At 35.7% G+C, this 71,132-nt stretch overlaps 2 protein-coding genes across 4 annotated transcripts; both read right to left on the bottom strand.

Annotated features, from left to right (window-relative positions):
* Positions 1-11,679: 11,679 nt before the first annotated feature.
* Positions 11,680-21,845, bottom strand: LOC142340119 (lactosylceramide 4-alpha-galactosyltransferase-like). Of its 2 annotated transcripts, XM_075390568.1 has the most exons (4): positions 21,697-21,845; positions 20,911-21,301; positions 18,792-19,018; positions 11,680-12,109 (listed from the first exon to the last, which is right to left on the bottom strand). In XM_075390568.1, exons 2-4 carry the CDS (start codon positions 21,210-21,212, stop codon positions 11,859-11,861), a joined length of 780 nt encoding a protein of 259 aa, XP_075246683.1. In that variant the 5' UTR covers positions 21,213-21,301; positions 21,697-21,845; the 3' UTR covers positions 11,680-11,858. The 2 variants fall into 2 exon arrangements, with proteins under 2 accessions (XP_075246683.1, XP_075246682.1); XM_075390567.1 differs by having other exon boundaries at positions 20,911-21,845.
* Positions 21,846-48,774: 26,929 nt separating this feature from the next.
* On the bottom strand, positions 48,775-69,950 carry LOC142339491 (lactosylceramide 4-alpha-galactosyltransferase-like). Of its 2 annotated transcripts, XM_075389551.1 has the most exons (4): positions 69,800-69,950; positions 53,602-53,992; positions 52,034-52,260; positions 48,775-49,146 (listed from the first exon to the last, which is right to left on the bottom strand). In XM_075389551.1, the coding sequence occupies exons 2-4, from the start codon at positions 53,901-53,903 to the stop codon at positions 48,896-48,898; spliced, it is 780 nt and encodes a 259-aa protein (XP_075245666.1). In that variant the 5' UTR covers positions 53,904-53,992; positions 69,800-69,950; the 3' UTR covers positions 48,775-48,895. The 2 variants fall into 2 exon arrangements, with proteins under 2 accessions (XP_075245666.1, XP_075245665.1); XM_075389550.1 differs by lacking the exon at positions 69,800-69,950 and having other exon boundaries at positions 53,602-54,369.
* Between the last annotated feature and the right edge of the window lie 1,182 nt (positions 69,951-71,132).

Raw genomic sequence — 71,132 nt, 5'->3', positions numbered from 1 at the left:
TTTCCCACCAAAAATGACAAGTATACAATTCGAACTGAAAAATTGCCATTTAATGAGTTTTCGGTACCACCTTAACACACTACCACCATCAGTGTCGTGAAATGATACTTACATAAATGCATAACATAATTAACATTTGTTTTTTACATCGAATCAAGGGTCCAATGACTGAATAGATTAGTGACAAGTAGCTGACTTTGACTACAGTTGAAGCACTGGCAGTGAACTGACTAAGTGCAGTTGTGCCTAGACGTTTGATCGAATGGTTGTCACTCAAATTGTTCTTCATAGTATTAGTTTTTAGAAGTGGGTTGAAAACAAGGCGCAGACAGATTCAAAAGGACGTACAACACTCGGTCATGAACCAATCTGCGATAAAACCAGCAGCAAACATTCCATCCCAAGGGAAAATGGAGAGGTCAACTCAAAATGGCCCTCACCGCTTGGACAATTACAGAACTCGATGAACTTCTACGAGAAACGAGAAAGACCGACAGAATTACAGTACCACCGAAACCATAGAAGGAGAAGCAGTCCACAACCCAAAACAAAAAATAGAAAGAAAAGGACTAACAAGGTACCACCAGGCGATAGGAAAATGGATAACTGAATGCAAGCACAATGACAAAATAGGTGTCCTCTGCGGTGACAAGCCATGGGACATGGCAGATGGAACAGTCAAATCACTCGTTTACTTCAGCCCTGTAATCAAAGAACAGAAATTGCACGCAAGGTAAGTTCCCAACACAAATGTGGAAAATGAAAGCACACTGAAAACATGAAGTGAACTCGGAGTAACCTTCAGCCACCCGAAAAATGTAACTTTTAACAAATACTTATAACTGCCTCGCAAACAAAAACGCTGTATATCAACGAGTTAAGACCATATTTACTCCAGAAAAAGCATTGGAAATAGCGGTGGGCCTAGAGTTGAGAATCTGAAACCAGCTAGACTTTCACTCAAAACAACCGTCCGATACCCGAACATCATCATTCATCGGTCAAAAAGAACCCATTATAAAAATCACAAGCTCACGATACCGCGATTTTGTCAGACCGCCAATAAACTCCCGCGGACTGAACCGAAGAAACAATAGATACAAAGATAACAGCAACAGACCAAAAATTTTTAATTGTAGAAACTGTGGACAACCATGAGACGATAACCACAGAGCCAAATGTCAAGCAATGAAACTGACGTGCCACAGATGCAACAAACCAAATCACTACGCTAAACTATGTAGATCAAACTTAAACCACCAGCAATCCCATAGATTGGTCAACGAAGTCGACAACCAAATCATCGCACAATTATCCTTAGGTATCAAGATGATATCCCTAGACCTCGAACTTCACCCGACGTATGAAGAATTTGCAATTAATTATTCAGTAAAAATGACGGGCAAAACGGACGATCGATCAGCATTGTCCAAACTATACATAAAAAGCTGACATAGCAAATTTTGTGCCGTTGTCGACTCAGGAAGCTCTACTAGCATTGTGACCGAACAAATAGCCAAAGACATAGAAGCAAGAGACAGCAATAACTGGTGGAGCCGAAAAAATAATCTAGTACAGTTACAAAGCTACATCAATACCCCGACCAAGAACTTGGTAACACTCTACTGCGACATTGTGTGCAATGTATGGAAAGCAAGATGCGCAGACATCATAGTGGTACCCAACAAACGCAGAACCGTAGTAGGGAGAGACATATTCAAGACCCTAGGTACCCAACTCAAGCAACAGGACAACAGCAACAATATCAGAGGGCAAGAACATTAAATCAATCAATATACATTAAACGTGCCCAATCAAACGTGAAGTAGCGACAAAATACAAAAAATAGCAAATCAAAGAAGACAATAGAAAAACAATTAGGTAAAATCAATCTTCAAAACAACTATACACCTGTCCATCAAAAATGAAGAAGAGTCCCCCTGCACATAGAAAAACAAGTGGAAGAGGAATTAAAACATCTATAAAACAACGGCCACAAAAACCAGATTAGAAAAATGTAGCGACGAAATTTATATATCTCTAATTGTCATCACAGTCAAGCGATACAAAACGTAAAAGCTAGCAATGGCCTCCAAAACTATTTAAAAAAACGATCCGCAGAAACGAATATCAATTGCATAACATCGACTGCCTCATGAACAACATCGCACAAACTACCACACAATCGTCCGACGCAGGCGACCTATTATTCTCAAAAATCGATCTGCGCTACGCATAGGGCCAACTACCACTGGACGAAGATACCGCAAAACAATGATATGTTAACATAACAGCCGGACAAGCCACGGGAACATATATATTCAATACCGGATTTTGCGATCTAACAAACATGCCAGCAGAACTCCAAAAACCATAGGCAAAACATTATTCTTTTTGACGTGTACAATCAGCTTTTTAGATTACCTCATAAATATCACAGTAGCAGGTATAGAAAACCATTAAAAATTTACTCAAATACCTAGACACACTAAACGAAGAACACCTTGCAGTAAACATCGATAATGTCACTTGTTCGAAAACCAATAACTTGGTTCGGTTAAGACGTACGAAAAAAGAATCAAATCAATCGTCTTGAAGACACAAGCAATTTTAAACTTAAAGCCAACAACGAGCCATATACAACTCAAGTCGTTTTTAGAGAGCATACATCATCTAACAAAATTCATACCTAATCTGGCAACCCTGTGCTGAGAATTCAGAAACCTCTTCAAAAAGATACGAAATGAATTTGGACAGAAAAGCACCAGCTTTGAAAGTATCAAAGAAGCATTCGGAATTTATCCAAAAACACAAACTACACAAAACTCAAGTCGTTTTTAGAGAGCATACATCATCTAAAAAAATTCATACCTAATCTGGCAACCCTGTGCTGAGAATTGAAAAACCTCTTCCAAAAAGATACAAAATGAATTTGGACAGAAAAGCAAAAGCTTTGAAAGTATCAAAGAAGCATTTGGAAATTAACCGAAAACACAAACTACGACAAAAAGCAAAAGACTCGAATCAAAAGAGACGCCTCACGAGCAGGCCTAAGAGCAGTATTAGAACAAGAAACATGCAACGATTGGCAGACCATATCATACGCCCTCAGATTTTTAAACAAAGCAGAAGAGACAAACAGTATAAAAGAATTGGAACAGAGCAAACACATAAATCACAAACAGCACAAAGAATAACACAAATGATATGAAAGAGAAAAGAGAAAACCAGAGAAAACACTAATAAAATCGTATAGCGATTCTCCATTATTATAAGCAACTGCCACAACCACGTTTTAAAGACAAACCAACCACATAAGAAAAGTAATTACAACCTAGGCAGTGGACAAATTCACAACAAAAAAAAAATAAGCGAGATGAATAATGACGTCATAAAAACACACTATTCAAACAACGCTCGATAACAAAAGCGCATTTGCCAATTTATAAAGCCACCGCACAGCACCTACTCTTATCAAACAAACAAGTTTCAACCAACAAATGGATAACACAAATACAGAACAATGCAACCTCGCCATCAAATCCCCGCCATTTAAAAAACTTTTTCAAGGAGCAACTTCTTGAGCCCGAATCCGATAAAGCAATAACCAACGACCAAGAAAAACAACAAACATCGAAACACACAATTAACTGCTGCAATGATAAACCGGGACACCGTGCTTAGTGAAGTTAGAGATTGCGTACTCACGGGATATGAACGGAGATGCAAACAACTCAGCAAACAGATACAAGCAAAATGGAGGAGCCTCAGCGTCAACAACGGGTGCATATTCTTGGACAACAATATGGCTATCCCCAACGTCATGAAAGAATCAGTAAAGGACACTCTTATTTCTAACCAAACTGGAGCGTGAGGAATGACCGAAATTGGTCAGAGACTATGGCGGCCATTTATGAATCGAGACTTAATTAATACCGAATTTGGTAAGAGTTTAAGAATTTCCACCGGAAATTCCAATTGGGAATCTTTTGCAACAAGCTCAGAACCAAACGAGGAAATCCAAATAAAGTTTGTTCGACCGATATTTGATGGACAACGTGGGAAGTATACTTCCTAGCATGTATTAGTCGCTTTTCAAAATGCCCTGATTTTAAGCTTGTGACTAACGCAAATGCCGCTAAATAAAAAAAATTCCTCATCGTTCAACACGGAGTCCCTCTTTACATTAGACTAAACCAAGCTCGATGCCTTAAAGGTAAGAAGATCAAACAACTGTTTACTCGAAACAATATTAATCTAATCTACGCACCTGCTAACGACCACCGAAGAATCGGCCTAGTAGATCGTCATATGCAAGCCGTCAAACGGCGAATAGTTTACAATTAACTGGACCCAAATCAGAGAGCAATCAGTATGAAAAAAGCAGTACGCAACATTGCATACGAATTACGCACATTTTAAAGAAAAATTCTCAGCGGTCACCGTTCGAAGCATATAACGGTAGAAGAGCGAACATAGCAATACTACCAATTCCAAAAAACAAAATGATTTGATTTAGTCCAACATATTGAAAAAAAAATCCAGGAGGAACTAATCAACGAGGGCAGATGGTACAAGGAGGACCACGACAATGCTGTCGAATTACAGGAGAACCTAGAAGAAGCTAAAAAGGACGACAGCAAAATTCCCAGAACATTCAAGCTTCCCTCGGCAATCTTCGATCAACTACTGACAAAAAACCTCCCAGGGCTTCAGCTCGCAATAAAAACCCTGTCGGCATTCGGGAAAAAGCACTACGCGATATTTACGAAGCGGCCCTCGTCAAAACGACACACTCGACGCTGACAATAAAATTTCCCGGCCAACAATATACTGTCCTGAACAAATCACATGTTGCCCGATTTCGATCCCGCGAACAGAAAAAATTCTTTTCGTCAACTTTGCCGCAAAAATGACTGTCAGAAACCATTATGCAAAACTCAAGGAAAACATGGAGTCCCACCCCCAAGAGCAAAAAAATAAGGACACAGGCGAACGATGTATCAGAAAAAGAGACACCCAATCGTCAAAAAAGACGTGAACTTAGAGTAAAATCTCTCAAGAGTAAACAGGATCAAAATCACACACCAGAAAGGTTATAAGCCAAAAAGCGGACCCCCAAAGAACAGGAAAGAATCAACCGCCTAATCAAAAGAATCCGAACGAGAACAAGACAAGGAAAATGACGAGACAAACGAGAGTCAAGAAGTTGACAATATCAATGCCTCCACATGCAAACGCTCGAGAACAAAGAAGAAGACCACACGCTTAGGTGACATCACATACCTCGATTTTCTCAACGATTAATCGGGCGACGAGCATTCACCCAAAAAGAAGCAAGCGGCCGGCGTCGCACCTATAGCCCCTATAGAGGAGTGATCAGTTTGCGTAACATATAGATAATTCGACGTTGATTCTGAAGAAATAGTGAAGTTCAAGATTGAACAAAGTTTTCATTGATTTTTTTTGGCCACAATTGCTGATATTTTGCATGATTGGTTACAGTTCTTTGTCCGCAAATATCGTGGAATCCAGCCTATTTATATTAATTGAATAAAAAATGATCATGTAAGCACTCACGTCAACAGATTAAGTAAATAATGTGTCAGTTTATGTATTCCAGTAAATATGAAGTAGCTCTCGCATTGACAAACAACTAAAAATAGTAGACAAATGGGTGCTCTTTGTTTTTGTATACAGCCCACAAACAGCAGGTTAGCCAGAATAACAGTTAGGAACGCACGACTTGAGCACATGTTTGGTAAGGACTTAAAATTACTAAAGAGCTACAGAGTTATCGATAGAGTCTGAAGGCTAAAGAGATGCAGTTATAACTTACAGAATTATTTCTCATGTTTTTTTGTCGAAACTGTATTTTTTCTAGTAATTTTTAAAATTAATTGATAAAGCTGCAAAAGTGGCTCGCAGCGCTCCTCCAATAAAAAATATAATCACCGACGCATCAATGGTAAGTAAGAGAAATCTAACCCTGGTTAACTGCTTCTCAAGTGTCCATGAAAATTGACATAAAAAGAATTGAATTTATTCCAAACGTTACGAGAGCGCTTGATACTGATCTTGAATGCATTAAACACGCTACAGAAAATTTCCATTAACAAATCGAATAGACATCAGATAGAAACGAAAACTAAAATTGCAGAACAAAATAATCATGAGTTATAATTCAATCTTAAGCTCATCCAAATTTTTTGTAGTTTTATTTTCAAACAAAAGAAACTTCGTCACCGCGATTTAACTCCAATTACAGGAGTTCATTGTACAGAGCAGACTTCATTGAATTAAGTTAACGTGGTGCGTCTCACATCTAAAATTATTAAACAATTAGCCTTGGCGTGGCTCTTTTTGATCAAAAAACTAAATGATTAGAAAACAAACATAAGTAAAATTTAAAACTATGCATCAAATTTAGTTTAATTTGTACTCAGTTTCTTTGTCAGGTTGAAAAATTTGCTCAAGTAAGATAGTAAAAAAATTAATGCAGGAAAAAATTAATATAACAGACAATCGAGTAATCAAAGAGGCGAAAAGTTTTGAGCTTTATCACTCTAAAGCGATTCATTTATCCTAGCACTTATGGTTCTTATCCTAGCAGCATTCAGGTTTTCACAGTCTGAGTTCTAATCAATTATTATTCAAGGCGCAATTGTAATCTGCAAAATTAATTGATAAAAAACAATGATCAACTAGAACAATTCCAATACAGAGAAAACTAATTAGCAAAAAATTTTTGTTGAAACTCGTTTTAGCAAGCTAAATGTTGTCAGATTGAAATGTTATTGGCGGCAAGGAGAATATGTTGAAGGCTCATCGTCTTGAACACAAAATTATACATACGTGTTATTGGACTGAAAACAAAAGTTCACTATTTTTGGGTTTGTTCCTCAAACATTTTTTCCGTTTCATAGTTGAAGAGGAACCAGCAAATTGAATTTGCTACTATCTTCAAAACAATCGTGCCCCAAAAAGGAAGTTTGTGACTTCTACACGTTAACAACTTTACAAAATTAACAACATGCAAAAAAGATAGCATTGAGTGAGGAAGACAAAATCATGCTCAAGCCGCTAGTTAAAAGGCACAAGAAAAATTCACCAATTTTCTCCCGTAACTTTGAAATTTAATGACACCTTTCACTTTTTGGCGCATTCAGCCACCTTAGAAATCAAATGATGATCCAATTTTTCTTATTTCGGTATGAAATTGTCACAAATATGTATTCTGTTTACTAGTTTTCGTCCCAATATACAATGCTGCTAAATTACTTTTTGAAAAAAAATTATGTTTTCATGTGCTCTTTTCTCTTGTCATTTTTTTTAAAACGAAACGCAAATTCAAAGAAAAGAGTTGAACAAATTGAATAACCAAGAAAACTACTTAACGACTTGTCGTGGATTCTTCTTTGATATGCACCGTTTCGCCTTTGGTTGTCTCACAACAAAAAAGCAGTGTTCAAAACAAATTCACATACGAACGGAAAAATTTATTTGCACTGTGTTTCTTTAATCAAAATTGCAATGACAGTTTTTAAAATAGGAAACTCAAAGACGTATTACAAAGAGCTCAGTAAGAAAAATCTCCACTTTTAAGTTTTTTTACTGCACTGCAAAGAGTATATGCTTATTTTTTTGCTGAAATTCGCATTCTTTTTGATTGAATACCAACTCATCCCTACATACTAATCCCAGCAATTTATTGTTATAGAAAAAGTGCCAAAATGTGCTGAAAATTGGCTCCAGCGACGCCTTGAAAAAATTGAGATGTATAAGCAACTGTATTATCTATTGCTATTTTTCTGCCTCAATGAAACACCAGAACTGCAAAATAGAGTTTAAAAAATTATACTTTTTTTGGTTTTGATCATTTCAAGGCGTCTCAATGATTAATCAATACAAATAAAGATTGTGACAAACTTATTGCATTCTCATCAATATGACATCGCAGTTCTCTCCAATGGCACTAACTTACTATAGTTGCCTTTTGAATGATCTATTGTTCGCTCTGTCTATTAATCGGCAGTCACATTCAGATAAAAGGCAAAAATGAGAATCTCGGGACTGTACAACTAGATAAAACTGTAATAAACTTTTAGGCGAGGGTTCAATGTGACGCAAAAGTTGATAAATATGCATCATAGATGAAAACTTTTCTCTTAAAAACTGCCGCTTGCAAGTGCAAATTAATATCTATGATAAAGCATTTTTTTCAAAAAAAGACTGATGTGCATCTATTGGTTTAATAGAATGGTCGGAGTCCTTTTTGGATTAGAGCAAAGTACAATTAAGAGCACACAAAATTGATAAAACAAAAATAAATTTTACGTTTATTAACTACTTCATAGTTCAAGCGGCCAAAATCAAAGTGGTTTAAGGCCACTTATAAAATAATTAGGCATAGTTTGATGCAATTTTTTGCTCAATCTATCAACGGTTTGATTGCAATTTGATTGGAAACAATAAAATCATTTGGAAAAAAATTTCTCTTAGTATACCGGGATAATTTTTGCAATTTCGATAAGTTCAGATTAAACAAAATGATATTTTTTGTGATTCCAAATTTCGAGGTTGTATTTTAATCAGGAATTCTTCGAGAATGGGTCTGACATAAACTAATTATTTTTTGATTAATCTAATGTTGGCTCTAGTTGCTAGTTTGGTATTAGTCATATAAAAAGTAGCGGAACAAACAAAGCTCTGCCAAAGATACAACAAGCAAATTTTCATCTCAGAAGTATGAACATATATAAAGGTGAAAAAATATGAACATATCATGAACATATGTTTTATAAATAAGGATATTTTTATGAAATTAAATATAAATTTTTACTAGTTTTCAACACAGCTGCTATTCACTGTTTTCTCTTGTCCAGTCTTTTTTGTTAGAAAACGCATTTAAAGACAACAAATGAAGAAAATAAAAACAGAGATACTACCCTCCTACTTTTCCTGGATTGTTTTTTTGGTATACACCGTTTCATCATTAAAAAGCGGTGTTGAAAATAAACTGATATAATTACGGAACATTTTATTTGCACTGTGTTTCTTTAATCAAAATTGCAATGACAGTTGCAAATAGAAAACTGAAAGATTATGAGGAGCTACGTAAGAAAAATCCCCTCTTTTACGTTTTTTTACTGCACTGCAAGGAGTATATGCTCATTGTTGCCTCCTGAAATTTGCATTATTTTTGACTGAAGTCCAAAACTTAGCCGAATTGTCCAAATTATTGTTATAGCAAATGTGGCGAATGGTGGTGGAAAAGGGTCTTCTGCTGCGCACCTTTGAATGTCAACATATTGTTTTAGCAAGAAAGAGAGACAAACAACTACGTAAACTACGACCTACAAAATTATTGATCCGGGTTGCGATTTATCGCATCGCCTTGACAAAGTTGGCTTTTTGCTAGAAAACACAGCATCGAAAACGGAAAAAATCTTAAGATGTCCAAATTACTGTATTATCTATTGATCATTTTTCCCTCAGTGAGACACCAGTACTGTAAAATTGAGTTGAAAAAATTATTCGTTTTGTTTTGATCAATTCAATACGTTTCAATGATTAAAGAACACAAAAAATGATTGTGACAAACTTATTGTATTATCTTCTATATGACATCGCAGTTCTCTCCAATGGCACTAACTTATTATAGTTCCATTTTGCATGATCTATTGTTGGCTCTGTCTATTATTTGGACGTCACATTCAGATAATTGGCAAAAACGAGAATCTCGCGACTGTACAACTAGATAAAATTTGTAATGATGTAATGATCTCTTAGGCCAGGGTTCAATGTGACGCACAGGTTGATAGATATGCATCGTAGACGAATATTTTTCCCTCAATGTTGCTGCTTGTTTTGGTTCTATGTAAAAACATTTCTGCGATGAATTACTTTTATAACAGAGAGATGTGCAACCACTGGTTTAATTGATTGATTGAAGTCTTTTGTGGATTACAATAAAGTACAAGTAAAAACGTATAAAATATATTAAGGAAAAAAATTTTAGTTTTTTAACTACTTCGTAGCTAAAGTGGCCAAATTCAAAAACTTTAAGACAATTTTCTAAAAAATTGTTGCAAATTTTGATGCAATTCCTTGATAAATATCTCAACGGTTTGATTGAAATATGATTGGAAACAGTATATTCTTTCCAAAACGAGTTTTTTTTGATATCGCATTTTATTCATATTCATAAAATTTGTCGCCGTATCTTCCAGTGAATCTTATTTAAACTATTTGCTTTTTTGATTGATCTATTATTGGCTCAAGCTGTAAGTTTTGGGCCACTTAGAGAGTAACGGAACGGATCTCCACTTTAAAAAAGCTAATATTTGTAATGATGCTTATGCAAGGGTTTAATATGACGCAAACATTAAAAAAAGATGCCTCGTTGATGACAATGTTTCCCTGGAAACCTACTGCTAATTATGTTTTTTTTTATAAATGTGAGCATATATTTCAGCGGTAAGGTATGTTTGTTTTCAACAAAGCGAAAACTGATTAGCAACTGCTTTTGCAACGGGGTCCTACTTGTATTTAAACAAAAAGTTGTAAGAAATGTACAAAATTGATTAAAGAAATATATATATTTTAGTCCAATGAATTGAGTTGCCAAACTAAAAATAGAGTAAAGGCTTTTTTAGCAATTATATGCATCGTTTGATGCCAGTCCGTGGGCAACCTTTAGCGGTCAGATTGGAAAATGATCGTACTCAACAAATGGTTTTAAAAACAAAATTTTCTCACCCAGAAAACGGATAGAATTTGAAGTTCTGCTCTGCTGAGAATAGTTAAATTCAAATTATTCGGTGCCCTGAAAATTGCGGAATTAAACCTTTTTCATCATTTTAAAAAACTGAAAAACAAACTGCATGCAGAACTAACGATTTTGAAGCTATCAACACACATTTTTGGTCGAGCTGTAACTGAAATGACACAAAAGGCGGTAGAAATATTATCCATAATTTTATCCAAAAATTTTCATTTTCTGCCGTGAGCACTAAGATCAAAATTGTCTTGTTCAAAAAGGAATTTATCCGAAACAAACTTTTAAAGCAGAAACAGTGGCGGGCGGCCAATGAGATAAAATAAATAACTAAAAAGTTTAGCAAATTTATCTCCCAATGATATCACAGAGCCCATCAACAAAATTTGTTAATAAAATTTATTTTGTCGCTTGTTTCCTTATTTCCTTAAAATCCTCAAAAATTTTTGTTTTTTAAAAAACGCAATATAACTCAGTGACATATTGAACTGCTTTAAAATCTTAACTATTACAATATTTCATTTCCTCATTTGCTTTTGGAAATTAAAGGCTTTGATATCCAGTTGCTGCAAATAAGCAACTTTTAATTCTACTGTTCCATTTTGTAAGTAAAATCAACATGCCAATTCTAAAAGATTTGGAAGATGACGTCAATGACGCATCGGGAAAAACTGAAAATTAAAAAAAAATCCGTGCTATTTGAAAGTTGAGATTTCCTATACGACAACGCTTCACCCCCATACTGCTCACTCGACAACAAAATAAATGACAGAAAACAGTATAGCCACCGCATTTTTGGTAGTCAACCTACAACCCAGACCTAAATTCAATCAAATTATTCATATTACTTGAAAATATTAATATATTAAATTAAAAACCTACTCAAGACTAAAGAACGGTTTGATTAACACACGAATAACGATTAATTTGAGGTAAAAATTGTTTTTTTTAATCAATTCGGTGCATTTTAAGCGTGCTGCTAACTTTATAAAATATTCAACAAATCAAATCAAATAATTATTTAAGAAACTCATTAACCACATTAAACAGTCATTGGTTTAAGTTTTGACAGCTTTAGTTAGAACTGTTTAAGATGTACAAAAGATGCGGGGCAGTATCTTGGTCCCAAATAAGAAAAGATTTCCCGTCTAGCGTTTCCAGTGACCTCCTCGTCCCCGACTATGGAGTGAAAAATGTGAACAGCTTTTGAGCATCGCAGCAAACTCTCCCAGAATGAAGTTTCTCTCTCTGTAGATGTGAATACGTACTGATATGGTCGGAATGCGGGCTGAATGAACACAAATGGGGGCAGCAGAGACAATTCTTTAGCTGAAACAGTCAATCGGCAATTAAATTTTACCTTAAAACCTTCACTTCAATTGTGGTATGGCGGGAATGCGCTCGGTGATGGTCTAATCAGAGGTCACTTCTGTGTGGGACCTCAACATATGTCGAGTGTGATTACATTGCACTGTATCTCGCGGTGCAAAAACACCACCTGAATATTGCCAGTAAACTTTGGGGAGGGCGAAAACTGCTATTAGAACTAAAAATTACGTTTTGTTAGGTTTTCTTTGGTGAAAACGCAGAGCGACATAAGAGTTTGAATTGAGTTATTGAACAGGAGATGCAGAACTCAAGAGAGTGATTATTTTGATTTGTTATTTAAGTCAACAAAATGTGAACATTCTTCATATCAACAAAGCCGGAAGTAAACAAGCATGAAACAAGAAACTTGCTTATGAAATATTTTTAGTAAGAACGAACGTTAATAAGTTGATCTAAATAAGACGCTGAAAAAAATTGACTGCACCAAATTAGGAACTTACGTCTGACATACGCCTCCCAGGTACGAGATTAAATTTTTCATTGAAATTGCACGGCAATCAATTTTTTTTAAAATAGTGGCATATTTTATAGATATTAAATTTTGTTCCCCGGTTAAATAAAATGAACAACATACTAACTGGTTATGAAAAGCTTGTGATAATTAGCATTTTGAAATTTTTAATAGTTTTAGTGTAATTGTAGTTTGGTATCAATCTTCATTCAGTTTTCATAAATCGATCCTTCTTCATAAACGGAAAGAGAAAGGAAACCATCGCGCGTCGATTGTCGGGAACCTCGAATTAATCTGATTTGGGGGGTTCGGAAAGATAACTGTCCAGTGACTGGCGACATATTGACTTATGCAAGTGATTGTATCTCTGTGTTTTGGATCGTCGCAACGCAATTATTAAGGCTGGCGGATTTGGGATGTTTTCAATATCCCCAGATCGCCATTATCGTTTAGTTTGAGGGTCCGATTACAGTTGATATTTTCCATAGTAGTCGCACTCTTCGGACTCTGCTGCACTCGGACGCTGGACTCGAAGTACAACCCAGGTTTAGGTCCAGACCCAAATTGAGCTATGATCAGACTGGATGAAAGTCTGATCAGATGCCGTTTCAGTCTGGATAGTCTGATCATAGCTCAATTTGGGTCTGGACCTAAACCTGGGAAGTATCTACTGGTGAGCTTGATGGACCTAATTGCTGAAAAGCTGACATGCGCCTGTTTTCTGATGAAGGAAATATTATATATAATAATAAAGTGGGCGGCAGATGCTTCAATTTCCATTTGTTAAACTTGTAGGGCAGAAAAATTCTGTTTTTTGAAGTCTAAACAGAATTACTCGTTATACATTGATTTAATTGATGACTTTCCGCTAGCGAGATCTCCCTCTTTGTGATTGACTCGCTGATCACATTTCCGTTTGCGTGTGAATTCTTTAGAAAAGGCATTGATCTTTTTTGTTGAGTCGTTTTTCTCATCAGATCAGGGCCCAGTTTTCACAACATAATTTTTCAGTGAATTTCACTTTTCATCGCGCATGCCAAATTCTTCTAGATAACTGTTCCTGAATATGAGTGGTAGTTTTCCAGCTTCTTGTATTTTTAGAAATTGTTGGCTTTGTGGTGACTATTGTATTGACTATCCCGGTAAAGACCTCAAAGAGTTATACCAGAAATATTCTGGATTGTTTATTCCATTGTATTTTTCTTGCATATTTGAGTTATACAGCTTTTTTGGTCAGGAGGATTGGAGACATGCTTTCGTTGATTGAAACAATCATATTTCGTCATTAGTACAGTTTTTTTCTCTAGTATTCGCGTTGCGAGTGGCACTCAACATACCTTTCGTGACCTAACTCATCAGAAATTGGTCTCCAAGATCCAGTTGAAGTTCTTGATTTCATTACATGCTTTATGAGGAAAGTGTAATTGGTTCTCAGTTCTCTCCTTTTACGAACAAGGTTTACGCCTAACTGATTTAACAGTCAGTTTCAGGTTCATTTATGGGCATCAGCAATGCGTTGCCATTCGTATCATTCCGCATAGTCCTGGATGGCTTGTGTGGTAGTCATCAGTAAGTGCTTCCCGCAGCGCGTTTGGAACTTTTCGACAGTGAAAAAGCAACCCGACTTTAAATAAATGTCTTTCCAATAGGGCTATATATATATATATATATATATATATATATATATATATATATAAATATAAACTTATATATATATTTATATATGCATATATATATATATATATATATATATATATATATATATATATATATATACATTCATATATGGTTTAATTGCTCTTAGTCTGTCCTCGTTGTTGCTCAGGATACAATTAAGCACTTTTTTAGTACTTATTAAGTTACTGGGACGCGATCAGCGACGTAGTGAAGAAGACCTTATACGATGTTTTCCTAGATCAGTTTTCTCGGGCTATCAGTGAGTGGTAAGCTCTGTGTTGAAGATATGATTGAAGAATGTTGCTTGGGTGTTGGCGGTTGTTGCTGTGACGTTGGTGCTTCTATCAAAAGTAATCGTGTTTTGTAGTGGGTTAGATGGTTTCAAAGTTATTGAAAAGTTTTTTTTGAAATGAAAAATTCATTTTGTCCGTATGCAACTGATGCTGCACTATTTTTAGGGAAATTTTGAGGTTCTGTTAAATGTGCAAATTTTAAATTGATGTAAAAGTTTATATGTATTTGTACTGGTTTTCACTAAGCGACTGACAGATAAAAAAATTTAATATACACACTTGCGGTGCGACATTATCAATTGAGATAATTCTTTTCAAATGTGTGCCTTCTTGCGGTGTAATTTGCAAAAAACGTGTTTCTGCTGAATAGAGTGAGGGTAACTGAGATGCTAAAATTAGCTGGTTAAACTTTAGTGATGTTGCTAATACAGGAAATAGTTGCAGGTTGGCAACTAGAAATTCTGTATCGTAAGATGAGGTTTTTTAAAACTTGATGATAACGGTGACTGGCAAAATATTCGACGAGGCGCACATTCGCTTCCAGCGGTGGCTGTATTGAGAATTGCTACGGAAGAGCACGAACAACCCAGTGTGTGCGAACTATTGCATAACTTCTTCAAAAACATTTTCTTAATGATCGGAAGAAGTACTATGTGATGCTCAGCTACCTTAATTTTTTGTCTATGCAGATATTTTAAAGCACTTGACAGACCATTTCACATCTAACAATTCGAGTTCAATTTTTAAGTGGTGCATCTCGCAAAAATAGAAAAACCGAGAAACAAAGGCAATAGATTTCAACCATTTACTGTCAGTTGTTCCAGTTCAAGTCGCGTCCAGAATATGAATCATCACATTTTACAAGTGTCTCGAGAGTCGGGTTATATTGGAATATTTCTGTTGCTTTCACACTGCCTTCCCCAATATCGGCGAAATTTCAGTCCAAAAGCTTATTTCAGATTTACATAAAAAGGACAGTGCGCCGCCAGAGTTTCATGAAAATTTAATAATATAGTGTACTGATTAGAAAAATGAACGGAATTTTCCTAGTGTTTTTGACGGCTCAAGATACAAAGTTGCGGATGTTTTAATTTTGAGGTGCAAAATACCGGTTTGTGAAAATACGTTACGTAGCCAATCACTTTCTGTTTCGACAAAATGACAGTTTGGAAATTAACGTGGAAATTTAAGATGTCTAATTGTCGGAGACAGTCAGCTAAGCGTACTGTCACCTATTTGTTGAGATTTTGAATCTATCAGTGGAACACTTTTTAGCATTTGGTTTCTGTTTTGACTGAGGCTTCGTGAGACGGGAGCTATTTTAATTTTCTGATCTCTGTTTATTTTTACGACTATTTGAAAAATGGAAAATTGGCCGCAACAATTGGACAACTTTTGATATGCTCGATCAATTTTTGAGTAATCGAACATTTCACGATTCTATTATTTTTGTATCTGCTTGGAACTTTTTTCCTTTTTGATGTTTAGGCGCATTTTTGTCAAAATTCTGAGCCGCTATATGAGTATTTGATCGTTCACTTAGATATATTAGTTATGAGTTGAGGAAAAAAATTGGGACGCGTTTTTTGATGGGACATTGTGCTGTAAGATTATTTACCATATTACCTATCAGTTTTTGAGAAGGTGTTGTGTTGATTGAGAGGCCCAAATCCTTGAGGAGGTCCTGTCCGATCAATGGTTTCAATCAATTTGATTTTACTGTGGATTCGGCTTTGGGATTATTCCATTCCTTGCTTGAAAATTATGTACGAATATGTTTTAGAGAGTCGATCGGCTCGCTTAAGAAAATCCGCTGTTGAAGTCTGATTTTGTTTGTCACCCAGAACGCTTGCGTTTAGATCTCACAGTTTGCAGTGCAACTGATTTGTTAAATAATAAAGCTTGCACTACCGGAGACCATATGCAATGTGACTGGTATTTTTTTTATTGCGCGTGGCATATTAAAGGGTTCCATCTTTTGGAAGTTTTGTTGACAACAGTTACATTATTGTCATCAAAACTTCTGTCATCTGATTTGTACAATTTGTCCAAAAATCAGATTCATTAAAGTTGACGGAGTTTTCAGTTCAACTGCTTTTACCGAGTTTCCGTCGTTGGTAGATTGGGGGTGAATTTTGGACGTCAAGATCTCCTGAAGATCTTAGCGAAATGAATTGCTAATCCACATTTTTTACACTATTTGCCCAGTGCAATCTTTTTTTTTGCTAGGGGACCACATTGAGCCCCAATTTTGACAATTAGAAGTCGGAGTGCGAGAAGCTGATTTGGTTGTGATTTCTTTGAGAGCCGTTCGGACAGTTAGTAGTTCCTTTGCAATTTTATAGCGTTAAAGCTAATGAAAACTGGAGTATTGTTGTGCGCATGAATCTGGCGTTGACTCTTAAATACGATTTTCATATTTTTGGCCACTTCTAACCTTTTGCGATGTTCAATGGTTTTTTTTTTCGTAAGTTTTGACTGAATGTCGGAAAGCTTGTTTAAATTTCTGTCAGAATTGCTATGAACACGTCTTTGATAACCTTCTCCTCTTTTTTTAAAAATGAAAAAATGTGTAACAAAAAATGTTCACGAAAATATAATCAACTGTTGCACTTTCAATTGGTTGCTGAATAGAAATAGATTTTTGTCGAACGTGATGTCTCGTGGACGAAGAAAAGCTTCGTTCCGGAGTTTCCGAAAATCCAGTGTTGTGAGTTTTTTTAAATCAAAATATGAGGATTTTTACAGCTAAAAGAGGTCTGTCGTCGACTCCGATGCCTATACACACTAATGAGAATGATTTCGAATGCGCGAGTTCCCAAGGCTTGTCCCCACATAGAATTAATACTTCATTAGTTTATTGGCATTTCACAAACTGATTTGAGGATGCCCTTGACTTGTCTCCTCGTAGAAATATTCCAAAGGCAGTTCCACGTTTTTGGGTTTTGGGCCAAATAATGTATCTAAAGTGATGTTTTTCTTCTCCAGCAAAGCAAGTTTTAATTGTGTTCGTCAGTTCTCCCATCGAAGAGCGGGGTCTGATGAAGGCTCAGGCCACGAGCCTTTATTTATTAGGGTGTTCGTTTGGTGACTGCTGGCTGCGGTATGGCGTGCGTGATTATTTTACACTGTGTTTCACTGTAGGAAAGCACAATTTATGTTTTGTCAGTTAGCTCCGCGGTACGAGAATTGCCATTAGAAAAATATTGTGGTGCGTGATTACTCTGCGCTTTATTTCTCGATGCAAAATCTTTATTTGAATTTTGCCAGCGAGCTTCGCGAAAAGTTATCGCTATTTGAATGAAATTTAATTTGGTTAGTTTTCTTTGGTGGAATTGCCGAACGAGATCAGAGTTTGAATTGAACATCTGAACGTAAGATAGAAAACTGAAGAAAATGATCACTTGGTCTGTTGAACAAAATATGAACAGAATATGAACAGATATTATATCAGCAAAGCGAAAAATAAACAATGAGGAAGATGGGAAATTGGGCACTAAATTTTTCGAGTAAAATTGAAGGTTAATAATGTGAAATAAGCGTGACATCCAATAAGATTTACTGCACCAAATTCTGAACCGATGTATGACAACTTGTTTTTTTTATTGGGCACCCTTTAAACCCTCATTCCGTTCTTCTATTGCGCATCAGTACAAGCAAAGGAGAATATATATATATATATATATATATATATATATATATATATATATATATATATATATATATATATATATATATATATATATATATATATATATATCATTTTTTGAGAAGCCTTCATTTTCTATGTATATTAGAATGTCGGTATCGCCGATTTTGTTCCAGATTTAACAAAAGAAATTTTTGTTATCGTCATTTTTTTACTCTTTTTAGCATTACTTATATCAACCAACTAAGGTACTAGGCAACTGGAGTTCTAATTGAAAGACGAGACTGATGATAGTTAGAGCAAATTAAGGATCGAATACCTCGAAGCTCCAATAGGGTATAAAAAAGAGACCTAATCGATAGCAGAAAAATCGACAGCGGAAATTTTCTTAAAGCTATTTTTATCGCTTTTTTTTCTCCGCATTCTGCGTAAAATTTAACTTTCAAGAAATTGAGCGAGTTTTAGCGTTCACATTTGGATCCGTGCTATAACACAAATGCAAGAAGATGACTCTGAGTCTTGATCGGAAGCTTTTCATTTCTGAATACTTACTTTGAATAACACTCATATGTTCCGTTTTGAGAAACGACCTGGCAACTCTTCCCACCAATCCAGGTCCCACTCCGTTCCTGTGTACAACCATATCCTTGTACACTCTTCGGATTTCAGCCATTGTCTGCCAGACGAACTCGCTCCCAGCCTTGAAGTGAAATAATCCATTGTTCAGCTCATTTTTCAATTTCGCATCTTTAGGCAGTAAACAGTCGCTAGATACGTTCCTGAAAAAAACGCCGTTTACGAGAAAATTGACTGGGTCCTGTTTATCGAATGTGCGTATATAATTAAAGTTATTACAACTTCACTGTTTGTTGACTATATCAAGACATTGCTCGTTCTGAAAGTTTTTTTTGTTTTATCCGGGTTGACCAAATTTGCTTTCCACAAAAATGACCATATGGTACATGAGTTATCATAAAACGGTCCATATACGGTCAACTAAAACCATTAAAAATATTACTGTTGTGTTTTTGCTATTTCGTGAGGTACTATAAACGGTTCTTTTTACTATAAGTAAGTCTCCATAAGAAATTGTGATTCATTTTTCATCTATGCCATATCATGGACATAAACGGTTTTTTAAGGCATTGATGGGCCATATATGGACTGTTTTATGGTCATTGAAGTACCATATATGTCTTTTTTTTATTGTAATAAAGTTCAGCCTATGTATCAGTCAAACTCTATTATTTGTAACCGGTGTAAGCCTAAGTTTCCATGTGTTTCTATGTATCACCTGAGTCCATATATGAAATTTTATGGACGGTAAAGCTCGTTTTGCGGTGGTCAACCGAGGAAATCTAGCTATTAACAAGCCCATAAATGGTTCTATGCACGAGGTGTCTGAATTCCGTGCCAGATCTGGCAAGGATGTTAAAGATAAAGTAAAAAAAATGAGAGACTCCAGTGATTCTAATGACCCTTGCGTTCTTTGAGCTATGCACGAGTGTTTGCCTGGTATATGATATGTCATTTAATCATAAAGTTTGTCAAATGTAGTGCGATTTAACGGAATTCTTGAATGAAAATTGACATAAGTTTACAAGTATTGATGTATTATGGCAAGTATAATCATGCAATTCTAGAATCATGACTTGTGTCAAAAGGTTCATAATACACTATAGAATCAAAAAGCTACGTACAGCACAATTTCTGCGCTTTAAGGGTTACTTTTGCTCAAAACGTTTGATTGTCGCGAAGGTGTGAAGAAAGGCGTGAAATTGTTAAGTTTTAAACGCGATTTCATTCTCATTTTCTCCACCTACACAGAAAAGAAGGTTAAACTGCTTTGTTAATTCACTGTTTGCCAGGCTGTTGCGATTGGAAATGCCCAGTTTTGATAATCAGAAAACAAGATAACTCGGCTTAAAAATAAGATAGCAGTATCAAGACAGTATACAGTATGCATACAAACAACAGAAAAAAAATGTAACAGGCTCAGGGCGTCTCAAGCAAAGGAATTGTTCGAGTTGTTCGAAGAAACGGAAAGAGATTTCTTGGCAACATTTTGATTTTTTACAAGCAATCAGTCATCTCGTGGTGCACAAAACATCAGATGAGCGGACACTGTTTGTTGAGTGATCAGACAAGCTAAAGGGCCTAGTTCGCTTGGAATCGTTGAAAATTTACGAAAAAGAATGGCATTTTCAAAAAAATTGTCAAAAAATTCTTCGAAGAAGATGAGACTTGACTCAGATTTCCTAATTAATTTATCTGATAACTTCATAAATTGTCTGCCATGTATTAGAAAAACTAAGAGCCTAACTTCCCGTTATTAGAGAACTGGGAGTTTGCCTAACTTCCCGATTTGAACTCAAAATGTCGTCTTATTTGATGTTTGTGCAGCTTTTTAAAAATTTTCTTGGTGTACGTAGCTTTTTAGTACTATAGTGTAACTGTCATTAACTGCTCGTCAGGATTCCGAAATAATCCATTTTTAAAACCATTTAGTATCGTGAAAATGCTTAGTTAATATTTAGATACTAAAAAGATTAATTTTACTACTGATTGATTTATTGATCCTTTTATCTACTTCAATTTAGCAAGTTTGCCGCCTCAAGTAGCTACGTGCAGCATTCGTGTTAAGATGACAGTTCAACAATACCATACTTACTCTATTGGGTAAAAGTTGTCAAATGGATACACATTTTCTAGCCCTCTCAAGCTCCTAATAGTAATAACATCCAAATCAGAATAATATCCTCCGAATTTGTAGACCAATGCTTGTCTCATTAAGTCACTCAAGTGCACACTAAACCACGGTCTGCTAATCTCTCTTTGAATTCCATCTAGTGGAGTGTCTTTAAATAAATAATCCAAATCGATTCCATAAAACCCAATTTTGCTGGGGTAGTGTCTTTTGACCATATTGCACATACTAGGCCGAAGTCGCATACTGATAAACTTGGTCGACATGATGACCTTTGGTTTGAACCCTGAGTAACGAATGGCCGATTCCAATGCACAAGATTGACGACCATCGAAACCAGTCTTTCCAGAAGTTTCTAGAAAAAACATGTTCTTGTTCAGGTCGGAATCAGCTTCAGTGAATTCATTCAACATTATGTTCTCACACGGACGTCGTATCGAGGAATCCTTTATATACTGGTGGCGCAATTTGTTAAATTCACCGTTAATAGTATTGTTAAATAATTTAAATTTTGTGTTATTTGAGACTCTCAAACTCAATGTGTTGTTGAGCTTAGGAATAATGGCTTGTGAGGATATTTTTGATGAGGTAGTATGTATAACAAAAATGTTGGAACCGTGAAAGGGAAACCATTCTAATACTGTTAAGTTCACAACAGCTGCTACTACTAAAAACAAAAAGAGCTTGCGGTTTAGTATTTTAATCTCTGTAAGTCCTGTTAAAATCTGGGTGAACATGTTTTAGCATTACGTTTATTGTATAACCAGGTGAATAGCGTTCACGTTTTATCGTACAATGAATTAATAGTTAAAGACATTATGATAGATTTGTCTTTGTTTTATTTAACTCTCTTAGTCAGATTTATTTGATGCAAAAAAGAGTTGATGTACGTGAGAATCAACGCGTGACGTTTGATTTATACACCAAATGCTCCGATTAAAACTCAGACACCTATTAATACTCCAATACAGCACAGAAAATCTTATTGACCACATTTAACAACAAACTGTTCGACCAGATGCTCATTTCGATAATACTTAACAGGCAACCTGTTTAACATCGAGAAGAATCGTATACACAAATAGCCAAATTTTCGAACAATTGCCCCCCTTTTCATGGGGGGATTCTTGAATAGAACTTAAGCAAGCAGAGACGACTAATAACTTACCACGTATGCGCATACTATGCTAAACTGAATCGAATAAAATACGCTTTGCTATTTTAATTAGCCGAATTGGAAATACAATGATATACTACTCATATTCCTGGCGACAACCACTGGCAAGCCAATTTTCTACTGCTACTCGAAATTAAACGCTAAAAGGAAAATGGTCCGATAACGGCTTTAAATTTTTAAAAAAACAGAAACCAGACTGAGGTGTGCGCTCGAAATCGTCCTGAACCAGACCATTTCGAGCGCACACCTGACCTTTGTGCGCTCGAAATTACGGTCTGGAAGGTGGAATTAGAGCAATTGAGTCTGATCACAGGCGGAATCGAGCGCACTTGAGTCTGATCAAAGGCGGATTCGAGCGCACTTCGAGCGCATACAGACTGTCGAGCGCGCTTGAGTCTGATCATAAACGGCTTCGAACGCACTTCGAGCGCATAGAGACTGTCGAGAGCGCTTAAGTCCAGTCATAAACGGCTTAGAGCGCATAGGAGTCTGATCATAAACAACCTGGAGCGCAAGCGAGCTGATACATAGCTAAATTTGCGACGGAAAAATTTCTCAAGTCCAGTTAGAAAACTTTTGGGATTTTCCAGTATGTTCTGATTTTTTTACCCTCCTCCTTTTTCATTCTGGGCTGGCGTAGTTAAATAGATATAGGGATACACCAGTGACACCTCGACACGTGTTGAGATTTTCCTCGGATTCAAACAAAAGAAATCGCCAAAATCGATCAAAGCCCCTTTTGTCAATAAGCGACCACTATTTCTGTTTTGGTAGACCCTAAAATAACGGTGCTCTTTTTCTATTGAAACAACATTTCTAGACATTTGCTTGTAGACGTCAAAAAAACAGCTTGTGCAAGATTGTGCGTAGCACGGAGTGTTCCAAGATACTTCTCAAATTTGCCAAAGACTTTTCTTTGTTTTGAGAGGGAAAACTTTTTTCACTATCGGTTTTGCGAGGCTCAAATTGAACGATTTTCTGAAGTAATCTTGATAAAAAAAAATTTTAAATAGGAAAACTGAAAAAATCACAACCCTCATACTGATACAATCACAACCGATATTAAACCAATTGCAATGTGTGTTGTTCTGCTATACAAGGCAGCTTCTCAAAGAACTGATTTTCAACGAAAGCAATCAGTTGCAACGATGTCCTACTGATCAAGAAATCATCAAAAGTTAGAATTGTTGATTAAGTTTAAAAAATTGGTTTTCGTTCTGGAGAGCTTTGTTTCTCCTTATTTTACAATTAATTTCATCAGCATATTGGGATTTTTTTGATTTTTGTAGTTTAAGTCGAATAAAATGAAACACAAATAATTCTCAATACTAAGGCGTTATATCGTAGAAAAAATACAAAAGTTTTTATTTTGAAACTAAATTCTAACTTTTGTGTATATTAATTACTTTAGGCAGATCGATTATCTAACTTGATTATTTAATCGTTTTTGTGTCAATCGGAGAAAACATGTTATAATTCCAAAGTTCTATGTTACATACCAAGCAAAAGCTGAAAAGGCGGTTGCTCTCTTGAATTTGACGATAAATTTCGATTTTGATTATCCTTTTGGTGATAGTATTTTCTTGGTCAATCAACGTATTTAATCGCACAGAGCCTAAAAACGTGAGCCGACTGACGCAGCAGGAACAATCAAGAGAATATGGAATAAAAAATTAACGAAATTTTATTTTTTTCTCAACCAACTGTGTTTTCTGTTCTTCTAGTCTCAAAAATTACATATTAGGCAGTTCTGCTTAATTGCAATCAATTCAATTTTCAGATGAAATAAGAGACCTTGGTTAGAGGTTTTCATTCAGTTGCCAGAGGGCGGATTTTACAAAGTTTTGTTTGTTTTTTTTTTAAAAAAGTTTTTTGTCTTTCTATTTTCAATTCAAATAAGTTGATAAGATGGTAGTACACTTTGAATCAAAAATCATAAAATCTATAGGTTCTAAGTAGCACGCTAAATAGTTTGCCCGTGAGGCCAGAGGAACCAAAGAAGTGTTAAATCAAATATTTCAACTTCATTTGTTTCATTCCTTTTTCTCTCTAGAAGATATTACTCAAATTACAAATTAATAATAGATTAATGGTGTATAAATATTATAATAAGTTTAAAAGAAACGAGCTTTTTTTGTTTCTTATTGAGTTTTAGCGTCTATTTAATTTCCGTCTCCCTAAAATAACTTCTAAAAACTTCTTTTTTGTTTAATAGAAAATATATCGATTTGCAAAAAAAACTGAAATGTACGATAAGAGTAGAAGTCCGCGAAAATTAAAAATCTGTCATATTATTTTTCATTCTTTTGTTGTTGGACTACTTAATTTGCATTTTAAGAATTTCTCCTTGCTTTGCTTCAAGCAAAATTTTAACGAAGCAATTTTTTCATTATTAATATTTTAAGTTTTAATAGTTAGAGTCACTACTTATCTTTTTCCATTCTTGCTACGTATGTTTTCCCCCTATTTCATTTAAATTTTTAAACAATTTTTTTACCTCAATTTATTCCGATAAGGCTGTTTATCTATTTATCTCAATTTTTTCCGATAAGGCTGTTTTGAAACAACCGTATACCGGAAAACAATTCCGATTAGAGTGAAAAATAGTTGTCTATAAGATTATTACGAAGGCAGGCCGAAGAAACAAAAAAGCCCAGGTTCTCCAAATCCTCAAAGGATCTTGGCTGGTATTTAGACAAAAGGTCTGCCATATTAGAGACAATGAGGAAATAGTTAACTGGATCAACCAATTTACCAGGAAAGAAGATGAAAATAAGAACGCAAATGCAAATACAGCATTTTTGGGTCAGAGACTAACGACGAACTTTTTAATGGCATCAACTCGACATAGTGTGACCACTCCATGATCTAATTAGACAAAAGAAAAATATCAACTATGAAATATTTTTCCGCCGGACCTAAAATATTAATATTAAATGGCGCTGTTCTGCGCACGCTACTGATAACTTCCAGTTTTGTTTGTAATCGGAATTGTTTTCCGGTATACGGTCTTTTTTGTTTAATAGGAAATATATCGATTTGCAAAAAAACTGAAATGTACGATAAGAGTAGAAGTCCGCGAAAATTAAAAATCTGTCATATTATTTTTCATTCTTTTGTTGTTGGACTACTTAATTTGCATTTTAAGAATTTCTCCTTGCTTTGCTTCAAGCAAAATTTTAACGAAGCAATTTTTTCATTATTAATATTTTAAGTTTTAATAGTTAGAGTCACTACTTATCTTTTTCCATTCTTGCTACGTATGTTTTCCCCCTATTTCATTTAAATTTTTAAACAATTTTTTTACCTCAATTTATTCCGATAAGGCTGTTTATCTATTTATCTCAATTTTTTCCGATAAGGCTGTTTTGAAACAACCGTATACCGGAAAACAATTCCGATTAGAGTGAAAAATAGTTGTCTATAAGATTATTACGAAGGCAGGCCGAAGAAACAAAAAAGCCCAGGTTCTCCAAATCCTCAAAGGATCTTGGCTGGTATTTAGACAAAAGGTCTGCCATATTAGAGACAATGAGGAAATAGTTAACTGGATCAACCAATTTACCAGGAAAGAAGATGAAAATAAGAACGCAAATGCAAATACAGCATTTTTGGGTCAGAGACTAACGACGAACTTTTTAATGGCATCAACTCGACATAGTGTGACCACTCCATGATCTAATTAGACAAAAGAAAAATATCAACTATGAAATATTTTTCCGCCGGACCTAAAATATTAATATTAAATGGCGCTGTTCTGCGCACGCTACTGATAACTTCCAGTTTTGTTTGTAATCGGAATTGTTTTCCGGTATACGGTCTTTTTTGTTTAATAGGAAATATATCGATTTGCAAAAAAAACTGAAATGTACGATAAGAGTAGAAGTCCGCGAAAATTAAAAATCTGTCATATTATTTTTCATTCTTTTGTTGTTGGACTACTTAATTTGCATTTTAAGAATTTCTCCTTGCTTTGCTTCAAGCAAAATTTTAACGAAGCAATTTTTTCATTATTAATATTTTAAGTTTTAATAGTTAGAGTCACGACTTATCTTTTTCCATTCATGCTACGTATGTTTTCCCCCTGTTTCATTTAAATTTTTAAACAGCTCTTCTTTTCAATCTGCAATAAGATTTGTGGTTTTCGTAAATACAATTTCAGATTAATGTTTCCAATTCTTCTCTAGGATGCATATAAAATTAGCAAAAAATTGATCGAAGAAAAAAGGCAGGCCTCTCATATAAATCGCACGATTTTGAAAATTAAAAAGTTATGTCAAAATGATAGTAGATTTGACTTGTATGAATGCCGGTAAACCAATTATGCTCGAAATCTACCCAGGTTGAGGTCCTCGTTCAAAATGATCTATGAAAATACCCATCCAGACCATTTTTGCCCATGAAAATACCCAGGCAGACCAAAAATGCCTATGATCCAGACTTTGCCTCGTTCAAAATTTTGGTGCGCTCATGTGCTCGTTCAAGAACTCTTATGAAAAGACCCGTACAGACCAAAATGCGATATGATACAGACTTTGGCTCGTTCGATTTATGAAAAGACTCAGAAAGACCGAAAAATTTATGATCCAGACTTTGGATCGATCAATTTATGAAAAATCTGGAGCTAAGAAATACCGACAAAAATGGCGTACGAAACGTCGGTATTTGTCGGTTTTTGTTGGTTTCATCGGTTTTGCATGAATGAAGCGTTGGTTTTTGTCGGTATTGTAGAAATAATCCGTATTGTTTGTGAGAAGTGTCGGATTAAGAGGAATTGCCGGTTTCAAGTTAGGAAGCTTCGGTTTAGGTAATAGAGTCGTCGTCCAATCACCGTTAAGTAGTCGTCGTGGTAGTAGTAGTAGTAGTAGTAGTAGTAGTAGTAGTAGTAGTAGTAGTAGTAGTAGTAGTGGTAGTAGTAGTAGTAGTAGTAGTAGTAGTAGTAGTAGTAGTAGTAGTAGTAGTAGTAGTAGTAGTAGTAGTAGTAGTAGTAGTAGTAGTAGTAGTAGTAGTAGTAGTAGTAGTAGTAGTAGTAGTAGTAGTAGTAGTAGTAGTAGTAGTAGTAGTAGTAGTAGTAGTAGTAGTAGTAGTAGTAGTAGTAGTAGTAGTAGTAGTAGTAGTAGTAGTGGGGGACAAAATCCAACCTCACCTCCACGTGGTGTCCCCTGGGGGTAGGTCATGTGCTGCGGATCTACGCTCACATGGTCGAGCTAACGAGGCACTGGTCTTCTAGTTTGTGGCGCAACTAGTCGTATCTCAGCCTTCAAACACCAAAGCAATGAGTACAATCAACCATGGCCCCGAGTCCCGGGTAAGGGGTGCTAAAAATCTCCCGAGGAACCAACTCAGAATTGCAATTTTAAACGTCAGAACACTGACCCAAGCCGGATCTCTAGAGGCTTTGAAAATGGATCTGGCGCGATACAAGTTGGATATTCTGGGAGTGCAGGAGACGAGATTGCAGGAGCAAGAAATTGATCTCGGAGACCACAAGCTCTAAGATTAATGTGGCCAAAACAAAATGAGAGTGGGTCAGCGGTGGCTGATCAAGAGTCTTTAAGATGTCAGAACTGTCAGCGGCAATTCAGTACAGTTACCGGACGCAAAGTGCACCAAACAAGATTCTGCAAAGCCGGTTCGTCAAAGAATGTCGTCGACAAGTCAAAGTTCGAGCAACTAGAGGCGAGCCTCACCTGTGACAAGTGTGAAAGGAAGTTCAAAACAGTCAATGGCCGAAAAGTTCACCAATCGAGATACTGTGGCAAACCTAAAGCAGCTGCCACACGCGTGTTTTCCTGCAAAGTACAAGATGTTATCGGAAACGAGTTTGAAAACATAGAAGCGTTCAAGTATCTCGGATCATATGTCAGCCTCAAGCATGGAGACCTCCAGGAAGTCAATTGCAAACTTGCAGAAGGTAGACAACGGTTTGCTAACTTCCAAAATCTCTGGAAGAGCAAGCAGCTCAGCGTGCACCTCAAGTGCAATTTGTACAAAGCACTCGTTTTATCAGCCGTGCTGTACAGCTCAGAGACTTGGACTCTTTCGAAATTAATGGAGAGAAAACTTGAGAGTTTCCACTGTGGTTGTCTTCGGAGAATTCTACGTGTGTCATATCTGGAGAAAGCAACGAACGATGAAATTATGTCAAGATCGCGAATGCCCCAACTATCCACGATGATCATGCTCAAACGGATAAAATGGTACGGTCACATCCAGAGAATGGAACCAGGAAGATTAGCCCGCAGTGCCTTCGATTGGGACCCGCCCGATCAATACGCCCATGCCAGACGCGCTCCTGGGGGGCAACGGAAAACGTGGATGAGTCAAATCGAAGGAGACTGTGTACGAAACAAAGTATCGTTCACCAGATTGCAGGAGAAAGCAGCAACCGGGTCAAAGAATGCCTTCAACAATTTCGTCGTACAGCACTTCACAGAATAACCAAACAAATAACTCTTCTTGTTTTGTTTGTATTTGTATTTGTATTTGTATTTGTTGCCAACCGTGCCTTTATTTCATATTTGGAATTAAAGTGTTGAAACAGTAGTAGTAGTAGTAGTAGTAGTAGTAGTAGTAGTAGTATTAGTAGTAGTAGTAGTAGTAGTAGTAGTAGTAGTAGTAGTAGTAGTAGTAGTAGTAGTAGTAGTAGTAGTAGTAGTAGTAGTAGTAGTAGTAGTAGTAGTAGTAGTAGTAGTAGCAGCAGCAGTAGTAGTAGTAGTAGTAGTAGTAGTAGTAGTAGTAGTAGTAGTAGGGGGACAAAATCCAACCTCACCTCCACGTGGTGTCCCCTGGGGGTAGGTCATGTGCTGCGGCTCTACGCTCACATGGTCGAGCTAACGAGGCACTGGTCTTCTAGTTTGTGGCGCAACTAGTCGTATCTCAGCCTTCAAACACCAAAGCAATGAGTACAATCAACCATGGCCCCGAGTCCCGGGTAAGGGGTGCTAAGAATCTCCCGAGGAACCAACTCAGAATTGCAACTTTAAACGTCAGAACACTGACCCAAGCCGGATCTCTAGAGGCTTTGAAAATGGATCTGGCGCGATACAAGTTGGATATTCTGGGAGTGCAGGAGACGAGATTGCAGGAGCAAGAAATTGATCTCGGAGACCACAAGCTCTACCTGTCTGACTCGTGGTTGTCTGGTGTAAAGTCGAGACAAGGAGGAGTGGGCGTTGCTGTAAAGAAGTCATTGATAAACAGCATCGTAGAACAAGTGGCTCTAAGTGAACGTATTTGCTACGTCAAGTTCGCGGCTCAGAGGAGAGCCAATCTAGCTGTTGTTGTCTGCTACGCACCTACGAATGAAGCTAGTCTCCAAGAGAAGGATTTGTTTTGGAGTCAACTTTCAGACCTAGTTTCCAGTTTCAAACATAGGGAGCGTATTTGTGTCATCGGTGACCTCAATGCAGAGCCTGGACACCAGTTGAATGACACCATGAGCTGCAGAGGCCCGTTTGGAATGGGTGAAGAAAATGAAAACTCTGAAAAGTTGTTATCATTTTGCACTTCACACAAATTGCTCGTAGGTGGTACATGGTTCCAGCATCGACAAGTGCATCGGTACACCTTCAACCCTCCCGATCCGAGTTGTCGAAAAAAGATGCTGGATCACATTCTGTTTGCAGAGAGATACAGAGGATGTCTGACGAATGTGAGGTCCAGAAGAGGGAAAACCACAATTACCGATCACGAACTGGTCATTGCGGAAGTATCTATGAAACTTTTGTCTAAAAAGTCATGCTTCACGCCCAGAATCAGTTCTGCAAAGCTGCAAGATGAAACAACGCGTGACTTATTCACGCAGGAGGTCAAGTTACATCTTGATAAGAGCGGCGATTTCGAGAATACAGAGCAGTCTTGGGACAATTTTCGAAAAGCCCTGAACCAAGCAGCAGTGAAATGCCTCCTTCCGGACAAGCGAGTGAACAAACCTTGGATTTCTCCAGATTCTCTGGAACTTATCCGGAAACGAGCCGATCTACAGTTAAAGAAACACAGCAGCGCGGAGGCGCTGTTAGAGTTCACAAACTGCTGTAAGGAAGTCAGAAAAGCTCTACGTGCAGACAAACGGGCATGGCTTGAACGCAAAGGCCAAGAAGTGCAGAGCCTCGCGGACAGAGGCAACTTAAAGGAGGTTTTTGGGGCATCACAGCAGATTTGCCGAAACTGGAGGCCCCAGTTGACCAAATTAGTTTCAAGCACTGGCGTCAACTTACGGACGAAAGAGGAACGACTTGAACGCTGGACGGAACATTTTAGTCAACTCCTGAATCCCTCAACATTCAGTTGCAGTACGAGATTGGATCCCGAAGAAGCAGCTGAAAGCTTGCCGATTGACCTGAGCCAAATTCGATTTGAAGAAGTGCTTGAAGTTGTCCGCAGGTTGAAGAATGGCAAGGCAAGTGGACCCGATAACATTTCCTGTGAGATGTTGAAAGCACACAAGGGTATTGTCGAGTGGCTCTGGGACATCATAGATAAATGTTGGTCGACGGAAGTTCTGCCCGATGACTGGAAGGTAGCAGAAATTGTCCCATTATACAAGAGTAAAGGAAAGAGGTCAGAGTGTTCGAACCACCGAGGGATCTCTCTATTGTCAGTACCAGGCAAAGTGTTCGCTTCCGTTACTCTCAATCGATGCAAAGATTCAGTGGATCGCGTCTTAAGGGAAGAGCAGTGCGGCTTCAGAAAAAGCAGAGGATGCGCCGATCAACTCTTTGCCCTGCGTCAAATAATAGAGAAATCAATGGCGTTTCAATTGGATATTAGCTTTTGTTTCATAGACTTTCGAGCGGCATTCGATTCTGTCGATCGTGAGCAGATGTACCAGATAATGAAACACTATGGTCTGCCGCAAAAAGTGATAAACATCATAAGAAACAGCTATGATGGATTCAAATGTCGAGTCAAAGCCGAAGGTGAGAAGGGACGCTTATTTGATGTCAGAACAGGCGTTAGGCAGGGTGATGTGTGGTCCCCAATCCTATTCGGCCTTGTCATCAACTACATTTTAGCTAACTCGGTGCATGGAGGATTAGACATTGGGAGATTGGTGGCTGACTTAGATTTTGCTGATGATGTTGCTCTCGTGGGGGTCTCAGACAGTGAGGTGCAAGAAAACCTACATCGAATCGAGGCCCTAGCGGAAGCCGCTGGTCTGAAGATTAATGTGGCCAAAACAAAGAATATGGGCGTAAAATGCGACAGCCCAAATGTTGTTGCAGTGCCTAGTATCCAACAGAACGTGGAGATACTCACTGGAACACATAAAGGCAAACTAGGACTCCTGGCAGAGACATCTAGCCAGTCACGACTAACCATCGGCACGGAGGTGCTGCTGGGAACGAAAAAGAAAGCGGGCTGGTTCGAAACACAAGATGGCCGGAAGCTCAGATTGAAAAGCTTAGCGGAGGCTAAGCCAGCGTTGGTAGCTTCACAACAACAATCTGCAGTAGCGGATTTAGAGTCGCTAGAAAATGAGAGTGGGTCAGCGGTGGCTGATCAAGAGTCTTTAAGATGTCAGAACTGTCAGCGGCAATTCAGTACAGTTACCGGACGCAAAGTGCACCAAACAAGATTCTGCAAAGCCGGTTTGTCAAAGAATGTCGTCGACAAGTCAAAGTTCGAGCAACTAGAGGCGAGCCTCACCTGTGACAAGTGTGAAAGGAAGTTCAAAACAGTCAATGGCCGAAAAGTTCACCAATCGAGATACTGTGGCAAACCTAAAGCAGCTGCCACACGCGTGTTTTCCTGCAAAGTACAAGATGTTATCGGAAACGAGTTTGAAAACATAGAAGCGTTCAAGTATCTCGGATCATATGTCAGCCTCAAGCATGGAGACCTCCAGGAAGTCAATTGCAAACTTGCAGAAGGTAGACAACGGTTTGCTAACTTCCAAAACCTCTGGAAGAGCAAGCAGCTCAGCGTGCACCTCAAGTGCAATTTGTACAAAGCACTCGTTTTATCAGCCGTGCTGTACAGCTCAGAGACTTGGACTCTTTCGAAATTAATGGAGAGAAAACTTGAGAGTTTCCACTGTGGTTGTCTTCGGAGAATTCTACGTGTGTCATATCTGGAGAAAGCAACGAACGATGAAATTATGTCAAGATCGCGAATGCCCCAACTATCCACGATGATCATGCTCAAACGGATAAAATGGTACGGTCACATCCAGAGAATGGAACCAGGAAGATTAGCCCGCAATGCCTTCGATTGGGACCCGCCCGATCATTACGCCCATGCCAGACGCGCTCCTGGGGGGCAACGGAAAACGTGGATGAGTCAAATCGAAGGAGACTGTGTACGAAACAAAGTATCGTTCACCAGATTGCAGGAGAAAGCAGCAACCGGGTCAAAGAATGCCTTCAACAATTTCGTCGTACAGCACTTCACAGAATAACCAAACAAATAACTCTTCTTGTTTTGCTTGTATTTGTATTTGTATTTGTTGCCAACCGTGCCTTTATTTCATATTTGGAATTAAAGTGTTGAAACAGTAGTAGTAGTAGTAGTAGTAGTAGTAGTAGTAGTAGTAGTAGTAGTAGTAGTAGTAGTAGTAGTAATAGTAGTAGTAGTAATAGTAGTAGTAGTAGTAGTAGTAGTAGTAGTAGTAGTAGTAGCAGTAGTAGTAGTAGTAGTAGTAGTAGTAGTAGTAGTAGTAGTAGTAGTAGTAGTAGTAGTAGTAGTAGTAGTTGTAGTACTCCTCATTTATATGCAAAAATTTGAAAAAGCTGCTAAATTATTGATAAAAAAGATCGAATTCCATGAAAAACCTTTGTTAATAACTTTTTAATATTTTGGAAAAGACAAGTTATGAGAAAATGTATGATAGCTCATTTTGAAGTCGCAGCAATGTAATTTTTGAATTTTTGTAGAAGTAACGGCCAATATGCTCATTTTTATACAAAAATTTCAAAAGACTCTCAAATTACTGAAAAAAAATCGAACTCCAATAAAAACGTTTGTTAATAAATTTTTGAACAAGACGAGATAGAAATTTTATGCTAGCTCATCTCAGTGCTGTGGTAAATTACATTTGAATTGTTTTAGAAATAACTGCCAAGGTGCTCATTTATACACAAAAATTTTAAAAAACTGTTAAACTACTGATAAAAAAATTGAATTCCATGAAAAACGTTTGTTAATAACGTTTTGAAATCGACCAATTAGAAAGTGAATGATAGCTCATTTGAAAGCTGAAACAATGTATTTTTTGAATGTCTGTAGAAATAACTGCCAATACGCTCATTTTTATACAAAAATTTTGAAAAACTGTTAAACTCCTGATAAATAAAATCGAATTCCATGAAAAACGTTTGCTAATAACTTTTTGAAATAGACGAGTTGGAAAATGAATAATAGATCATTTTAAAGATGAAACAATGTACTTTTTAAATTTTTGTAGAAATAACTGCCAATATGCCCATTTCTATACAAAATTTCAAAAGACTCTCAAATTACTGAAAAAAAAATCGAACTCCATTAAAAACGTTTGTTAATAAATTTTTGAAAAAGACGAGTTAGAAATTTATGCTAGCCCATCTCAGTGCTGTGGTAAATTACCTTTGAATTGTTTTAGAAATAATTGCCAAGGTGCGCAATTATATACAAAACTTTCAAAAAACTCTTAAATTACTGATAAAAAAATTGAATTCCATGAAAAACGTTTGTTAATAACGTTTTGAAATAGACGAGTTGGAAAATGAATAATAGCTCATTTTAAAGCTGAAACAATGTACTTTTTTTGAATTTTTGTAGAAACAACTGCCAATATGCTCATTTCCACACAAAATTTCAAAAGACCCTCAAATTACTGAAAAAAAAATCGAACTCCATTAAAAATGTTTGCTGATAACTTTTTGAAGAAGAAGTGTTAGAAAGTCTATGTAGGCTCATTTTGTTGCGGTGATAGGGTTCTTACAGAATATATATAGATCTTTGTTCGATTGTGTTTATTTGTGTTCAAAATTTTCAATATTTAGCGATCTAGGGGCGAAAAATTGGGTATTTTTGTGGTACTTTGACTAAATTTCCCCTTTTTTCAAGACAAAACATACAAGTTTTTGGTATCATAGTAAACTAGAACTCAAGTATCCAACAACCATATAATTATCTTTTTAAAGTATGGCCAAACAAGAGAATGCAAGAGCAATGTAGAGACCAAAATCAGGGTCGATTTTGGCGAAATTTTCAAATTTTCAAAGTTGTTTAGTTTAATAACTTTTTTGTTTTGAATCAAATTTACAAGTATGTTATATCATTTTCTTGCTCATTTAATACTCTTTATGAATATATTAGTTTCAAAAAGTTTGGATCCAGTTTCATGGCCTAATTTTTTGATATTCCAAATTTTGCTGAAAATAAGCCAATTCCAGCCAAAATCTCAAAAATCGAGTTTTGATTCCTGAAATTTTTTAACTTTTTTTAACCCTAGGTTGAAGCCCCTGCTCATGCTGATTCCAAAACATATTCATTTTTTAAATTTGGTTCTGTAGTTTTCGCGATATAAGCATTTTTCGGACGCATACCAGGGCCCCCTTCGTCCCAGCTACCCACCCACCAACTGCAAACCTTTTTTTTATGTGTTCCCGATCGAATTTTGAAATCCCACTTGCTTAGTTAGATTCTATGTGAAACCAGCTTTCAAATGATATACTTTTTAAATTTCAAGTTTAGAAGTGCTCTCTTCATAGTTGTTCACTATAAAGCAGGGTATGAAAATTTCGTTTGGTGTGTTGCCTCACGGTAACGTGACATGCTAATTGTGAGGCAACACAGGTGGAGACAGCATCACCTGCATCCGCTCACTGAACTGCCATGAATAGAGCATTTGAAATTGCGCAACGTATACGAAAGTTCCAAAAGCTCAGACAGTAAGCCGAAATAATTTAATTAGTTCCAATAGGTCGGCAGGACGGATCGACGGATCGTCAGGACAGGGATGAGTTGCGATGACGGGACCGGGGGGGAGGGTCCCGATCAGGAGGACAGGACCGGGTCGCGATCAGGGGGCCATCGATGCGTTTCGATGGCACCCATACAAAAGTTATATCGCTGGAAAGCTCTCGTGACGGCGAATTTGATGGGCTATATGGCAGGACTCAATAAGGGCGTACTATTATATCTATACTATTAGTTGGTTGCTGGCGTTTTGTTAGAGCTTTGATATTTTGAAATGCAATTTCAGATTAGATGATTGCCTTTTCGTTGTTGAAGGCATAGCAAAAATTTATGGATGGAAACAACTCAAATTACCCGAAGATCCTGTGTGCCTTACCCGAAGATCCTGTTACCCGAAGATTACCCGAAGATCCTGCTATTCGCTTAATTTCTCGATCCGGGATCGTATTAGGAGATCAATTACTGACAGTGTGATATTATATATGATCCTTGCACAAATTCAATCTTCAATCAGCGAATCTTCAAACCCTATCCCAGAAGTGTCTATACTGTTTGAAACAAGAATTTTCTAATGTTGGACAATCTTGTCAGTCGAAACGTTCCAAAGATGATGTTTTGTCTTTATTCATTTTGGCATTTAATGAATTTGGGCGTTAGTTGTATATTAATTGAGACACTCGGAATATTTATATTATGTTTTTTTTTCTTTATTTTGCCATCTTGTTGCAACGAACACGTTAATTCTCTTTTATCTGCATTAGGCAATTTGTTCCATTCTGTCATATGCTTCGAAGTTGGTTTAGAGAGCGGTATTTATTCCCTTAGCCCTTAAAGAGCATTTCCGTCGATTTGAGCTGATTTTCATGAGCCCGGGAAAAATCAATACGATCAATGCAGGATATGATGCTCGTTCATTTAATTGACTAGGTTATATGTGTTGTTATTTATTTCGCTCGTTTCCTGTTAAGCATATCACATTTGTTTTACTACATGACTAGGTTTTATAAGTGTTGTTAGTTATTTCACTAATTGTTCTGACCCTCTTGAGGGGGGAGGAACTATATACTCAAATGGGTTTTTTCTTCCGTCAATTTTGGCCGATCGACATTTTAATCGTAGAGAAATATGAGTGGTATCGTTAAAAAGCTGGTCCAGCGTAGAATCAAACTCGGTATGGAGTATCCCATGTGTTCCTAGAGTCTAAAACAAAAAGAAATTTTGCTATAGCTTGTCTAGGAAAAAGTTAGCTTTTCATACGGAAATTTGCGAATTTCTCGATTAGCGAATATTAAAAATAGGTCTTTTTCATCGGGTCAAGGAGTTGTCCAAATTAAATCAAACTTGGCATGGAGTATCCCCAGTGTAGGTAGACTCTGAGACAAAACGAATTTTTGGTATAGCTTGCCTAGGAAAAAAGTTAATTTTTCGTACGGAAATTTGCGATTATTTCAAATAAGTAATTTTAAAAAAAGTCGTTTTTTTTTGGGTCAAGAAATTGTTCAAATCAAACCAAACTTGGTATGGAGTATTCCGGGGGTAAGTAGACTGTGAGACAAAAAGAGTTTTTGGTATAGCTTGCCTAGGAAAAAAGTTAGTTTTTCGTACGGAAATTTGCGATTATTTCAAATAAGTAATTTTAAAAATAAGTCGTTTTTATCGGGTCAAGAAATTGTTCAAATCAAACCACAATCAATATGGAGTATCACCAGTGCAGTTAGAGTGTAAAACAAAAACAAATTTTGGTATAGCTTTCCTTGGAAAAAAGTTAGGTTGTCATACGGAAATTTGCGAATTTCGCGATTAGCGAATTTTAAAAATAGGTTTTTTTTATGGGGTCAAGGAGTTGTTCAAATCAAACCAAACTCGGTATGAAAAATCACCAGTGCACTTAGAGTGTAAAACAAAAAAAATTGTTGGCATAGCTTTCCTAGGAAAAAAGTTAAGTCATACGGAAACTTGCTATTATTTCGAATAAATAATTTTAAAAATAGGTCTTTTTCGTCGGGTCAAGGAGTTGTCCAAAGTGAACCAAACTCGGTATTGAGTATACCATGGGTGCCTAGAGTCTAAAACAGAAAGAATTTTTGGTTAAGCTTGCCTAGGAGAAAAGTTAGCTTTTCATACGGAAACTTGCGATTATTTCAAATAAATTGCAATAATTGAATTTTAAAAATTGGTCTATTTCGTCGGATCAAGGAGTTGTTCAAATCAAACCAAATTCGGCATGGAGTATCCCCAGTGTATGTAGAGTCTAAAACAAAAAGAACTTTTGCTATAGCTTGCCTAGGAAAAAAGTTAGTTTTTCATACGGAAATTTGCTATTATTTCGAATAAATAATTTTAAAAATAGGTCTTTTTCGTCGGGTCAAGGAGTTGTCCAACGTGAACCAAACTCGGTATTAAGTATACCATGGGTGCCTAGAGACTAAAACAGAAAGAATTTTTGGAATAGCTTGCCTAGGAAAAAAGTTAGTTTTTCATACGGAAATTTGCTATTATTTGGAATAAATAATTTTAAAAATAGGTCTTTTTCGTCGGGTCAAGGAGTTGTCCAAAGTGAACCAAACTCGGCATTGAGTATACCATGGGTATAACTACATTGTAAAACAAAAAAGATTTTTGGTATAGCTTGCCTAGGAAAAAAGTTAGTTTTTCGTACGTTAATTTCCGATTAATTCGAATAGTTAATTTTAAATAATTTTGAAAAATAGATCTCTTTGATTAGGTCTTAGAGTTGTCCAAAACGAACCAAACTCGGTGTGGAGTGTTCCATGGGTATCTAGATGGTAAACCAAAAGGAATTTTTGGTATAGTTTGCCTAGGAAAAAAGTAAGTTTTTCGTAAGTTAATTTCCGATTAATTCGAATAGTTAATTTTAAATAATTTTGAAAAACAGATCTTTTTGATTAGGTCTTAGAGTTGTCCAAATCGAAACAAACTCGGTGTGGAGTGTTCCATGGGTATCTAGATGGTAAAACAAAAAAAAATTTGCTATAGCTTGCCTAGGAAAAAAGTTGGGTTTTCATACGGAAATTTGCGAATTTCGCAAATAACGATTTTTAAAAACAGGTCTTTTTCATTGGGTCAAGGAGTTGTCCAAATCGAACCAAACTCGGTATCGAGTATCCCATGGGTAAGTACATTGTAAAACAAAAAAAGAATTTTTGGTATAGCTTGCCTAGGAAATAAGTTAGTTTCTCATACGGAAATTTGCGAATTTTGCGATTAGCGAATTTTAAAAATAGGTCTTTTTCATCGGGTCAAGGAGTTGTCCAAATCAAACCAAACTTGGCATGGAGTATCCCCAGGGTAGGTAGACTCTGAGACAAAAAGAATTTTTGGTATAGCTTGCCTAGGAAAAAAGTTAGTTTTTCGTACGGAAATTTGCGAATATTTCAAATAAGGAATTTTAAAAATAAGTCTTTTTTATTGGGTCAAGAAGTTGTTCAAAGTGAACCAAATTGATATCCGAGACTACCAGTACTATTTAGGTTGTAATGCAAAAAGAATGCTCAGCCTAACTTCCATAGTAAAAAAGTTCGTATTTCAATCGGAAATATCGGCTTTTTCGCTTATTATTCGCTTATTCTGTTTTCAAAAATATAGAAATTTTATCGGGTCAAGGAGTTGTCCAAATCGAACCAAACTCGGCATCGAGTATCCCATTGGTAACTAAATTGTAAAACAAAAAGAATTTTTGGTATAGCTTGCCTAGGAAAAAAGTTGGGCTTTCATACGGAAATTTGCGAATTTCGCAAATAACGAATTTTAAAAATAGGTCTTTTTCATTGGGTCAAGGAGTTGTCCAAATCGAACCAAACTTGGCATGGCGTATCCCCAGGGTAAGTAGACTCTGAGAAAAAAAGAATTTTTGGTATAGCTTGCCTAGGAAAAAAGTTAGTTATTCGTACGGAAATTTGCGAATATTTCAAATAAGGAATTTTAAAAATAAGTCTTTTTTATCGGGTCAAGAAGTTGTTCAAAGTGAACCAAATTGATATCCGAGACTACCAGTACTATTTAAGTTGTAATGCAAAAAAAATGGTCAGCCTAACTTCCATAGTAAAAAAGTTCGTATTTCAATCGGAAATATCGGCTTTTTCGCTTATTATTCGCTTATTCTGTTTTCAAAAATATAGAAATTTTATCGGGTCAAGGAGTTGTCCAAATCGAACCAAACTCGGTATTAAGTATACCATGGGTGCCTAGAGACTAAAACAGAAAGAATTTTTGGAATAGCTTGCCTAGGAAAAAAGTTAGTTTTTCATACGGAAATTTGCTATTATTTGGAATAAATAATTTTAAAAATAGGTCTTTTTCGTCGGGTCAAGGAGTTGTCCAACGTGAACCAAACTCGGTATTAAGTATACCATGGGTGCCTAGAGACTAAAACAGAAAGAATTTTTGGAATAGCTTGCCTAGGAAAAAAGTTAGTTTTTCATACGGAAATTTGCTATTATTTGGAATAAATAATTTTAAAAATAGGTCTTTTTCGTCGGGTCAAGGAGTTGTCCTAAGTGAACCAAACTCGGCATTGAGTATACCATGGGTATAACTACATTGTAAAACAAAAAAGATTTTTGGTATAGCTTGCCTAGGAAAAAAGTTAGTTTTTCGTACGTTAATTTCCGATTAATTCGAATAGTTAATTTTAAATAATTTTGAAAAATAGATCTCTTTGATTAGGTCTTAGAGTTGTCCAAAACGAACCAAACTCGGTGTGGAGTGTTCCATGGGTATCTAGATGGTAAACCAAAAGGAATTTTTGGTATAGTTTGCCTAGGAAAAAAGTAAGTTTTTCGTACGTTAATTTCCGATTAATTCGAATAGTTAATTTTAAATAATTTTGAAAAACAGATCTTTTTGATTAGGTCTTAGAGTTGTCCAAATCGAAACAAACTCGGTGTGGAGTGTTCCATGGGTATCTAGATGGTAAAACAAAAAAAAATTTGCTATAGCTTGCCTAGGAAAAAAGTTGGGTTTTCATACGGAAATTTGCGAATTTCGCAAATAACGATTTTTAAAAACAGGTCTTTTTCATTGGGTCAAGGAGTTGTCCAAATCGAACCAAACTCGGTATCGAGTATCCCATGGGTAAGTACATTGTAAAACAAAAAAAGAATTTTTGGTATAGCTTGCCTAGGAAATAAGTTAGTTTCTCATACGGAAATTTGCGAATTTTGCGATTAGCGAATTTTAAAAATAGGTCTTTTTCATCGGGTCAAGGAGTTGTCCAAATCAAACCAAACTTGGCATGGAGTATCCCCAGGGTAGGTAGACTCTGAGACAAAAAGAATTTTTGGTATAGCTTGCCTAGGAAAAAAGTTAGTTTTTCGTACGGAAATTTGCGAATATTTCAAATAAGGAATTTTAAAAATAAGTCTTTTTTATTGGGTCAAGAAGTTGTTCAAAGTGAACCAAATTGATATCCGAGACTACCAGTACTATTTAGGTTGTAATGCAAAAAGAATGCTCAGCCTAACTTCCATAGTAAAAAAGTTCGTATTTCAATCGGAAATATCGGCTTTTTCGCTTATTATTCGCTTATTCTGTTTTCAAAAATATAGAAATTTTATCGGGTCAAGGAGTTGTCCAAATCGAACCAAACTCGGCATCGAGTATCCCATTGGTAACTAAATTGTAAAACAAAAAGAATTTTTGGTATAGCTTGCCTAGGAAAAAAGTTGGGCTTTCATACGGAAATTTGCGAATTTCGCAAATAACGAATTTTAAAAATAGGTCTTTTTCATTGGGTCAAGGAGTTGTCCAAATCGAACCAAACTTGGCATGGCGTATCCCCAGGGTAAGTAGACTCTGAGAAAAAAAGAATTTTTGGTATAGCTTGCCTAGGAAAAAAGTTAGTTATTCGTACGGAAATTTGCGAATATTTCAAATAAGGAATTTTAAAAATAAGTCTTTTTTATCGGGTCAAGAAGTTGTTCAAAGTGAACCAAATTGATATCCGAGACTACCAGTACTATTTAAGTTGTAATGCAAAAAAAATGGTTAGCCTAACTTCCATAGTAAAAAAGTTCGTATTTCAATCGGAAATATCGGCTTTTTCGCTTATTATTCGCTTATTCTGTTTTCAAAAATATAGAAATTTTATCGGGTCAAGGAGTTGTCCAAATCGAACCAAACTCGGTATCGAGTATCCCATGGGTAACTACATTGTAAAACAAAAAGAATTTTTGGTATAGCTTGCCTAGGAAAAAAGTTGGGCTTTCATACGGAAATTTGCGAATTTCGCAAATAACGAATTTTAAAAATAGGTCTTTTTCATTGGGTCAAGGAGTTGTCCAAATCGAACAAAACTCGGTATCGAGTATCCCATGGGTAACTACAATGTAAAACAAAAAGAATTTTTGGTATAGCTTGCCTAGGAAAAAAGTTAGTTTTTCGTACGTTAATTTCCGATTAATTCGAATAGTTAATTTTAAATAATTTTGAAAAATAGATCTTTTTGATTAGGTCTTCGAGTTGTCCAAATCGAACCAAACTCGGTGTGGAGTGTTCCAAGGGTATCTAGATGATAAAACAAAAAAAAATTTGGTATAGCTTTCCTAGGAAAAAAGTTAGGTTGTCATACGTATCTTTTTGAAGTTCTCGAAAAAGGAATTTTAAAAATAGATCTTTTTTATCGGGTCAAGAAGTTGTTCAAATCGAACCAAACTTGATATGGAGTATCCCCGGGGTAGCTAGACTCTGAGACAAAAAGAATTTTTGGTATAGCTTGCCTAGGAAAAAAGTCAATTTTTCGTACGGAAATTTGCGATTATTGCAAATAAGTAATTTTAAAAATAAGTCTTTTTTATCGGGTCAAGAAGTTGTTCAAATCAAACCAAACTTGGTATGGAGTATCCCCGGGGTAGGTAGACTTTGAGACTAAAAAAATTTTTGGTATAGCTTGCCTAGGAAATAAGTTAGTTTTTCGTACGGAAATTTCCGATTAATTCGAATAATTAATTTTATATAATTTTTAAAAATAGGTCTTTTTTATCGGGTCAAGAAGTTGTTCAAATCAAACCAAACTTGGTATGGAGTATCCCCGGAATAGGTAGACTCTGAGACAAAAAGAATTTTTGGTATAGCTTGCCTAAGAAAAAAGTTTGTTTTTCGTACGGAAATTTGCGATTATTTCAAATAAGTAATTTTTAAAATGAGTCTTTTTTATCGGGTCAAGAAGTTGTTCAAATCAAACCAAACTTGGTATGGAGTATCCCCGGGGTAGGTAGACTCTGAGACAAAAAGAATTTTTGGTATAGCTTGCATAGGAAAAAAGTTAGTTTTTCGTACGGAAATTTCCGATTAATTCGAATAATTAATTTTAAATATTTTTTATAAATAGGTCTTTTTTATCGGGTCAAGAAGTTGTTCAAGTCAAACCAAACTTGGAATGGAGTATCCCCGGGGTAGCTAGACTCTGAGACAAAAAGAATTTTTGGTATAGCTTGCCTAGGAAAAAAGTTAGTTTTTCGTACGGAAATTTGCGATTATGTCAAATAAGTAATTTTAAAAATAAGTCTTTTTTATCGGGTCAAGGAGTTGTTCAAAGTGAACCAAATTGATATCCCAAACTACCAGTACTATTTAGGTTGTAATGCAAAAAGATTGGTCCGCCTAACTTTCCTAGAAAAAAGGTTCGTATTTCAATCGGAAATATCGACTTTTTCGCTTATTATATTTTAAAAAATAGTTGAATTTTATCGGATCTTAGAGTTGTTTAAAGTGAACCAAATTGTTATCCCAGACTACCAGTACTATTTAGGTTGTAATGCAAAAAGATTGGTCCGCCTAACTTTCATAGAAAAAAACTTCGTATTTCAATCGGAAATATCGACTTTTTCGCTTATTATATTTTAAAAAATAGTTGAATTTTATCGAATCTTAGAGTTGTTTAAAGTGAACCAAATTGTTATCCCAGACTACCAGTACTATTTAGGTTGTAATGCAAAAAGATTGGTCCGCCTAACTTTCCTAGAAAAAAAGTTATTATTGCAATCTGTTTTGGAGAGAGCTTTTCGAGCCTAGTTTTTTCTAGTGCTCTGCTCAATTCTCCTATAGTTGTTTGTTTGTAACTCCGCCATAGCCGGTCCCCAGCCCGGTTGAGAAAAGGAGGAGGGGAACACACCCAGAACATACTGGAAAATCTCAAAAAGTTGATTTTTGCAATCAACTTGAGACAATTTTCCGACAGTACTGCTATAAAAAGATGTTTAAAAAGTGTATGGCGCAGACTTTAGCTCGCCTATGATAAAGTTTCTAGCTCGTCTATGTTGCAGAAACGGTGCGTCTATGGGACAGTTTTTGGCTCGTCTATGTTGCAGAGTTGGTGCTTGGTGCGTCTATGGGGCAGTTTTTGGCTCGTCTATGGGGCAGACTTTGGCTCGACCGTAAGTACTTGGTGCGTTTATGTTGCTCGTTCAAAAAAATTCCTCGCCTGTGTATGTTTGAACGCACCATACCCCCTGTGTGCGTTCAAAAACGGTCTGTGTCATAAACGAGCACAAACGATAACCTCGACCTGGGTACAACTGCTGCATGCATTTGGGTTCAATCCGAAAATAAAGTTCGACCTTTCGCATTGAGAATCGGACGCTTGTTAACTGATAAATTACACAAAGATAATGAAGCTCTCAAAAATCACGATAAAAACAGAACGATGAGAACATAGCGATCATTGGCGAGAGAATTCAATGAGATTTAAAACATTGAGAATGGTTCTGCGATTATCTCGATCGTGAAAAACTACAAAAAGTCGGTGATATAAGCGAGTAGAATTCTTGAAATCAATTTCATTTACACGGAAACGGAATCATGAGAACAAGTTGTCTCTGCATGATGTTTAGAGATAATACATTTATCTATTTACCTCAATTTTTTTCCGATAAGGCTGTTTTGAAACAACCGTATACCGGAAAACAATTCCGATTAGAGTGAAAAATAGTTGTCTAAAAGATTATTACGAAGGCAGGCCGAGGAAACAAATAAGCCCAAGTTCTCCAAATCCTCAAAGGATCTTGGCTGGTATTTAGACAAAAGGTCTGCCATATTAGAGACAATGAGGAAATAGTTAACTGGATCAACCAATTTACCAGGAAAGAAGATGAAAATAAGAACGCAAATGCAAATACAGCATTTTTGGGCCAGAGACTAACGACGAACTTTTTAATGGCATCAACTCGACATAGTGTGACCACTCCATGATCTAATTGGACAACAGAAAAATATCAACTATGAAATATTTTTCCGCTGGACCTAAAATATTAAATGGCGCTGTTCTGCGCACGCTACTGATAACTTCCAGTTTTGTTTGTGTTTTGTGTATTGCCTGGCATTTTCTGGAAAGGTTGAAATAATTGGAAACTGTTGGAAAGTGCACTTGACAGACATTATTTGTGAGTTTATTTCTTGTCACCATTTAAATTTGAACAAGATAAATGCCGATTTGCATGCAAAATTTTCCTGTGATAAGAAGATTGCCAGTATGTTCAGTTCCTGAAAAGTGACATAACGAGCACAAAATAGACCGAGTACTGTATTGGCTCCAACGAGTGACTCCGTGATAAAGAATCCCCTTGCTCGGATCCAGGCACTAAAAGAAGCGTCCCGTTGACTAACAAAGAATTTGGATCGACGAATAAATAGCAAACTTTGTTTTAGGGGCACGGAGTGCGCAAGCCAACTGCAACATTGAAACAGCATCTGTCTTCTGAAACGCTTATCGTCAAATTGGAACACCATATCTCCCAAACTAGACCGTCAATGAAGCCCAAATGGTCCCATTTGGGCCCTTCATTCTGCCCAAATGGTCTTCAACTCGCGTCGCCTCGAGTGCAAAAGACGAGAGCACTCCGTGGAGGCGAAAATCTACCGCGAAAGCTTAGTTGATTGAGCAACATAATTTTAATAAAACAAGATTGAAGGAAGTCTGAAAATCTGTTAGGTATTTATAAATACAGCCAGACCGCCTCCGACCGCCGCCACAAGCACTATTACACCACAACTTTCTGACTCGCACATCGACCTCCGCCTCCGACATCCGCCTCCGCCTCCGACCTCCGACTCCGACCTCCGCCTCCGACAGCCGCCACAAGCACTACTACACCACAACTTTCTGACTCGCACATCGACCTCCGCCTCCGACCTCCGCCTCCGACCTCCGCCTCCGACCTCCGCCTCCGACCTCCGCCTCCGACCTCCGCCTCCGACCTCCGACCTCCGCCTCCGACCTCCGACCGCCGCCACATCGACCTCCGCCTCCGACCTCCGCCTCCGACCTCCGCCTCTGACCTCCGCCTCCGCCTCCGACCGCCGCCACATCGACCTCCGCCTCCGACCTCCGACCTCCGCCTCCGACGTCCGACCTCCGCCTCCGACGTCCGACCTCCGACCTCCGCCTCAGACTCCACTGCAAAGATGTAAATGCACCAATATATGGTATAGTTTGAGCTAGAATAGCTTTTGAGGGTATCGCCATATTAAAAGTTTTAAGCATGATGTCAGTTATTCGAAATTTTCAAAACTTGCTATGTCCTTTGTATGTACAGTCTGATGGATGAGAGAAATGTGAAACATTCTGTGCAGTGTTGACCAAGAATGTAAATAAGAATGTGAAGAAGAAAGGCAGACTGGGATATTTCTTAATCGACTCTGGGCAGACTGGCAAAAGTATTTATACTGCTATTTGTCTGGTTCAGTACTGGTTACAATTGAAATGAAATGGTGCAGCGCTGAAACTCACTTTGAGCAAGGTCCGGGTACTCCACAAAGCAACCAGACGAGTTTTAACACACTGGAAAAGAACACTAGGACATAGCCCACTAGGCCAAAGCCCATCTTTTGGGAGTCTACATGGTTCTATACTACACGGGTTGACTTAGCTGGCGAGTTTTCTACGAGCAAGCAATCTTACCCCCAGAGCGACTTCACTATTCTTCTCCTGGAAAATGCGCAGCCGGTTAATACCCTGAGCCAGCAGTCGTTCTAGTGATGTCCACAGTTATCACCCTTGTCTCCTCTCCGTCGTTGTTGGCTTCCGGTTTTGTCTTAACCTAGCTTACTTGCTGATTGGTTGCATTTTTATGAAATCAAATGCCACCCAGCAAAATTAAATCCGAGTTGAGGAACTTGTAACCTAGTGATACTTTGATTTTTTAAATCTATTTGAATCACATTTCCGGTTACGCCTTGTAAATCTACGATAGTTGATAGTTGCTTAAAAGAGTGAAACAAGCGATTAAGAGATCCCTTCTTTTTTAAATTGCATCGTTCAAATAATGTGTTTGAAAACAATCAGTTGAAAGTTTTTATTGGCAAGGATGCTAAAATTTAACTCTAAATAATTTTACAGAACTCGTATCTTTTAACAAAAAGTTTCTAAATACAAAAAACTTGACCACACAGCAGCTTAGTTGAGCAAGAAAGATTACGCAAATACTTTTTTGGTGCAAAATTTTCTTGTTAATATCAAATGCAGTGCAGAATTTGTTGATTCATTGGTCAACACGCAATCATAAGTCATACTAAAATACTGTTTGAAAAAATATATTTCTAGTCTGTGCAAGATTACGTTATCTTAGTCAGAGTTTTTGGTGGAAGTGAAATTATCAAACTTGAAATAGTATATTTTGCGAGAAAATTATTGGAAGTTCGTTCAATATATTCATTCGGGACTCTAAGTTTTCTACAATATGAATTAGCTGTTGAAGGCAGATTAATAGCTTATTTTTTTTGTGAAAATCAGTGTTCACTTATTCAATTATTCTCATCAGTTTAGTTTAAATTACTGTAGTTTTGTTATTTTTGTAGAGTTTTAAACTTAGAATTCGCTTTTGGGTTGGGAATAATTCAAGATCAGTATTAATTTAATTTCTTTTCTAAGAAGCCGAAGAAGTTAAATCTTCGGTTAACAAGAGAGCTGTTGCAAAGTTTAAAAAAATAAAAGTTGTAGAATTTTCATTGCAAGTCAAATTCTTCAAAGACGAATCAACTGATGGCGTTTTTAGTCAATATGAAGTAAAATTTAAGTGCACTCATGTTCACGATATTTTCTATTCCATATTGTAGGTGAATTAACCTTGAGCATTTTCAGTTATCCGAGGAAATTACGCAAACTTTTTAGTAACAGTTTTGAAATGACCAGTGGTTTCTGTTTAAAAGTTGTTATTGGGCGCCTGAAGTCTGATGAAAACAAAATCGGCTGTTCTTTATACACATATTTGCATTTTTTTCCAATTTTTTTTTGTGAGCCGTGCTCCAGGTGGTAGAAAAATGGCTAATTGATTTATAAAGAAGCAATTAGTTATGTTAACGAAATTGTTGAATTTTATAACCAATTCCATTTTCGTTTCTTTCCGTCTAATTGCTACATTGCAAACTATCGTGGAAAAAAAATTGTAATAAAAAGCAACAGTGATGCTGCGGGTATAACACCTAATCTTAAGACGCAATAGTGAAAGAGAAGACCGAGATTTTGATATAATTTTACCCAACAAAATGTGGCGAGGCTTACAAGAAAAATCTCTGTATCTCGTTGGAAAACAAGTGATCAAATACTTTTTGTTATTTTGAAATGTTATTGTCTTCCATTCAGAACGATGCATAAAGGTTAATAATGAAGATGAAAACAAACTTACTATAAACTACGTTGTTTTGGACACAATAAACTGAGAAGTGAATGGATGAGCTAATTTCTAATCTTACGACAAATAATAAATAAACTACTAGAGAAACAAATTGCATAAAAGCAGGAGTTGGATTCGAACGCCTCATGTTTTACCCCCTTCTTTGCATTCCGTAAATCCGCAAAACCCCAACAGAAATGAATGGAAAATCTCAATCTCTAACGAGTAGAAAAAATTGAGTCGAACTTCTGGCAGTGATATAGTGTAGAGGAATATTTTGGAGGTAATTAATTGAAAACTGAGAAGTTGTTTATTTTCGTTTACCGTCCTTTTTGAACACAATCTGTGCGCTTTGCCAATTCTGGAATTAACTTCAACAACTCCAAAAAGTACGGTGTTTTAATTACAAAATCCTTCTTATTTCTTTTGAGCTAAATTTGGGCTCAACTCAATTTGATAAGATTGAGATAAAATATTCAGAGTTAAGCAGTATTTCTTGAAAACATTGACAAAGATAATATCCACTTCTTGGTGATATATTCCTCAGATTACTCAACTTATGTTTATTAGTTCACATATCAATCAATTTCCTGCTCGGCTCCGAAATCCATAAATCAATTTGTGAAGTGAACGAAATTTCAATAATAAAAATTGCAAATATTACAAAATTTTTTTGGCAATTTCGTTAACTTTCAACTCACCAAAGTAAAGTGAAAGCGCGTCTAATTCGGGGATATAATTATCATCTTCAATCACGAGTTTTGTTCTTACCTGACCAAAGTGGGGAGAATAGAAACATACAGTCATGTGTGGAAAAAAATGGAAATATTGATTCATTAAGCTGTTGATCCGCTATTTTGATAAAACTTAGTTATGGTAACCACGTTAATGATTAATTCAATTTCACTTGTCCATTTTAAAAACTACGGCTATTTGGAGTAAGATGAAGGCAGTGAATTCGGACAAAAGATTATTTTCAGGGCCATTCCTACAAAAATTATCTACTAGCGAGGAATTTGAGCATTCTGTTGCTTTATGCCATCGATTTATGGTTGTTTAGAAATGAATTTATGGTGCTGGCGATTTATTTGTTTTGTTTAGCTGATCTAAATTCAAGAACAATTTTCATACAAATATTCATTAGTGCACTATTATACTGAAAACTAAAGCAGATCATATGCCTCTGATAGGAATTTTTCATTTAAAGATATAGCTTTAATTACTTAGTGACAGAACTCATTAATCAGAACTGCTTCAGATGTACGAAAGATGCGGGACAGTATCTTGGCCCTAAATACGAAAGCAGTTCTCTCTTTGGGTTCCCAGTGACTTCTTCATCCTTTACATCTGAGTTGAAGATGTGAACAACCTTGGAACATCTGAGCAGACTGTCCCAAAAAGACGAGTTCTTGTTTTCCACTGTAAGTACAAATTTCTTGGGATACACTGCAGGCATGAGAAATGTAAACGGAGGTAGAAGGGTGAGCTCCTTCGCTAAAAAACATAAAAAATTGTGCAATGGTCATAGTTAATTTTTCACCTGAGTTTCATTTTCTGTTTAATAGTGCGAGGGTTCTAAGCAGACTCAAAAATGTGAAAAAGTACAAGTTTTTGATGCCAACTTGCATTTTTAAAATTTCATGCCTCTTCTAATTGAATAACTCCATAACCCGATTAAAAACACTACCTTTAAAAAATATTATTAGCTTCGTTGAAACTGAAAAGAGTAGAAAACCTAACTTTTTTCTTAGAAAAGCTAGATCTGTGCGCTATACCAATTTTGAAATTAACTTCAACGACTCCAAAGAAGTACAATGTTTTATTTAAAAAATCCTCCTTATTTCCTTTAAGCTTAATTAGGGAATTGAGCTTAATTGCTTATTTGAAACTGAAAAGAGAGAAAAACCTACTTTTTTCGTAGATATGCTAGAACAAAATCTTGTTCTTTTACAATTTCCGTGAACGCACAAAAATTATATATTGGAGTGCATGATTTTTGCTTGGAATTTTTTTGAACAATCTAATGTCTAGACATAGGCACTTTCCGATCTGGAAGTGTCCGGAAATAGACTTGTTTATTCTTGGAGGGTCTGGAAACATCAACTTTGGGTCTGTAACCTCACGTTGGGTTTGCTAATTCAAATGTCATCTTAATAAGAATAATAAATTGTTCTCAGATACTGTAAATACAATTTTTTGGATCTAAATGTATCTGAAAGGACATCAAAAGGCATTAAGCCTGTCAAGTGGTGCCTAAGAGCAAACTGTTTCTTTATGGTTTGTACGATTTTCTTTACCTCCAACACCCATCCCCCGAACCAAATCAAAAGTTAAATACTGAACTGGAAAAAAAAATCTTTGATTTTAATACAGAAACAATAAAGAACACCAAAAGAGCGAAGTCTTACCAAAAAACGTTTATGAGTTCCTCGTTGTCACAAATACAATTATCTTTCAGATCATGAAGTAAATGCGGCAATTGTTTGGATTCACACTGAACAATATTTAAGACAATGCTGACATCCCATTTCACTAAAACATTAAACAGTTTGCGTAAGCGCCACTTAAGGATTTTGCTTTCTTGCTTAGTGCTTTTTGACGTCTTTTTAATTGCTTTGATTCTTTTTGAATCATTAGTCATAACTTCTTTTTCATCTTTGGGTATGACATCATTTAACTTTTAGTTATGTTGTTCATTTTTATAGTTTTACTCAGACACTTCATCGGTTCATAAATATGCCATTCACGTATTGATAGTAAACGATGCTTTTGTCTTATGTTGTTAATTGATTTAAACTTATTAACACCAAAGAGTATTCTCCACAGGAGTATTTGTATTTTTTCAAGCGCCAAGAGATCTGTTTTTTTTTTTAGCAGAGCCGTTAATCAGAACTCCACACTGAGAAACAGGTTGTATGTAGATCTTGTATAAATGCAGCATTCGTTTTTGACTTACGAACTGTCTGAAAAATCGTAGCGGTTAAATGTTGCCGAATTTTTTTTTGAACGAACTTAACATGTTCTTTAAAAGTTAGGTTCATATCAGTATGTAACCCCAAATACTTGACACATTGTGCATAGGCAATAGTCACACCGTTAAAAGAAAATTTGGCCCTATTAGTTAGCAATGGAGAGCTTGGGGTCAACAAGTACTTTTTTGTTAATTTAACGTTAGTTTATTTTCACCAAGCCACTTCTCAATTTTGATTAGTTCTTGTTGTACACAATCAATGTTTTTGTTATTGTAACTACAAACAGATGTCGTCAGCAAAAATCTTGTCAAAAGGTTTGAAGTCAAGAATCATTTAAAATTCAAATTTTTGTTCCTCATTTTTCTCCAGAGTTATCTCAGGTTTTCCTTGTGTTCAATTTTTTTAGAATGGTTTTGTTCTCTCATCTCGCTGACATATAGTAGTTTAAAGAGCCGAGAAATAAAATAGAGCAAATTCTCTACTATGCCTTGAAGATATAATGTCACAATCATTCACAATCAGTGGAAAAATTAATTTTTTGCTATTTAATCAACATTTTTTCTTCATTTTTTTTTCAAAATTACAATCGAAGTTAAAATGAACGCTGCCTGGATAAAGAAGTTAAAGGCAAAATCAGTTTAAAGATCCTTTACAGTTCCGTCCCCATAACGTTTGATATCTTCCCTGAAAATCACACCAAGTCACTGCTCAAGTTTCTGAGATATTTGAAGTCAATTCAAAACTTATAATAAAATTTTTCCAAATTAACTATGTTCAAAACTGCAACTGTTTTGAACGATTTCAAAAATATAAGAGAAAAATTTTTTGGCTTCGTCTGATTGAATATATTATCTGATGTGCTCTTGGCTTTACTTTTAATTGTTCTAATATAACTCAATTATCATCTTATTCGATGTAAAAAAACCCAGAAAAATATAAAATGTTTACTTACATGTGGTTGTTGTTGCGATTTAAATTTGAAAATTGCAAAAACTTCAATTATTTGGTGAAAATCTTTTTTTTTAATTTCTTCATAACATCTGTTAACTGATACTTGTAATTGGCAACAAAGATTGATTTTATCAAAATTTTTTGCTTTCACTGCTTTTTATGGGCTAAAGAACACAGAAAATGTACAACCATCTACCATGGGCAACTCTTAAACTTGTTTCAACCAGTTATGTTATTCGTATCTTGCTACCAATTTAAGATTTTTCGCAATGAAATGTTTTTCGCAATGTTTTGTCCGGAATATAAATTTTGTTAAGATTTTTTTTAAAATATGAATATTCCTTAATGTATGATTGTTAAATATAGTTTTCCTAGAGGTGATATAACTCTCACATCTTTTAGATAATTTCACACTCCTGGTTGTTTAACTAAATCAGGTTATTTTTGAGATGACTAACTTTCGATTACTGTGAGATTGGACAGATTGAGAAATTTCCTTGCTACATCCCCCACTAATACTGGTCCGACACCGAACCTGTCGTTCACTCTATCCTTGTATACTCTCCTCATTTCTACCATTGTTTTCCAGACGAACTCACTTCCAGCTTTGAAATGGAAAATTCCGTTGTTTAGCTTGCCTACCATTCTGCTCGCTTTTGGTATTGTGCAATTTGTGGATACATCCCTGAGACACAAAATTAACCGTTCAGAAATTGTGAAGACATTTTTTACATTTTTTGGCACTAGTCTTTTTACAATCCAAAGTCTTTGGATTACATTGGTGGGCTTTCTCTCTTTAAGATCTGTTAACACTTTTTTGGCTTTGTCACGTCAGTGAGAGTTCAAATTAGTGTGGTTATTACAATCGCTCTAGAGTAGTAAAAGGAGCCAGGAAAGCGCTATTAGTTCTGAGCCGTGGTTTTCCCAAATTGATTGTACAAAGGAGGGAGAGCTTGGCATTCAAAGAAATTATCACTTTATGAAAACAAAAGTATATATATATATATATATATATATATATATATATATATACATACATAAATGTTACATACAAATGTTATAAAAATGTATACAAGTATATATTTATATATATATATATATGTATATATATATATATATATATATATATATATATATATATATATATAGACATATATATATATATATATATATATATATATATATATATATATATACGCGCAAGCGAGAGAGAGAGAGAGAGAGAGAGAGAGAATGGAGAGAGAGAGAAAAAGAGAGAGAGAGAGAGAGAGAGAGGAGAGAGGAGAGAGGAGAGAGAGAGAAGAGAGAGAGAGAAAGAGAGAGGAGAGAGAGATAGAGAGAGATGTTTTGTGTTGAGGAAGCGTTGTATTGAAGCATCCTGAGAAGTTGATTCTCAGAGAGACCGGAAAACTTATAGATTAGTGAGACTGAACTTGGAAAGTTGGAAGTGCAAAACCAGTTACGAGACTGTGAGCATTTGGGTTAAGTTTGTTCGGTCGGGAAGTGAACCATGGAAGTTCTGCTATTTTTATTATTATTATTATTATTATTATTATTATTATTATTATTATTATTATTATTATTATTATTATCATCTTAATTACTACTATAAGTTGTCTTGTCATTGTTCCTTCTATTGATGTGCAAGCAATTTCCTTGCCTCAATTATCTGTCTGATACTACGATTGATATCTGATTGATATTACGAGCTCAATTAAGAATTAATTTTTTTGGGAAATCTTATTTTGAACAGCTTACAAGAGTGGAACAGGGGAAATAGCTGAGTTACAAAGTAGCGCTTGCTTCACTCATTCAAAACCTTTGGTTTATTTTATTTGGTCGATCTTATGGGCGACAGATTCCTCTCACTGTTAGCCTAGTAAGAAATTCAGAAGATGACAGAAGAAAAAAGTAGTAAAAAATGTAGTGACAAAAGAATAGATACAAAAGAAAAGACACCAAATCCAAATTTAAACAAGGGTACTTTTTTCACAAAAAATGTTACAAATTATATTGAAAATCTTACTTCATGGGAAAAAACATTTCGAATGGATATACGTTGTGTAGCCTACGCAGGCTTCTAATTGTGATGACATCCAAATCGGCATAATATCCTCCGAATTTGTAGACCAGTGCCTGTCGCATCAAATCACTTGAATGCACAGCCATCCATTGTTTGCTAAGCTCTCTTTGAACTCCATCTAGTGGAGTGTTTTTAAATAAATAATCCAAATTGATTCCATAAAACCCAATTTTACTGGGGTAGTGTCTTTTGACCATATTGCACATACTAGGCCGAAGTCGCATACTGATAAACTTTGTCGACATAATGACCTTTGGTTTGAACCCTGAGTAACGAATGGCCGATTCCAAAGCACAAGATTGACGACCATCGAAACCAGTCTCTCCAGAAGTTTCTAGAAAAAACATGTTCTTGTTCAGTTCGGAGTCAGCTTCGGTAAAATCTTTCAGTATAATATTTTTGCAATTTGATTGGTCAGCTGATTTTATCCTTAGACGCTGAATCTTTAATTGTGTCACGTTCATTGTGCGGTTTATTGTTCTACTCATCTGAAGAGAGTTTGAAGCGTCTAAGGAATTAGTACGGCTAATTTTTTCAAATGAAATATTTGCTGAAGATTTCAAAATGATGGGGAATTTTCTATTTCGATTCGAGAACAAATCAAAGATAGCATACTTTACAAGGACAGCAAACAGAAGCACAACAAAAACTTTTCGATTAAGTTTTTCTGTTTCTGACGGTTTGGTTAATATTTGTTTTATCATGTTTTAAGTAAAAGATTAGTCTTATATAAAGACAAGTTAAAAAATTGTAACACAGCTGCGTGCTTTAGAGTAGAAAATTATTCATACTGAAAGCAAAATTTTCTCAATATAGTATTGACCAAAACAATAAGATTTTGAGAGATCATATATACCTTAAAAACTGTCACCTTTACCAACCGTAAGTAAATTTGTAGCTCAATTTTTCTCAATTTCAAATAACAGAACAAGCAAAATTCAAGCTAACGGCCATTGTGAGTGCCACAGAATATTTGTTCCGATAAATCTAGGGCATATCGGAATGACCAACCCACTCGCAGTTGTTCTATATAAAATAGTTACAACATTTCTAATTTAAATACTTGGTTGTGCCGCGTGTTAAACAACAATTCTCTAAGCTGTTGATTTCGCTGCTAAACATAGCCTTCAACTATAATTAGGATACATTTTTTCAAATTTTTTTCTTCAAAAAAAAAACGAATAGCTAGCTAACCATAGTAAATTACAGCTATCATATGATAATGGGACAGTATATGATTCTATTTCGGGTACATAGAAGCAAGCACACTAACTTCTTTAGATTCTTTAGTTTTCAAAGCAGTTCAAGCCTTTCATTTTATTAAATCTGTTACTTTATCAGAGATGAGGAGTGAAACTTAGCAAGACTTATATATCGTATTCTTAATTCAATTTCTAACGTGGCCTCTAGAATTTTTCTGATAAATTTGTTTTAATTAGCTGATCATGTATTGTTATCAGCATCCGTAACCAAAATTTGTAACCAGTATTTTTGCACCCCATATGTGCTTTTTGGTCGTTAGCGATCCTTCAGTTTAGTCATAATCAATTGAGGGCACCGGTAGACGATTGGACTGATTTTTATTTCCAGTTGTGATAAAAATTAGTGTCATAAAGCTGCACCATTAAAATGTAAATGCCGTTTGTAAATGCCGCATATTTGTATATGTAATTGTAAGAAATGCAAACAATATGTTATATAAAGAGACATATGGTACAACTTTGGGGGGTAATAACAGAAAAGATTCGAAAAAACTTTCTTTTCAAGGGAGATACGCATATCAAAAGCTCTCAAATTTCAAATAATGTTGAGTGGCTTTCAAATTCTGCTGATTTTTGAGCACGACTGAGGGATATTTTGAAAAGTTCACGTCCTTTAAATCTAAGATATCACTTGAGCTACCTTGATGCATCTGTTATTTCCACTCATGTTGCACATCAAAAGTGCGCAAAAGGAACTAAAGAATTATCGATAAATATTTCCTTGTCTTAAGTAGACTCATAAAACAAAAAAAAATCAAGATTCATTTTTCTCGTGTTTTGGTGTCTTTAAGGACAAGATAAGTCAGAACACCATTTGACGCAACAGTAAGCAAACAAGCAAATTTTTTATATATTGCATCCAAACAAAAAAAGAACAGTTTTTGGGAAAACTGTTCTTTTGCATCAAAAGATTTTACCTCCAAGAAGCAATTAATTAAAAAAAGAATAAAAAGGGGGCGTTGACTCGTTTAACCGAAGTAATGATAACTATATCTTACAACTCAAAAACAGCTCTTAAAATACAGCTCAAAAATGCACCTGAAATTAGATATTGTAAAATTGCAAAAGCATGTTATGCGCCCAAGAGGCATAAGTGTTTAAGAATTTTTTGACCATTAAAAAAAGAAAATTATGTTAAAAATTGTTGAACAATCAATTTAACAATGTTGCAAAGCAGGGTAAGAAGATGGGGTACTTGTTTGTATAAAACGATAAAATAATCTAAAAAATATTATAAAAAGCCATCATTTGGTTCGCATTTTCTAGTTCCGAAAATCATAACAACAGTTTTAAAAAAAATTAGAAATTGAGATATTAGTTTTAAGCAAGATTTTAGAAAGAAAAAAGCAACAGGTAAAGAATTTGATTTTCGAAGCATTACATTGATTTTTTTGCTTCGGTTTCTCATGATCTTGCGAATTTTGAGTATTTTTGCGTATTTTTATAATTTTGGAATTTTTTGCGTATATTTTGGAATTTGCGTATTTTTGCATTTTGATTGAAAAGAAATCAACATTAATACAATTTTTCAAGCATGAAAATGATTTGGCCAAATAAACGGGGAATTTCGTCAAACAGCAGGATGGGATTTGAAATCCAACTTCTACTTAATCTTCAAAAACTGAGGTCCCTCAGGAAATAAAGAAAAATGTGGTCGAGCTTGGTTATTAAATACGCTTGGTTTTGGAACATTTATTCGAATAACATACAACAGAAGGCCACAGCTAACGCGGTAAACACAAACTCAGATGCATAAAGTTAGAATAGAGCAGAAAAGTAGGCCTTCGGGATTCTACTGCTAGAAATAAATCAAGAAAGAACACTTTAGAAAAAGATAGAAGAACACCTTATTATTGAAATTCCCCACCAAAAAACTAATGGCAAAGACATTCAGCCTTTTAACCACAACGTTCAATTTTTAAAGCGATCAAAAATATGCTGTAAAATTGAAAAGAAAAAGCCAGAAAAAATCTGGATAATTTGCCAATCAATTTTCTTTGAAATGTAATCATGTTAAGTTTATCCATACAACTAATGTCCTCTGGAACATATTAACAATGTCCATCGCCCGAAGCAAAACCGTTGCATAGAAAATGCGAAAAACAACCGTCCAAAGACGGTTATTTTGCTAACGTCTAAAAGTTTTTAAAAAATGGTGGCGTCAAATGAAAACAAGTAACCAAAATTTAAAATCAATAGAAAGTTCAACTTAATCAGTAAATTGAAATGTGTGTTATCTTTCATTATTTTTACTTACTGAAAAATTGCGAAAAAACAGCAAGTCAAGTAAATATCAGCAACTGAAGGAATTATTCAAAAATTCAATAAAAGTAACTGTTTTTCTAATCAGTCTTCAAAGTGAAAAAAATAGTCAAGGTATTGTTTAAAAAACTATAGAATAGAAAAAAAAGATTTTGATGAAAAAGAAAATTCACTATAAAGTTTCACTTGGTTGCACTAGAAGCAGCTGGGATCAGTCCTTAACGAAAGAAACATAAACGTTGGAAAAAATGATAGAAAGGTGCAAAAACAGAAACCGTCAAAAACATACAATATTGACCCAAAGAATAAATAAGTTGATATCGGGCCCGGATAAAAACAAATCATCTTTTCGTTAATCAGATTTAATTAAGAATCCAAGAAAAACCAAAAACAAGCAAAATTAGAATAACAGAAAGAGGCAAAACCAGAAAAAATGGAGTAGACTGGACAAATTAATAAGAGAGCATTATATAAGTCTACTCTGCATTGTGAGAAAGCCCAAAAATAGCAGCCATTATTCATATTTAACGATTAGAAAATAAAATAAAAAATGATAATCACAATTAAAAAAGACTAAATTATTCAAAACCACGTGATTAGACCTCAGAATAAACAAAACAACTTACGTCACTTGGTTGCACTAAAAGCAGCTGGGAGATGTCATTAATGGGACAAATCTACAAAATGAAACAAACGATGATAAAAAGAGGGAAACTTCAGAGACGAGTTTAAATTACGGAAGGCCAACGACGACAATGTTATCAAAAGCATAAATTATTAACCGAAAGAAACTAAAAGTTCATTTGTGAGTCCAAAGACTCACAAATGAATTTTGCGAATCCTTGGACTTTTTCTTAAGCGACAGTTAGCCATAATACAAAAAACAAAACCAGAAATCACTATAATACAAAAGACTAAATAAAAACGGAAAAAAGAAAAACAAGCAAAACTAGAAATCAGAAAGAAGCAAAACAAAAAAATATCGTGCTGACTGAATATATTATTTACTGAAACTATTACTGATAACCATCCCTAATTCAATATGATGATTGAAAACTAAAATACTAAAAAACAATTGCAGAAAAAAAAACAAAATATCACTAAACTTCACGAAAACACATGCTCTGGCTTGAAAATGAAAAAAGATTCCTGCATAACTTCAGATGTCAACAATATTTAACAATGTCAAATTAAAAAATTAAAAATCCTAATATCAAAATTTTTAAAAACGTTCAAACTGTCCGAAGAAAACCATGCAGAGATTCGATAATGCTTTTCAAATTGTCAATGGAAATTTTCTTTAATAAAACTAAGCAAATAGACGCCTAAAATTGCAACCAATAAGAGTTAAATTGAAAGAATCACACTTATTTTTTTTTAAAAAAGTATATAGTAAGCCGTAACACTCATTCGCTGTCAGCTTACTGCTTAAATTGATTGCAAACAATAGGATCTAATGGCCATGATAGCACATGCATCAGCTTTAAGAGCGGTGGCCAAATTGCTGTTTTTGTTGTTTTAAAACCAAGAGATTAAAATATCAAAAACAGCAGTAAATTACTCTAAGGAAAATAAAAAAGCGTTTTTTCTAGTTCAAGTTGGTTTGAAAGAACTTTTTTTTAAACTACTAATTATTTTAGACGGTTTTAACGTTACCTAAATCTCTTTGACATCTAATTGATCACATAATTTGAAAAAAAAACTTGACAATTTTTTTACATAAGATGGCCATCCAGTAGAATCACACCCTACTGATTTCAAAAACCACTCTGAGATTTAAATATTTTAATCAACCTCAATATTAACAGCATGAAGTTGAAACTAAAACAAACAAAATTTGACAAAAAGAATATAAAATCTATTAAAATTCGTTAAAAGTGAACTAAATTACCTTAAAACCAAATGTTCACATACATTTTAAATATGAATAACTTTTTAACGAAGTTGAAAACCTTTTTATAAGTATTGACTCTTCTGTGGTTGATGGGTTTTCTATTACCAATCATGTCTTTCCAACTCAAATTTGTCGATCGGCCTAACTTCAGTGAACTAAAAAAATCTATTTGAGCATCTCTTACCCTTAGTAAGTGGCGTTGGAACAAATTTTTTGTTTCGCAACACATGATGCCAGGCGTTGTGCATTGACAAATTTGTTTAAATTGCATTACAAGAGAAAGATAGAGAGAGAGAGAGAGAGAGAGAGAGAGAGAGAGAAAGAGAGAGAGTGAGAGAGAGAGAGAGAGAGAGAGAGAGAGGGAGAGAAAGAGAAAGAGAGAGAGAGAGAGAGAGAGAGATAAAAAAAAACTTGATGAATTATTTCTCGGCCCCGATACTCGGGTCGAGGTTTGGTCAAAAAATAATGTAAGATTAGCTTTGAAAAAACTTTTTCACCGCAAAGCTGCCGCATCTTTTAGCGTTGAATGTGGTGAATTTTGGTAAGATTTGCGGTTCTTAGCGGTGAAAACAATTCAGCGGATTTCTTACAGCAACGAAACTGCCTTACAGGGGTTCGAACATCTCACCTTCTGCATGTCAACCACTTTATATTCCACTGCACCATCTGTCACTTACTCCAATGCTATTTCCTGTGAATTTAACACAAGAGTTGAACTTAGCTGTGAATATTTGTAAGATTTGCGATTTTAGCGGTAAATTTTTTTTCAACTCACTCTGCTGGTAGCGGTGAATTTTTTTCACTTCATTCTGCTGGTTGCGGTCAAAAAATTTTTTTTACCGCTAAAGCAATGAAAAAAACTTCACCGCTTTAAGGTTTTTTTCACCGCATTTTACACTTTTTACACAAATTCACCGCAAATCTTACATCTTATAGCAAATTTAAGCGGTGACACCTTGACCCGGGTACTCTTTTCCAGGCCAATGTGTTTTTGCTACGTTCAGCCATTCAGAGCTATACAGTATGCATTCTGAAGATGTTTATGGTGAAACGGAGACACAGTGCCGTGCAGCATAGATTGTTAAATGTCTTGCCTCTGAAATTGTTTATATGCCCTGCGTTCAAAATTGCACGGCCTGGAAAGACGAATGAACGCGCGATAGTCTGGACATAGGCAACTTAACTTTGAACGCAAGAACGCACGATAGTCTGGACATAGGTAACTTAACTTTGAACGCAAGAACGCACAAGAGTCTGGACATAGGCAACTTAACTTTGAACGCAAGAACTTTGAACCTACGATAGTCTGGACATAGGCAACTTTGAACGCAAGAACACACAAAAGTCTGGACATAGGCAACTTTGAACGAACAAATGTCTGAACGTAATCGCCCTAGAGAGCAAGACAATTTTTCAATGGAGACAATAATGCCAAAAACTGATGAGCCCATGTTTGACTAAACACTTTTACTAGGGTGCTCACTCGAATAAAAGCTTTTTAGCAAGAAAACCTCAAGTCACTTGAGTTCAAAAGTTACAAAACGTCGAATGCAGGAAAACATCCAAGATAATGTTTTGTTTTGGACACTTTCACATTTGGCCTAGAGTTATAGTTATTTTCATTCTAATTCTTTGAATAATAATTATTTTTTTTATTTTTATTATTATTATTATTGTTATTATTATTATTTTTATTATAAAAAATTTATTATGATATATTATTATTATTATTATTATTATTATTATAAAATTTATAATTATTTTTGTGGTACGGGAGTACCCCTAGAATGAAACCAGGGCTCAACTATTATTATGAACATTGTTAAGCTATATACTGTTATACTAATGGCCTAATGGGACCACTGGCGCATACAGCAGCTTCACCAACTTGGTCTCAAGCTTAGCTATCTACTTCATTCTCGTGCATTAATCTATTGTTCATCAAGTTATAGCAACTTTGTTATCTTTCGGTTAGTTGTATAGCGCTGACAAGTTTTGTCTGGTCGCGCCTCTCTAAAGATGTGAATGAATCACTGCTTTTTGCTTTATCGGTTATCAAGTTCAGTTGAACTGAAGAAAGTTGAAACTGCTCTTTTGGAACAACCACATGGCGCAGTCAGCAATGGCGAAATCCCCAATCGGAGTCACACTCTTCTGGGAACACATCGGCAATAAACTGCAAAATTTTGTTAGTCTCCGACAACACAGTGAACCTTCTGGGCAGGGACTTTCTTCAAAACCTGGGCTTACACCTACCACAAACGAGAACAGGTGAGAAAACTATGAATCTAATAACAACAAACAATCAAAAAATAACACATTAGATAATTACAAATTGTCACACATATGCACCCGAATGGGGCCATCAAACGCCACAGCAAAATTCACATTCAAACAATAGTTTAGACCAGCAAACACGATGGACGAAGATAACCACTTCAGTTAATTGATAAAGTAGAAAAAGAGCTAAAGAAACTCATAGAAGACAAGCAAATAATAAAACTCGAAAAATGTTCCGACGAAATTTTTATAAGTCCGATAGTAATCACAGTCAATAGTGACAACTCAATCCAACTAGCCCTAGACCTAAAGGAATTAAATGACGCTATACATAAAAACAAATACTAGATGCAAAGCATTGATCACCTAATGGACACATTTTCCATAAGATAAGTGAACTCAAAAACGTAACCGGGACACTATATTTCTCAAAAATAGACCTAAAATACGCTTACAGTCAGATCCCACTCCATAGACGCACAAAAACCTTGTAACTTTAACATACTGGGACGAAAATCTACAGAAACGTATAGAAACGTATAGAATCATAAACCATTTCTATGAACTCATAGACATGCCGGCAAATTTCCAAAAAGCTTTCGACTATACACTAAGCAACATAAATTTGGCGCACGCATTCTTAGATGATATAATTATTATCACCAAAAGATCACTAAGGGACCACGAAAAAGAAATAGATAAGGTGTTAGTAAGATTAGACAACAAAAAACTAGCCGTTAGCCTACAAAATTGCGAATTCGCACAAACGAAACAAAAATGGCTAGGCTACAAAGTAAGCCTGAAAGGGATAATCCCTAAAGAGAAGAAGAAAAAAGCGATCGCCCAATTGGAACAACCGCAAATATTTAAACAACTCGTTCATGGGAAGTATACATCTTATGATAAAATTGATACCAAACTTGTCTAACATAACAGCAAACCTTAGACCACTGCTATCGACAAAAACAGCAAAAAGTGCTCAAAAACTAGACTGGTCAAGTGAACACGACATAGCATTTAACAAAATCAAAGAAGCAATAACAAATATAATCGAAAACAAACATTTCGACACAACTAAACACACAAGAGTAAGATGCGACGCAAGTAAAAATGAGCTAGGGGCATGCCTAGAACAATTAATTAATAACAATTGGAACCCAATCTCATATGCAAGTAGACTCCCAAATAGTAACGAACAAAAATACAGAACAAATGAATTAGAACTCCTGGCAGTCGTTTGATCCCTAGAACACTTTAAATATTTCCTGTATGGTTCAAAATTTGAACTCCAAGCAGACCACAAAGCACTACTATCGGCCCCGAAAAACTACAGAGAAAATAAAACATATCGAAGTCGCCTGACAAGATGGGTAGACAGACTTCTACCATTTGATTTTGCGATACAACATATACAAGGAAAACATATGGGATTCGCGGACTATTTCAGCAGGTACCGCAACCCCGCGAAAGTGATAAAATTTACCTCGTAAACCTAATAGATTCATTCAATCATCTACTAAAGAATGCACAAAAAAATTCAACCAATAGAACCGCGACAAAAAAACGCGCGAACAATGACGTCATAAAACATAGACAGCAAAAGGAAAGAAACAAACGGTCTTTTAACCATTATCGTTGTACAAATCAGTCACTCTGTTCCAAGATTACACACAATTCTAAATTAAACACAAAAGTCCTTGTTTGCACAAGAAGTAATCCGATTTCTATCACATTTGGTAAAATTATTAAAAAAACGTTTTCGATCAAAAACTATGAACAGCAAAGCCCTCCAAGAAAACCCATTTGTAGCTAATAGACCAAATTCAGCCACAGCGAATCCCCCAGTCACCACAATTAGTACATAAACTGACACCTCCTAAAATATAGGAAAAGGCACGGATCTCTTGGTTCCCAGCTGGGTAAAAAAAAGCCCATTTGACGATCCCCATTTAGACATCCCCGTTCCTTTATCAAATTTACATAAGATCATCAACGAAAACTTTATATCAAAAGCCATCCGGCTAGACAACCAAATCAATAGTATACGAAAGTTGCCTCAAAATCAAGATTGGTTAGCCTTAAAGCATTACTCTCGCTATTAGCACACCCTCAAAAAAGATTTCTCAGTTAATGACAACGGCTGCATTTCATATGATGGCAAATTATATATTCCTCCAAGCTTATGCAACTTTACTTTACAATCTATCCATAAGACCGCCACGGATCAATTGGGTTGATGTACATGTCGCAACTGATTTGGTTCCCTCGCATTCACAGGGAGATAGTCGTCATAGCCAAACGGTGCAGAACCTGCACAATGATAGGTAAGAACATAAAACCAGTAATTCCTATGAGCTAACACACAAACTTAAACAATTTACAAGAACCCAATTAGGAAGTACAAATTGATTTCACAGGCCCGATATAGGAAAATAACAAAGACTCATATACACTGGTCTCCGTAGATAGATATTCAAGATATCCTCACGCTAAAGCATATCACAATTGCGACACCGAAACAGCTATAGAACACCTAAATAGCTACATGAAATTTCATGGCATATCACGAACACTCAGGGGCGACCAAGCACAGGCATTCAAATCAAAAAACTTCGAAACTTTTTGTAAAGATAACAATATCAAACTTATACTAGCCCCAGCAGGGGACCACAGAGGCATAAGCTTAGTAAAGCGATTGATACAAACATTAAAAAGAGGCGTCTATCAGTAATAAACATAGATCCCAAATGGGCAAATAAAACAATGGCACACAAAATCACAAACATCATATAAAACATAAAACTGATCCCAAACACCACAACACGCTTAACACTGTGTGACGCACACTTCGGAAGACCAGAGCTAATACGCAACTCACAAACATACTAAAACATCCTAACAAAAAAATCTCACGTACAGGAAAACAAAAGAATTCTATTTAGACAGGAAGAAGCTGAAGCACGCCATGCTAACCGAAGCCGCAATCTGGAACTAGGACTCAGATTCTGAGCCACAGCTAGACATCCAGTACAAATGCCCAAGCGCTTCGGATACAGAATTCGTCGATCAACCCTTCAGCACAAAACGCACACCTGCAGCGCAAATGCGTAAGACAATCTTTCCCATTAAAATCACCGCAGATAAACTAAGTATGACGTTCGGAGATAAAACCTCGAACCTTAAAACCATAAAACCTTAAAATCAAAAAACCAAATAGCACGCAAAACAATAATGTGCAGAGCGAAAGAACCCCGTAGCACACTCAAACCAATGTGGAATAAAATCCCAGACAGGACAATAACAAACTAATCCCCCCGCACTATGACAGTAGACACCCCAAAAAGAAAAATTATGGTAAAACGAAAAAACGATCGCAAGCGAAATTTTTGAAAACAAAACCCATATTAATCGAATTTGTCGCATGTAAAACAGTGGGTGAATATAGAAACAGAGAAAAAATTCGAAAATTCTATTTAGATGAACAAAAAGAAAAGCGCGAACAAGAGGAAAAGACCAAGAACCAACAAGGACCAACCCATTTGGGCAAAGACTTGGTAAACCCAACAGGCATCCCAACCAGAAAACAACGACAAGAGCCTAAAAAAATTACAGGCAGCCTCAAACGCAAATTACAGCACCTCACAAAACGCACAAATACACTCAAAGCACCGTCCCAAATTGAAATATAAACAAAGCAAGCTGCATTGGCCCAATCCAAAATTGAGCAGGCAAAGAGACGACAACGTAGAAGCTCCTCCTTTATAAGCACTGACCTAGAACAGTGGAAAAACTCTGACACAGCTGAAATTATCAATTTGGTGTCCGACTCACCCCAGCAGAGCCCTATCACCATAGTCACCTCCAGTTCCCCAAAGGACTTCATTGTTCAGAAAAACCCGGGCCAAAAATCTATGGACAAGATAGTCCCAAAAATACACCTAAGCCAAGACGCCCAAGTACAAGCCACGCAACAACCCTTTCGGAGTAACCAACCAGCACGCGAGCCAACAACCATAACGGTTCCTGACAGCCCACCAACAGCAACAATCACTATTGAGTCAGACGAAGATCACGACCCCATGCCGGAAACCACGTCCCCTACTAGAAAGCCAATCCAACCCACAGGCCGAAACACAAGAATTGGAGAGGATGCACCAAACATCCCAATTGAACATGCCCTTTCGAATGAGGAAAAGACTCCCAAAAGCAGGACGAACCGCAGGACAGCCCGATATCGTCGTACAGTACGGCCCAGTCGGAGATCCCACCAAGGACGACCCAGGAACAAAGCCCCATATCATCCCTCGACACCGAGGACATTGAACAGCTGAACAACGTTTTCGACAACTAGTCGTCAAAAACTCGGGGAGAGGGAAGTGTGTTACGGGAGTACCTCTAGAATGAAACCAAGACTCAGTACCTCTAGAATGAAACCAAGACTCAACTGTTATTATGAACATTGTTAAACTGTTATGTTTGAGAAAAAGAGAGATAATTTAACGTGACACTTTCTTTTGAAGAATGATGAGTTGTTAGAGATTAAACTCTATTGCAAGAAATTAACAACTCCATTTAATTAATAACTCCGTTATCAACTCCATTTAATTTCAAGTTCCAATATTGCGGAAAATTTACGGATGCTAGCTTTAAAAACCTTGGTCAAAATGTTTTTGTAATATAAAAACTTATACGACGGGTAATTTCACTTGACCACATTTTTGAATTGAGATTGAAACCCATAGTGCTATTCTTAGTATATAGACAACTTTAAAGGTTTAAGTTAGATAAAACATGAAATTCTAAATTTATCTTTAATAGCAAGCAATGTGAAGGGTTACAATTATCGCAATAAGCGAGGTGAATAAGAATGAAATAACAAGTTGAATACTTGTAAAGTACTTCGTAAATAAAACAGAAAAAAGCTTCTAAACTACGATACTGAATTTGCCACATATCCAACGTTTACGCTAACTCAAATTTTTCAAGGACTCAAAAGATTTCTTAAGTTAGGAAAGAGTCACAAAATATTACAATAGTGTATTTAATTACTGAACTTATTTACTGCACTGAAGTTATCAATTGCACTGGTGTTCGTGTTCCAAATAATGAATGAACGAGTTCAATTATCAAAAACTAAAATTATTAAATAGGAGTTCAAAGGATATGTTCAGCGCGGCAGAGGAATAAGAAGGAACGAATGAACAAGTTTGGAAGTTTTTGGCTACAGTGCTGTTTGCCTTTCTGTGGATCCAGTTCCCATCAAAGACAAGGACTTAATTGATGAGCAGTCAGAACAGATTGCTTGAGTTTAAATTATGAAAGTTTGATCTATAAGGGAAAAGTAGAGAAAGTTGTAATACAATTCGTTGGTTTATTTGAGAAAATTTTATTTCGATCAAGTTTTCTAACCCCAGATTTGAGTTGAGAATTTGATAGGGTAATTAAATCATGCAAACTATTTAAATATTTTGTTTGAATTACCGGTACCAGTGTGCTAGGGATAGAAGATCTTTACTAAAAAATAAAGTATTCTCTACTCTTATTCTATTTCAAGATTTTTTATTTTGTTTCGCAAAAAAACTTTCTTTGTTTTATATGTTATTTACTATATTCGAAGACTTAAGTAGTAACGTTGTGATCGTTTCTTTTTTTGGTTCTTCTCAAAAACGATTTTGACAATGCATAATCTTACAGAGTTTTCATATCTTTTAGTGGGTGCAATTTCTAATTCTAGCTCTCCATTTTCAACAATTTCATTATTGTATGTATCTTAAAAAGTGCCAGAGAAAAATTTTGAGGTCAGATACGCAGCTGACAGAATGCTAAGAATGAATTAAAAAACTTTGACGACGCTAACAGATGATAACAGAGTTGTATTGAAATTCATTGTTCAAATAAGGCATACAATTATATCTACGGGTAACTGAAGAACAAGAAAGTGGCAGAACAAAATTTTCCTCGTTGCTTTTTTTAAATGTAATTTGAGTAAAAAAAATGAATTTTCACTAATTGTTTTAGAATTAATTCATTTGTTTCTGAAACATCTGAAAATGATTTACCGTTACTCAATAATAACTCAGTGAACTCTTTGAGCACTCCTTTTATATCGGAGTTAAACGTAATTGAAATTCGGACAATTTGTTCTTGATGACATCTGTATATAGAGGCATGGATACTTGTAATATGTATCTCCTCAAGTTGCCTCGACACATTATTTGATTGAAAAAGTGCTGTTTCTCTATCTTTTCATAACTGTGGGGTTCATCCAACAGATGAGTTCTCGTCATCAGCGCTTAATTGAAATAAAATAACATATTTATTAGTGCAAAATTTTTCTTAGCATGAGAGAATGTTTGTCTGGATATAAGAACAACGAAGTGTAATTTGTCTGCGTAGTAATTGGGTATTTTATCATGGCATTTTTGCAGTTCCTAAAACTGAATGAAACTCAGGACAGTTGTGTAATCGGACTGTTTCTGGTTACAGAGTATCTAGCCAAATAAAGATAAATTTTTGTGAAAGACGGTTAAGATATACAAAGTTGTTGAGTGTTTTATCTCGCAAACATTTCTCATTAATTTTAGAGTATAGATCTGCAATTACTGAAGGTTTTTAAAATGCAATTAATCAAGCTTGTTCCAAATTGTTCCTCAATGTTAATACCTTCAATTCTTGTGCGTTAGTAGAATTAAACACAAAATTATCACTGAAAAAAGGTTAGTTTTTTGGATAAACAGCACGGATAACAGATTAAACTGAAAAGTTGCACTTTTCATTCTTAATTTTATATATAGTTAGCTTATTCGTCTCAAGCAAGGCTAATCTAGCCGTTCATGCATGCGTTGTTTTAAAAGAAAGCGTGTTGATAATTGGACAATACCACCAAAACAGTTATCTGTAAGATTGAGTTGTGAAGTTTGCCCTTAGGTGAGATTACTCTTATGATAAATTTTATAATTACAGTTCAGGATTTTTCAGAAAAAAAATTGCATAATTATACTCTTTTGGAACTTTACATCAACACCGTGCTGTCTATTAATCACCATATAAAATTCCTAAATATGCGATTAGTGACTATTGTGTAGCCAAAAAGTGACGAAGTTCTGTACTTACGGCAATTGACTTAGATACGCGGTTTCCTGAAAAATGGCAAGAATGTCACAGCTTATTTGACCTCTTCGATCCAATTTCTTATCAAATGATCTCAATAAATTGGTCCTCGTAGTGTTGAAAACAATCTGTTTTCTGAGAATTTTTAGAACATATGAAAAACACTGATGTCGTCAAAAATTATTTCTCTTCATTGCGTTCAAAAATCAAATAATTACGTTCTGGTCTCATGTGTTTTTACTAATGTCAATAAGGCAACGCTAAGGTCTCCAAGAAATGACTGCCTGTTGTTGATATCCATTTCAAAATGAAACATCAAATTGAAGGACAAGTCTTTCAGCATATTAACCATGTTTTACAAGTAGAAAATTTCAAGAGCATGTATAGAATTTAGGAAATTTCTGCTTGTGTAATGAACTTGTTACATTTATTTGGCGAGGTAACAAAAAGCTAGTATGGTCTATTTCAAATATGAAGAACAAAAATTAGCAGACGTTTTTTCATTAATTCAACAAATAAAAATTTTCTACTATCCTAATTAAAAACAACTGAGTGATTAATCAAATTTCTTTAGTCAAGATGCAAACTATCACCCAGGACATGAGATGCTTGACTCAAGCGAGCCCTGATCAGACCAATTTAGGTAGCGCACGTTGGTTAAAATGCAAAAACTCCACGGAGTCTGGCAGCAATATGTACGGACCGCATAATTTGATCAGGAGCCCATCCAGAGTCTGCACGGTCTGATCAGCGCATTGCATAGGTCTGTAAAATCTGATAAGACCCCCGTGCAGAGTGTGGATATTCTCATTATTCCGTGGTCTCGGGCGTGGACAGTTTTGTGATATGATCTTGTTAGTCGGAGAAGCTTTCCAGAGTCTGTACGGTCTGATCAGAAAATTTTTCAGAGTCTGGAATGTCTGCCCAGAATCAAGAGAGTTAAACGAAAAAAAGCTTGTCCCCCAAAAGAAGAAGAGATAACTAACTCCTGCTTGGAATGTTTCTTGAAGAACACCTATACTGCTGGTCCGTACATTAGATACTTAAACGACGGGGTTAATCGTGGGACCACATGTATAACTTGAGAGTTCAACCCCTAGTTCTACTCTTGGTAAATAGTTAAGTATTAAAGAAAGTTAAATGCAAATATGAATTAATAAGTTATGTTAAACAGCATCAAATATGAACCGAGCATGAAGGGATAGAATAGTTGAGTTATTAAGAGTGAGATAGTACAAGTTAGCACAGGTTGAAATATTCTAAGTTAACTTGTAACTTAGATAGAATTTAAGAGATGTTAAATTATAACTTAGAGTAGTTAAGTTGAACTTACCTGATTTCCAAATTTGTGCTAAGTTAATATTTTATGACTTAGAGAGTTCTTAGTTAAGAACAAGTCACAAAATATGCTAAGTTAGAAAAATATCTCAATTAAGCTGAGATTGAGCAAGGGAGCAATACGGGAGTATGATTTTAAATCAGAAGTTATCAGGGACCAAAAAGTGCTGATAGCTGAGCGTGCAAGCTCCTTTTATACTTGCGGACACGTGGTTCTCTAGTATCCTATTGGATAGAGATAACAGTGTCGACAGAGTTACCAAGGTTAACTTGGTGTTATCTGTGTGGCGTGACAATATCACGTCATAGTATTCTCAGTTTTAGTTAGTGATCTTAAAATAGTAGCTTATTCAAAACTACTTAGTAATTTGTTCACAAGACAAAATGGACTTTGTCCAAATCAAGTTTGTGCTTCACGCACTATAACGTAAATTCTCAAAATAGCACTAAGATTATCAAATAGTGTTACTGAGTGTAGCACACTTCAGTACATCCCATCCCGGTCCATAGGTATTAAATCAAAACATCAAATATTAAATAATCGAATAAATTATTTAGCTTAATTTTATAATAATTAAGCATTTAAAGTTTGTGAGGTAGATTACTTGGTTAAAGTTCTAAAGTTCATCGTAGCTTCTTGTTTTTGAGTTCTCTCTTGAAGAAGGGTTGACGATGTCCTAAGATACAGGGCTGTACAAAATAATAGATCCAATTTTTTTGGCTGGTCGTTATAATAGACCTTTTGAAGTTTTTCTATAAAATTGTGCTGCTAGTACATCTGACGTTGAATAATAGAATAATATAATTTGAAGAATATACTGGTTAAGTTAATGGTCTATAATGACAAGCGAGGTAAATGAATAGGGAAATTAAAATTACTGCGCACAACACCATAAAGGCTAGAGTTGCCGCAATGACTCCCCAAATAAAGAATTCCGTTTCGTAATTCATCTTTATTTGAGTATTGTTGAAGAATAAATCAATTGAAGTAAGCCTTGTAGCTATAGTTTAAGGAATTAATATTTAGACTTGGTTGATCATTATGAATTAGCTTCATGAAATAATTATTCTTGCTTTTCGTCATTGATTCAAAGTAAATAACAATTTCTTTTTGTTCAAAGTCTTCAAGAAATAAAATGACTTCGCATTGAAATTCAGAATAATATAATTCGGAGATTCTGAAAACTTTATCGTTAAAAATAATCTGTTTAGAAAAGTTAACCCAAGCGGATTCAACATGATCAGGGAGTTGACAATAATCTTTAAACCATTCGATATCAACACCTCCTTCGAAATATGTGTTCATTTTGAATAATGTAGTAATTCAA

The sequence above is a fragment of the Convolutriloba macropyga genome, chromosome 5, assembly GCF_964194025.1.
Source record: "Convolutriloba macropyga chromosome 5, txConMacr16.3, whole genome shotgun sequence".
Taxonomy (NCBI): domain Eukaryota; kingdom Metazoa; phylum Xenacoelomorpha; order Acoela; family Convolutidae; genus Convolutriloba; species Convolutriloba macropyga.
The sequence above is the reverse complement of the archived record's forward strand: the minus strand, read 5'-3'. Positions and strand labels throughout refer to the sequence as shown.

Bases quoted from the DNA above. Each gene is read 5' to 3' on its own strand.
- LOC142340119 (XM_075390567.1), bottom strand. From the start codon at position 21,683: ATGTTCACCCAGATTTTAACAGGACTTACAGAGATTAAAATACTAAAC. The intron at 19,019-20,910 runs GTAAGTATGGTA...CGTTTTTTTCAG, and splicing joins GACAACTTTTACCCAATAGA to GAACGTATCTAGCGACTGTT. The intron at 12,110-18,791 runs GTAAGTATTCAG...TGACTGTTTCAG, and splicing joins ACATATGAGTGTTATTCAAA to CTAAAGAATTGTCTCTGCTG.
- LOC142339491 (XM_075389550.1), bottom strand. From the start codon at position 54,362: ATGATAAAACAAATATTAACCAAACCGTCAGAAACAGAAAAACTTAAT. The intron at 52,261-53,601 runs GTAAGATTTTCA...TTTGTGTCTCAG, and splicing joins GAAATGTTTTTTCCCATGAA to GGATGTATCCACAAATTGCA. The intron at 49,147-52,033 runs GTTAGTCATCTC...TATGTTTTTTAG, and splicing joins CAATCTCACAGTAATCGAAA to CGAAGGAGCTCACCCTTCTA.